We start from the raw sequence: 72089 nt of genomic DNA, 5'->3' as shown, positions 1-72089 counted from the left end.
TTTAAGGTGTCCAAGTCAAAACTCCAGTTCTGCCAGAACACTGTCCGCTACCTGGGTTATGAACTCTCTCAGGGCTCAAGGAAGTTAACTGCTGAACGAATACAAGTTATCATGGACACTCAGCGGCCTGCCACTAAACAGGCTTTACAGGCCTTCCTCGGCCTCATCAACTACTGCAGCCAGTGGATCCCAGACTGCTCTGTGTATGACAAATGTCTGCGTGCTGCGATGAAGCATTCTGATCCTTCATCCGCACCTCTCTCATGGACTCCAGAAATGCGGGATGCTTTTGAGGCCTTGAAACGGGCCCTGTGTACGACTCCTACTCTGGGACTCCCCAACTACAGCCTTCCTTTCCACCTGTATGTTGTGACTCAGCCAGGAACAGCCTCTGGGGTGCTGGCCCAGGAACATGGGGAGGCATGCGACCTTGTGCGTTTCTTTCTAAATCCCTCGACTCTGTGGCTCAGGGTTTGCCGGCCTGTCTACGTGCTGTTGCCGCCTGTGCTCTGATGGTAACTGATGCTGAGAAGATCGTTTTATCTCATCCTTTGATCTTACACACCTCACATCAGGTAATGCAAATTTTACGTAATTTAAACACACAGCACATGTCATCCCAGCGTCGTTCAGGATATGAGACCGTGTTATTGGCCACTGATCATTTAACTGTACGTCCGTCATCCTCTCTTGACACTGTAGCGCATGCCCTGCAGCGCCTTCTTAATGCACAGGATGATTGTATGGGTGACTCTGATCATGATTGCCTTACTGAAATAGTCAATGCCACTAGCATTCGCCCTGACCTCTCCTCTGTTCCCCTACAGACAGGTGATGGCTCTTTATATGAATTTGTTGTTTTAATAGCCAAGTTATTGTTAGTTTTTTTAGAACTTTGAGCCAAATCTCAAAATTGTCCTATGGTGTGACGGTAGACAACATTATTTCATAAATATTACATTTTATAAATAAAGAAAATAATGTTTAAAAATCTTAATGAACACTCCTGGCATAATTGTGCAAGTGTCTATTTCACTAAGTGGCCATCACTTTTCATATACATACATTTCTAAAAGTGTAGGAATTTCATAAAGTTTGTCACAGAAAAAAAATGTCCTTTGGTGTTATGCAAAAACCTAATTTTAATTTGGGCAATATCATGGACAACTACATTTAATTGAAAGACCCCACTCAAGGTCATGTGACTGAAGACCCCTATGAAGGCCATGAGAAGTGCACATGGTATGTATTTCTCTCAGAATTGTTTAAATATATAACTATGTTTTAAGACCACTGAAGTTGTTAAGTTTTTTTTGTCCTTTGGTGTGACACCCCTAAATTACATTTTACAATTACAGGGTCTTTAAGAATTGGGTAAAGAAGTCTGGCACAGTCGAAAACCTGGTAGAGCAATTCAGACTTGAGCTTGAATCCATCGGTAGCCATCAATTCAACTGGTTGCATCAGGCAGAAAAATTTAGGGAAATAAAGGAAAATGTTGCTCAAAATGAAATTGTCTTGCACATAGACTTTTCAGAGAACTACGGCTGCAAGCTGAATTCAGAAATCCAGTCTTATCACTTCGCGGGAAGCCGAAAGCAAGTCACACTGCATACTGTAGTTGCCTACACATCAAAAGGAACCCAGAGCTATGCAATTCTGTCACCATCATTAAGGCATGATGAGAGAGCTGTTTGGGCACACATTGTGCCTGTTCTGGAAGATGTGATGCTGGAACATAACCAAGCCATTGATATGTTGCATGTGATCAGTGATGGTCCTGTAACACAATACAGGAACAAAACCAACTGCTTTCTGTTAAGCCAAGTTCCCTTCACAATGGGCTTTAAACATGTAACTTGGAATTTCTCAGAAAGGTCACATGGCAAGGGAGCCCCAGATGGTGTTGGGGGAGCAGTCAAAAGAACAGCAGACAAGTATGTTCTGAGAGGCAGTGATTTTCAATCTCCAAGAGATTTCTACGAGTTCCTATCCTCCCAAACAGAGACGAGTGTGAAATTCAAATGGATTGAAGAGTCAGATATTGAGGCCTACGACAAACTAATACCTCCATCTGTCAAACCAGTTACAGGGATTCTAGGTACACACCAAGTCTTGTCATCATTACCAGGAGTGATCCTGCACAGAGACTTAAGTTGTTTCTGTTCATATCCTGAAGTGTGTTCTTGCCACAAATCAAAGAAGGTGGATTTTGGAAATGCTTTGGAGACTGAATCAAATGACCTCTTTGAGGAAGAAGATAGATGCACACAAGGAAAATTTGTCATTGTGGAGTATGATGGCAGACCATATGTTGGGCAGATCGTGGAGGCTCATGGAGATGAACTAAAAATAAACTGCATGAAGCAAAAGAGTGAGAATTCATTTGTGTGGCCGGAGAAACTTGAATGCATTTACTATTCACGGCAGATAATTGGTGTCATATCTGAACCGGAGCCAATGCACCGTGCTGCTCGACTCGCACCCCTTGACTGGTTGATGTTCAATTCTTGATTGATTGAATGCTGCCACGTGCTAAGATGACCTCACTATTGAATATGTTCTAATATAATAATATCATCTAAAAATATAGTTTCTGGAATTGTTTTATAATAGAAATTTCATACATGATTGGTAATATTTTAAAATGAATTGAACTTTTTTCAAAAGTTCCTAAAAACTGAAAAAGGAAATGTGTGCGATCTTCGTGATTTTCTCAATGTGTTTAAATGTTTTAAGTATGATTAAAATTAAAGATTAACTGTTCTAAAAATATGTTTTAAATGAAATGGTATTCATGTTATTTTATTTTCATGTCACTGTTACTGTTTAACTGATGAATTTTGCAGTTTGACAATGTCACAGTATTATTTTGAAACGTTATGAATTTCTCAAAGGTACTATATGCATCAATGTTTCCTTATTGATGCATAAGTATCAAAGTTACTTTTGGTGTGCTATGTTTTGCACAGTTTATATTATTGACAAATAAAAACAAATGTCCTCCTTTTTAATTGTTACAATAAACACTACATATTCTTACTCTTTTTATGCAATGACTTTCTTTGTCCTTTGGTGTGATGTTTTGTCCTATGGTGTGACAAACATAAAACAACAGAAAAATATAATTATTTAAAATATGACAAAATGAGTGACCAGTACTATTTTCTGAAACTGCAGTTTTCATACTCCACAAATATATGTATTTTTTCTTAAAAAGTTATGCTTTCCAAAAAAAGTACTTTTTCTTGGTCATTTGTCAACTACCCATTTATACTTTTTTTCGCATTCTCATCATGATGAAGTTACAAAAGCAGTAATGTGTGCTAAGGATGAGCTGTCTAAATGTGTTGTGAGACAAATGCGCTATAAAAACACACCATTGTAATAAGCATGCTCAGATTGAATGGAAACAAGATTGACTTTTGTAGTGACTCATGGGATTGTTGTGGATGGGGCCTCCTGGAGACTGACTTGTCTTCTTTGATCCGCTGTTTCGTCATGGTCTGATCTTCATCAGTGATGATTTGAATACATTATTGGACAGAAGATCATGCTTGGAGTGTTCATACATAAAACTTCAACACCAAGAACCCCTCAGAGACCAGGCTAACAGTCTTAATTCTAGTAACTACATCCATGTCATACAGTGTCAACATATAGTTCATACTAGTTACTTGTGCTTTAGGACAAATAAGTGAATAACAAGCAAGGACACGTTTCTTACTCACACAGTGATTCTCTTACCCAATGTCTCTTTAATTTTTTTCTTTCCAGCTCACTCTGCCTCCCTTTTTTCATTTTCTTTTCTCATCTATCCTCTCTCCACCATCTCCCCCTCATCCTATACATACTGAGTCTGAATAGGAAAAAGAAATCGGAACACAGATCACAGATCGGATCTCTTATGCAACCATAAAAAGTAGTAGAATTTAAAAATTGTTCTATGCCGGTTTTTAGAAAGAATGCAAATGAAACGTTTTTAATTATTTTTATAATGTTCAATTAATAATGATTTTTGTTACAAATATGCTGGGCATATGTTAAACAAGTTACAAAGTGCTGTAAAAATGATATAAAAGGTAAATAATGGAGTAGGTATCAGTTTCATAAAACACCTAAATAGCGTTATAAGACATGTTTAAAGTGGGTTTTTAAACTCAGGAGAATAAAGTCCTCCCAGAACAGCTTCAAAGTGCATTTGTATTTCAGGAAGAGAGACGTGTTGGCACGCTCAGCGTCCTGGCACCGTGTCTTCGTCAGTTCTTTCAGCCCGGGCAACGAGCAACTGAGCTTGGTCTCCAGCCTTTTGAATGAGTTCTCTGCCTCTAAATGAGCAAATAATAACCGCTGTGTTAGGCTTTACAGTGATGAATCATTCTTTTCTTTGCAGAAATGGCTCTTATTACACATCTTGTATTTAAAATAGTTCCTCAAGTGTCTGTGTATAAGTCAACTCACGTGTGGTAGTCCAAGCCGACCAGTCCGTGGCCGTTGATGGCCAGAAGTTGATCGCCTGGCCTCAGTCTCTGACTCAGAGCTGCAGGTGACCCTGGGATCACAGATTTAATGTAAATCCCATTCATCTTCACTGGTGTTTCCTGGTAATAGAACAAATGGGATATTATTTGAGTGGAACTGCACAATATGCTCTATATAGTAACCCTACTGCTACTAAAGTGACTGGGATTTGATTTCCATTTCCCAGTATTTGATGTGATGTGGTTAAATATTCTACACTATTTTCATTGTTATTATTTTAATCAAAACAATTAGAAACACTCGTGTAGTCCATCTGAGGCTTCTGTTCAAGATTTTCACAGCACCCATTAAAATCTTGCCTCATTTCATTTTAAAGTCAACCCAAACACTCTTATTTTGTTTGTTTTTAATTTAGTATAATCTTTTTCATGCTTCTAGGTAATTTTCAAACCTTTGATTCAGATATTTGTTCTGGCATTATGAGTACTGCATTAAAAATGATGTGTGTGTGTGTGTGTGTGTGTGTGTGTGTGTGTGTGTGTGTGTGTGTGTGTGTGTGTGTGTGTGTGTGGACAAATATGTCTAAATAATCACACAACTGACTTCAAAGACACTGTTTTCCATAGTTTGAAATCGCATGGGATAAAAAGCTAATTAATAGCAGGAAACATATGTTTAAAATATTAGCATAATTCTGCATAATATATCAAGTAGCATTGCTGCCTCACAGCTCCAGAGTCTCTGATTCAGTCCAGAGCTCGAGTTATTCTCAGTGCAGCCTTTAGCAAGTTTCCATGTGTACACGTACATTTCCTTCCAAATTTCTCTGGTTTCCTCACACCTCCCACAAAACACACCAATGGTTGGATTGGCAACGCTAAGCTGACAGTTGTGAAGGAATGAGTGACTGAGAATGTGTGTGGGCCTGGAGCACTGCAATGGGCTAGCACATGGGAATACACATTGTCAAAACCACTTAAACACAACTATATGAGATTATGTAAAATTTGAGGAAATTCTGGAAATAGAGGAAAGTCTGTGAGTAGCACTAGCATTGTAGCTCCAGTGCTGTCTAAATAAGTAAATAATAAATAAAAAAAAAATCTGTTGGACAACATTTAACTATTTTTTTCCCCAGAGGCAAAATGGAATTTGCACCTTTTAGGAGTTTTGGGGTGTCCATGTTCAGCACTACATTGTTGTGGAGAATTTGTTGATTTAAATAAGTATTTCTTTATTATCTGGCCTACAAGTGTAATATTTTACAGAATATCAAGCCCATTTCTGCTCTCTGAGATGCTCCAAGTCTTTGTTCATAATCATCTACAATATGACAGTGTTATCTTCAACCACTATAATTCAGTGTTACTTCACCCCAACAGAGGGGAAAAATATCTGTAATTTGTGTAAATTTCATTTTAGCCAAACATTAAACCCTTCCATTAAGGTAATAAGGTGAAGATATTCTTATCAGTAAGATCTACTCCAGTTCTTACCACTCCATCCACTAGAGACAGTCCTAGTCCTCCAGGGCCTTTCAGCAGCTCCACCACAAACACTTCATCATCATCACCATCATCATCATCATCATTGACTTCATGCCTTCCACATTCTCCTACGGATTTAACCAGTTCAATCACTATGAATTTGTATTTGATGTTTTTTATATTATTAGATCTGTTATGTTAATGGATTTTATTTAATCTACAGCACAGTGCTCCTAAATTCATCAACTTATGCTTCTTAATATTTCTTGAGCTTTACCACATGTGTGCTTGGTCGTATCCGCATCACAGCACTGACGAGACTCTGTATCTTGGTCTTTGGTCTCTGACGCCATCCGCTCTGAGCTCAACGGTGTGTTAGGCGGAGTGAGCAAGCACAAGGTTTCCAGAGCTCTGCTGTTGTGGTTCGACTCTTTGTCTTGTAGATCTAGAGCCTTTATCCTTTGTGTGATCTGAACTTCACAAGTGCCCTCGTCACCTGATACTGAAGAACAAGTGGAAGAATCACAGTTCTTACTCAACGTCAATGGTTTGTGTCCTTGTTCCAGATGGGCTTTTGGAAGAATCTCCATTCTGGTGCGTTTGGCTTCCAGGGGTACAGCAGATTCACGCTACACAACAGATAATAAGAAGCAGTTTCATTAAACAAACAAACAAACAAACAAACAAACAAACAAACAAACAAATAAATAAATAAATCACAATAGAAATAAGTCAATGTACCATGAGTTAGAAGTAAGGGGTAGAGTTAGGGATTAATCATATCTGATACCCTAAAGAATATTTTAAATTAAATACTCAAAAACAAACCCCCATTCATTCATGTATTATAATTTTTTTTGTACAATACGTGGTTTCCTCTGATAGGGGCTTAAGTTGGGTGCTGTATCATGGTAATGACTTATTTTCAAGACTAGTAACAATAATTCTGGCGTGGACTGTAATTATTATTAAATATTACTGCATACCTGAGCACACTGTGTAGTTGATGCTCTAACATTAAGTGTCTTGATGATTGCCTGAAGCTGCACTAGTTCTTTAATGAGGCTTGTATCTCCAACAGGCTTTTTTAAGTTCAGCTGGAAGCCATCGATGGGCAGGACAAGAGGTGGGTGATCGTCAAAGCTCTCCAGAATATAGTCTGTGGGACAGGAAACAGGGAATTGTGTAATCGTAAATTAGACTTTCACTGCTGTGGTTTTAAATGTCAGCGGTGAATGATGCACTAGCGAAAAACACCATGATCAAAAAGCCTGAGTCAGTTTGACATCAAATGTGAGATCTGCTACTACAGAGCAATATCACGATCATATATCAAAGTCAGTATGTAGATTTCTCACCAGTTCGGTATGCTGCATCGGCGTCAGCACCGCAGGGTGTCCATGCAGTGGGGCAAGGCCGACGTGGGTTGTACTCTGTCAGCATGTGGTGAAGTTGAGCAGGGCTAAGTGAGAAAAACTCTGTCCTCAAAGAACCCCATGATGCCTGCACAAAGGAACATATGGATTTACTTAGACAAGTTAGAAACAGTTTATAATTTTGAGAACTCTCTGCACCATGTAAGGCAAACTGATCCACGCTCTCTGTTGAAATTACATCTGCCTTGTGATTTGATTTTCAAAGTAAAAGTATGGAGATTTGTTCTTTTCTGGGTTATAAAAAAAACTAAAATGCAGAAACTAACCAATTCCACTGGATGGCAAGAGCTGTTTTTTTAGGACATCTTAGTAGACACATTACACAAATTACACACAGCTACAGTTCTCATACCATACAACCCCAACGTCTGCCACATATAGTGCAATTATCGGTCAAGACAAGAAACAGGATATAAGTAATCCTATTCCTTTAAATCTCTAAGGATTGCGCAGAATATGTAAGATGAATATGAAAGTTTAGATCAAAGTTAGTGCTATTTATTCACCGATAGACACTTTCATCAAAAACAATGAGTCGGAATGACCAGCTGAGGGTTTTTTGCACAAGAGCCAGAAATCTCTCATGAATTGTATTCCAAATCCTTAATTCAGATTTCATTGGTCATTAACAGAGATGGTTACCTTAAAATCAGCTCAAATTGTATTATTAATCTGAACTCACTCAGTGACCATTTCAACAACTGAGCTTAACTGAACTGGAAACATATCCAAATGATTTATCTGCACACAGCATTTGCTTCAAGAGTTTGCTTTATAGTAGATGACTACAATTTGCTGCTAGTGAATCATGAGTTATACTCTATGTGAACATCTCAGATCACATTCAGCTGACTGTCGTTTTTCTCATCTAATTTAGTGCATGTAGAATGTAGCACTGTAGAGTATGAATGGTCACATTCACATGCAGACAATGATCCATACGACAGAATAAAAAAATCCCAGCACTTGATACAGTACATGTAGGCAAGGCTTATCCGCTATGTCATCTTTATCTGCCAGACTGAATGACCCTTTGTGTTCGCCAGTCTTAATCCTTTAATGGTTAATTCTCTCCGGTTAATTATTTCTGACGACTACACTAATTCCTGGTGTCTATATGGATGATGTTGAAAGACAGTCAATAGAAACATGTAATCGGATGACGACACTACACGATGGTTCTGGCCAATCCAACAGTCGTCCTTGTATTCGTTCCAATTTCTGCACAAGACTGGAGTCAGATGGAGTGGGAAGAGTTTCCATTGTTGAAAAATGCTTCGGTTTACTTTGATTGTCAGTATGTACAGGATGTCCAAAAGAACTGACGTTTTTAGGAACAGTGTATAATTCCTTTCAAAATTGCACTCAGATTTGAGTTACAAATAAGAATCCTTCATATTCTTATTTATACAAAAATGTAAAAACTAATACTTTTATAGTGCCATAGACAGAAAACATTCGCAGTGTTCCTTTACAATAAGGTGTTTTCACCAGATTTAATGTACAAGTACATGTAAGATATATTCCTTATGCACAAAACCAGTGTGAAGGCCTAAACATGCAAGTAACAGTACTTACATGATATATCCATTCATCCATCCATCCACCCATCCATCTATTTCCTGTACCACTTACCCAACACAGGTGCACAGGGAACCTAGAGTCTTTTCACCCCTAGGTGTTTATTCATTCAAATGAAAAACTGTTGTATAATATCGCTTTTCCTTTCCCTTTTCCACTTACATATACACACGTTAAAAAAACGAAAGAAAGCATCTCTGACCTGCAGCAGATGTTCTCGAGTGGTGGCGAGCAGATTGACAGCAGAAGAGAGTTTGAAGAGTTGGCTCTGAGCCAGTTCTCCAAGTCCTGCCGTATAAGCCCAGTCTATGAGAGCATCCAAATTTGCCCGGATCTGAACCCCACATGTCCATTGGTAAAAACTTCCCCCTGAACCTTCAAACAAACAACATACAACTCTCAGTATAAAAAAAAAAATGTTACAAAGCCAACTTGTACTTCATTAGGTCAGTTGAAATGAAGACTTATAAAGACGAACCAAAAATTTGTTGTGAAGATCAAGACATTGGTCTTAATTGTCAAGATTTATTTACATTTATGGTATTTGGCAGATGCCCTTATTCAGAGCGACTTACATTTTATCTCATTTTTATACAACTGAGCAATGGAGGATTTAAGGGCCTTTGCTCAGGGGTCCAGTAGTGCTTGGTGGACCTGGGATTCAAACTCACAACCTTTCTGATTGCTAAGCTAACACCTTAAACACTATGCTATCACGTCCCCACATACCACATTAAGACTCAACTGCACTGAATGAAAATAGTGAGCACTGGACAAAACTTGGAAATGAATAAATAATGAAGTCTCTCTGAATTTGTACCAAATTTCAAGGAGGGAATTCGTCCTCTGTGTTTATGTGTCCCTGGAAACTAAGAGGTAAAACCAATAAGAGTCTTTTACTGTACCTCTCTCCATGAGTAGGTTGAAGAGGATGGCATTGACAAAGAAGAAGAGGTAAGTGAAAAGCTGGATGGAAATTTCAGGGTGTACGTGGAAGTCTTTGATGAGATTCAGTGTCTTTGTAAAGATGTCCAACACGCTGGCAACCTCACTAGGGATCTGCTCCTGTCCTTTCTCTGAGAAAGGATTGCTGTCTAACAGGCCTGGGAGGACTGGGTAGAGGAGCTGTGTGAGGGAGAAGACAAATATAAATGACAAACAAAACTTTAAATTAGGTGATTATGAGGAAAAAAAATAAAGATTTGAAGATTTCAGTAAGAAATCTCCTATAATGATTCTAAAACTTCTTTTGACATGAACACAACCCATATTAACCACTTTATCCTGAACAGGATCCAAAGCTTATCCAAGAAACTCTGGATGTAAAGCAGGAATTACACCCTGGATTGCATTTATATACACATATTAATGCCACAATGTACAAAGAACACCATCTTATGTGCATACTTTTAGTAGGTAGGAAAAAACCAGGGAAACAAAAGGAAACACGTGTCATGAAAGTCCACCTTAATTCCTGTAACGTGAGAAGATTTGCAATGGAAATTAGGCAAAATATCAGGATGTAAAAAAGCTGATAGTGACACATCGAGAAGAATGAAGATCGAGCTGTAATTGTAGCAAAATGTGGTATTGAACCGGGGAGTGAAAAATTTTGCAACTATAATTTGTGTTCTTTTGTTTAGTAAGCTCTGTGTGGTAAGAATCTAGTATTAAAGTCTGTTTCTTCTTTCTTTAGAACGTAGAAAAATAAATACCTGTGCAAGGCATTGTTTGTATTACTGATAATTGAAGTAAAACTGTCTTATCTGAATTATTAAAGCAACCAAAATCTGCCTTGAGAGCTCTATCAGAGCCCAACAGAACTGAACAAAGGAAATACCATTGCCGAAAGCAAAGTGCACCGTGTCTAATCCTTATCAATGAGCTGAAGGAGAAGATCTGCAGAACATGATGGCTTCCTCTTTGCTCCAACATGATAAGAAGATCTTTAAACTTTAAAAAACACGTAATAAGCTCTGGTTAGTGAGACTTACACACACTACAAAACAATGCTCAGTCCTCTGTTTCATCTAACATCCTTCCTTTCCTCTGTCTTGTTCTTCCCTTCATCCTGACACAGGTCAGAAAGTGGCCGTACAGGTTCTTCACAGGTTTTTCATATTAAGCATATACCAATGTAAAAGTTCATATTGTGGCAATATAATTTTTATATACCAGTGTATCTTAAAATATCGACAGTCTTGACCTGAACTTGTTCTCTTGGTAGATATTGAGTAATCTAAAGGCATCACAGTAGGAACATTTTCAGTCTCATCCTAAAGCACTATTCGGACGGGACTAGTTTTACGTGGGGACGTGGAGTGATGCAATTTTACCTCAGGACGTCTGTAATATTAATTGGCCAATTCGCACGGGACAAGACATCTCAGTAAAACTAGCAGAAGTGGGAGGGGTAACTTGCTTTACGCACCACAGTAACCTCCTTGTCGTCATGTGCGTATGACGTTGCTCCCTGTTTCAAGCACCTCCATGCTTGCAAAACGCGCCAAAAACTAATTTTAAACAGGAAATGACGGAATTTTACCGTACATATTTACAGCGGGTCGATTCGGACGGGATTAGTATTACCTGAGGTAATTTTTCCGTACCTTTTTACAGAAGATAAAAGTCGCCGTAATCATTACTGGCATTGTCCGTAATGATTACCGAGATGGCGCATTCGGACGGGACTAAAATAACAGAGAAGCTCTGGTAATAATTACGTTACCCCCACGTCCCCACGTTAAACTAATCCAGTCCGAACAGTTTCTAGCTTACAGTGGATCATTTGCTTTCTACTCTATTCATTTTAGTCCTCTAGTACACAATTAAAAATCTTGTATCATGTAGCACTACTTGATTGTCCTTTCCATGATATATGACTTTTACTTGCATTGCCCTGATTTGTAGGTCACTTTAGTTAAAAGTGTCCACTAAACGAATAAATGTAAATGTGAATATACTGAGAAACCACAACGTCTGTAAAGGTTTTACAGCTTTGATTGTTACCTCTGACTAGTACAAAAATTCTAACAAAAAACCGTCACCAGCTGAAAAATTGCACATCTGACACATGTGGAACATCAGCCAAACAAATCCCTGTGTAGATATATATATATAGATATATATGTATAGAATATCCAGAACATATTAGAACAATTTATAATATTAATATTAACATATATGAGAATTTAAAAGCATTGTGGCAAATGTCTTACAAGTCATATATTTTAATATTAGCATATCAACCGACAAGACTGCTGAAAAGGGAAACATTTTTTATAGGAATTTTAAGTTTTATAGAAGACCAGCATAGAAGAAAAAAAAATTCACAGAGACGAAAAAAAAAGATTTCCACTCAGGCTTGTGTGCTGCCCCCACTTTGTCCAACTCAACACTTCTTTATTCTCTGCATGCCCAGACATGACAACGCTCCCTTTGTTCAGTCCGTGGACAGTTGGATCCAGTCCGTGCTTGGCAATGGTTTTAACCCAGGCCATCATATATGCAGTATACACTCTTAAATTGCGGCACCACTCGTGCATGGACACACTCTTGGCAAACGCTGCCAGCTTTGGCAACCCTGTTGCATATAATGTATAGGTCATTCATCTCAAAAGTACAAAAATGAAGAAAAAAGTAAGAGAAGGGCAAAAAAACAAACAATGGCTAATTATTTACAGAAATGTGATTAAAATGAAATTGATTTTGTAGGTCTCTGATGCAAGTAATCTACTGCATCAGACGTATCTACGGTATATTTTATATTTCTACACGCAAAATACATTGACCTTTTTTTTTATTTATTATGAGTGTGTCCTTGCCTCTGGGAATTACAAACCCACAAACACACCACGCTTTTATTTTCCTAAGCCAACCAGCAGCTGCTTCCTTTCCTGATAGATACTGTAGAAAATTACTGTACAAATTAGTCAGAGAGCTGCAAATGTTATTCAAGCTATAAACCGTCTGTTGTCTTTCACTTTGTTTCCTACAAAAATATTGACTCTACCTATGGTATGAGAGATACTAGATAGATACATGTTATTTTTGTGGATTATTGTAAAAAATTGTCTCACTTATTTAAAGTCAGTGCTGAATAAAGCAGCAGAAATTTGATATATATTTTAAGAACAGACTAAAAATTTGTCTTAAATAGCACTTATGTGTCCTGATACTAAGATGCTACAGCCTTCCTGCAACAAGTTAAGAATAAACTGAACCTGCTGGGTTAACTGCGGAGCTACAATGATCTACTGATATTGATTACACAGCACATTTGGTGCATAACTCTTTGCCAAGTTCATGATTTATTAGAAGGAAATCTCAGATGAGAACAATGTTCCAAATCACAAATCCACCCTGAAATACACTTCCAAGACAATCCCACACTCCGGACTCTCAATCCCTCAAATCAGCCGACGCCTATGGAAATCTTCCCATGGCAAAACATCTTGAGACCAATGATGAACTGAAATATCCCAGAAACCAAATTCAACCGTTCCCATAGACAGGATGCCTCAAAGAATTTTCCAAACTGGAACATTGGAACATGGAGCAGTTCCCAAATGCAGGCTATGGTTAATCTAAACTGAGTGATCAAGAGACAAGGAAGAAAGAAAAATTAAATTCAACTGTTTCTTTTGCAAGGACAGGCACCTTATCCTTTCATCTCTATTTACCTCCAGACTCTTAATTCATATCCCAAGTGCATATCCCAAGCACCAGGCCTGAATTAAAACATATTATGTTTTGACGCTGAGTTTTAAGACACTGCTTCTGGCCTGTTATTCTGTTAAACCAGATTCCTTCCTTGTTTTATGCAACACATTTGAAAGTGGAGGCTTTACTAACTGTATTTAATATAAACAGGAGACGGAATGAACATTAGGAAATGATTTTCTAATGCTTCAAGGCTGAAGGGAAGCTGGCGGATTTCCCACCTGCCCCTGGCCACAAGAAACTTCTGAAAAATTCTGAAGTAATTAAAAAGGAAGCTTTTTGACTTTGCTTGAGACACATACTTTTTTAATTTGATCAGTATGCCTACAGCCAGGTCTAGTAATGCAGGCAAATTGTTCAGCACAGAGAGCAAATGATTACAAATCTCATTTCAGCACGGGAAGAAAGCAAACTAACCATTTAATAAGGACAAACTGTGACTCTAATGTGCAGTCAGGTGTTTTATCTCTAGCTCATCCTGTTCTGTATACACAGAGACTAAATCAGTGCCTTGTGTTTTAGGGCATGAGACATGTGTGTACATGTGACCTGCTCAGGAAATGGATGTGCAGTGTCTTCCTTCATTTTATGGAGCATTTCAGTACATTACAATGTTCTTGTCTTTATCCATGAGTAAAAAAAAAGGACCTTTTGAAGACCTGGGTTTGGTCTTCCTGCAAATTCAAAACAGCTGTACCATAAAGGAAATGTCTAAGGACAAGGAATTTAAATCCATAGAGTCTTGAGTTTATGTTACACTCTTAAAGAAGAAGGTCTACAGTATATAGAAACATGGGGTTCTGTATTTGAGAAATAGAAGCTTTACCCAAGAAAATGACTGCTTGATCTCTGCGTAGATAACGCTGTGAAATGTTTTGAAATTATGTGATTATGAATTACATTTTTTATAGAAAAATCTTAAAGAAATCAAACTAGAATTAGATTTGTAAAGTTTGTCACAACAAACTTTGATGTTGGCTTTGACGAGGCAAGTATTTGTAAAGGCCGGTGCTTTTTGGAGGCAAGTGGACATAAGGGTCAGTGTTACTTTTTGTGGCAAGTGGACATAAAACTTGTGAAATCTAGTGGAGCGCTAGGGTGCCAAAACATTTGGAGGCAAGTGGAGACGAGCATGTTATGTCATCTGAAAACCTGTGATGCAATTCCCCACCTTGGGCTTGTTTTGATATGTCACATGTCTATGTTGTAAAAAGCTTTTTGATTTTGCATATTTTGGGGGCGGGGCTGTGGGACAACTGAAAGGCCAGTTGATACACCAATTTAAATCTTTGTTCAGAGTATCACCCTAAAGGAGCTGGCTGAGTTTGGTGTAGATAGTCGAAAGCTTCCCGTGTTATAAACCTCCAAATTTATAATGGGAGTCTATGGGGGAAAAAAGGCCATTTTGAGACCTGGTACCTGAAGTACCAGTACTCGGATCGCTTAGATAATAATTGACATCTCTAAATTGTCTGTAGTGTATGTGATTGTGCCCAGTATTAGACTGGCATCTTGTTCATGGTATGACCTGTCTTGTGCCATGGATACAGATTCCTTTTATGATAGATGGATGGATGGATGGATGGATGGATGGATGGATGGATGGATGGATGGATGGATGGATGGATGGATGGAAAATGTGTTCTCTGGTTGAATAAGCTATGTTTTCTTGTCTAAATTTGTATACAACAACAACAATAATAGAAAGAGGAACCCATAAATGATTCTAAAAAGAAACATCTAAACTGGATTCAAGAAATTGATTCCTTTTCCATAATATATTCTAAAATTTCATCATTTGGCAGGAATTGCCTTTAATATATATACAGTATGTATATTATAATATCATTCCTGATTTGCGTAAAAAAATGTTTTGAAATGTTTCACTATCGAAACCTCACAGGGTTTGTCAACAACACATCTAAATTATCCACCTGAAAGCAGTCAAATTCTCTAAATGATGAAGTTCTATATGAATGCCCCACATTTATCTGATACACAAAGCTACTGCTATAACTTTGCTACTCTCCAAGTTGATTCTCGCCTCCCTGATAATCTCTCATTCATTTCAGCTTTGCAGATACTAAACAAACTCACACGGCATGTTTTGCTAAAATTAACCCGGGAATGTTTTCCTTACTCAATCTCTGTGGCTACAAAAAACAGCAGGTCCTGTGTGATAAAACAGGCAGCTATTATGCACAGAAGCCAAAGTGGCTGAGGTTATTTAACAGGCACTTCACACCAAAGCAGAAACACACCGACCTTGGTGAGGTAATAGACACACTGTTGGAAGGTGACCATAATGACCTCCTCCAGGACCGTCATGGCCTCTTCGCTGGCGGGCCGCACAGTAGACAAACGTAACTCCAGTACAGCTTTCAGTATCATGTGGACAGAGAGATTAATGCCCAATAATGAAGAATATCATAAGCGCCGCTTTGAAAGATCGTACTCTTCTGTAAAATAATTACCCAAACAATCTTCATCCTCTTCCTCCTCCATTCGTGAAATCCCATGCAACATGCAAGGCACTTCTTGATGGATGAAATGGAGGAGCTCGATGGAGTTGGCCATCCACAGTACAAGCGGCTGCAGGCTTCTGAGGAGGTTCTCTGTCTGCAGCCTCACCGGCTCAATGCCTTCCCTATGAAGTGTATATACATTTTTATATCCAGGTATGAAATCTGAAAGTCACAGAAACTTTGACCACCCAAAATGAAAATGAACAAGACATAGACTTTCTCACTACTGGATCTTTAAACCATTTAAAAAGCAAGAGAGGCACATCTATATATTTTTTATTTTATGTTCTTTGCTTTAATGGATATCTTCCATTAAATGGATATATTTCCCATGTTCTTTGCTTTAAGGAGATATATAAATATATATAATAAGGAAATATAGGAAATATATATATATATTTTATGAAGCATAATACTTTTAAAAAATAATGATTTTAAATTTTCAAAAGCGGGGGGCATGGTGTCTTAGTGGAGCACGTTCGCCTCACACCTCCAGGGTTGGGGCTTCAATTCTCGCCTCTGCCTTGTGTGTGTGGAGTTTTTATGTTCTCCCCGTGCCTCGGGGGTTTCCTCCGGGTACACCGGATTCCTCCCCCGGTCCAAAGACATGCATGGTAGGTGGACTGGCATTTCTGGAAAATTGTCCGTAGTGTGTGATTGCGTGAGTGAATGAGAGTGTGTGTGTCCTGCGATGGGTTGGCACTCCGTCCAGGGTGTATCCTGCCTCGATGCCCAATGACGCCTGAGATAGGCACAGGCTCCCCGTGACCCGAGAATAGTTCGGATAAGCGGTAGAAAATGAATGAATGAATGAATTTTCAAAAGCATTATACTAAAAAAATTTGAATACATTATTAGAAATTGCAAAATAGGCGGACAAAATGAATCCCTTCAAGTGAAAAACATCAATTTAAATTGGTATTTCAGAGCATTTTGTACTGGTCCATAATCTTAAGGACACTAATTTGATACTATATCTGAAAAATGGCATTTAGAGATAATGCCATTAGACACATTAAATCTTTTCTAAAAGGCCCTACTCCCAGAGATGGGTCTTGCTCTATACTGTAGTAATAGCTTGTTAGCAGTTTACATGGTTTGTCATTGAAGGAAAAAAGCCCTATAACAACATTAATCTACTGTCCTGATTGTTTAGATTCAGCAGAGGTGTGGTATATGTATCTGAAACACTATTGACCATTGTGTAAGTCAGTCAATCAGCTCAACGTGCCGTCAATCTGACTTTCTTTTTCAGATGGAAACATGCAAAATGTTAACCTACAAAATCAAATCAGTGCTAAAGTTTTCTGAATTTATCATTAGTGTAAAATTATGAATAAGAGACCTACATTTCAGATTGAATAGCTGCAACCTCCTTCGCTCTTTCCTGTAAGAAAATAAAAAACAAGAACTTTCAGGACCTCAAAAGAATCGAATAAATTAGATTTTCTACTAAAACCTGAATCTTACCAATACAGCTATTTGGACCTCATTGGCTATATGTAGGAGAAGTCGTCGCAGGTCAGTCATGGGAAAATGTGTAGCAGATTGCTGGAGGCATAAACAAACAAGGAATGATGGGGTGAGCTTGTGCAGGTCTTCATGACGGCATATCTTTTTAAATATCTCCTCCAGGATCCTTGTTTCATGCTCTACATCATAAAAGAGGACAAGCTTTTGTCCGTTGGTGTCTTTAAGGCAGGGAAAGGTGCTTTCTGCAGCACAAAGTGTTCCTGTCTGATAGAGAGGACATGCTGTAGGAGGTGGTAGAGGAGGAGGAGGTTGTGGTGAGTCATCTTGACATGAAAGACCAACACTATGAGAGCTGCCTAAAATTTCAGAGCTGGGTTCCTTAAACATGAAGAGGTAATTCTTGCCCAAGCCTATGACATCTCCTGAATGAAGCTCCACCTCTTGGTTGATAACAGCTCCATTCCTCTTGACCACAGCTCCATGGAAGGGTTTGAGGACTGTGACAACTGATCTCTTTCTGTCATTTTGCTGAAAGTCAGAAGTTGTGACCTGTAGTCTCTGAATGCAACAGTGCTTTGGTTGGATGTCAGGAGCCCAAAGAGTCACATCAACATCTGGACGCTCTTTTACTCCGCCAGATTGCTCAGAATTACTGCCGAAAACCGTACAGCTGCTTTTTAGAGAATAGATGATGAAGTCCTGAGAATAAGATCAGATGGAATGTAAGTTCTGGGTAACAATCAAATCAGAGTTCTGTATTACTTAATAGGAATTACACATGCAAAACATTTCCAAATGTGTCTCTTGCTTTTAAATCAATACAGCTGTAAAAAAAAAAAACAATTACTGAAATAATTTTTTTGCTTTGTTCACATGAATTTTTATAAACCATACTTTCTCATCTCCGACTAATTTCAGTCAAAGATCAATAAAAATCTTTTTGGACTCCTCAAATATTTCCTGACATGTCTATACAGTGCACTCTGGGTACCATAGTAACCAGACATTAATGTATTTTCTCTTCAACCTTTAAAGTATATTAGTGTTTAGATTTTATGTAAAAAGACTCCATCCTGATTCCAGATGTATACTCATGTTGTTGTATCTAAGAAACAGAGAAAGCATGACAGCAACTAAAGTCATGTTTTGCATGACTTTAAAATTTTAATTGCACAAATGTCTGTTTCATTGGTCAGTAGAGAAATCGAGCCAAGCATAAAACGTCAAGTTCATGTGTTACTCATCTTCCTCTCACACAAATAAATCGTACACGCAAATAAATCAAAAGAAAAGCCAGGCCACAATTATTTCAACATTTTTCTAGAGTTTTCTTTAAATTATTCGCATCTTTACACCAACCACTATATGTTTCACAGATGTTAAAAATTAGAATATTTGACATATGCAGTTCTGTAAAACATGAAAAGTGATAACAGCTCTCTCTCTCTTTCTCTCTCTCGCTCTCTGATGAAAGACTGAACAGGACAGCTACTATTGCAGACTGCAATAAAAATTCCGTCAAATCCGATTTCAGACAAACTTGAAACTAAAAGCAGTGCCCTGAATAAAATGTTGAATCCTGCCTTGAGTCAGTTAGAGGTGATGCTTTTATTTTTCTTTGTATCTACTGCATTGGATTACTGGTTATGAGGACTGATAGCTCAGTGGTTAAAATGGTGGACTAGCGACTGGAATCCTCGATTGCTGAGATGTATGAGTGAAATAAATGTAATTTGCTCTGGAAAAGTGCAACACATTTAACTTATTAAGCACTGAACCATCATTTGGTTAATGGCTAAAACAAAATTAGACTGGGCTTTAAGAATTTGTAGCTTTTTATAAGTATTTCTGCTTTAATCTAGCCCAGTAGTGGGCCTTATTCATAAAAAAATTAAAACCCCATCCCCCCCCCCCCCCCCCCGAAAAATAGCTTCTTTTTTTTACACAAATGTTTCTATCTCGAAGTAAATGTTGATATCAAACCCTGTTCTGCTCTCTGAGATGCTGTAAGTGTTTGTTCATAACCAACTACAATATGAAGGTGTTATCTTCAACCACTATATAAAGTTATTCTTGTTTAATGTTACTAAATCCTTCCTCATTCCTAATTTACACAGACACACCAATTTTAACGCTGGACTGTAAGAAATGGACGTTTTACTTCTCTACAATACATCATTTGTAGTAAGTGTTGTGCTGTGCTAATCACTCAACAGACAAAGCTAATCTGTCAGGAAATGTGTCCACCCTTTGGACACCCAACTTTCGGCACACGGCTTCCTGCCTGGTGTTTATATACAGCCGATTTCTGCACACACGGCTGTTTTTTCCCCAGAAAATCTTTCCCTTCTGCCTGATACTCAGGATCTCTTTGTGTTCTTTTCCACTGGGATTGATGGGGGTTACGGAATAAAACATTGTTCCATGGCACACTGATATCATATAGCCTAAACTGTCCCAAAGCATGTGTTACAGTAGTGAGCTTACAATTCTGATGAATAAATATCAGAGCAGAAACATCACATGCGCAGCTACATGTTTGAGACCTGCTGAAACAGGAATAAGCTTTGCTCTAATGTAGTGTCTAATGTCTGGGGAAACTGTATGCACTGCTCACAAATTTAGGAATTCCATAAATAAATAAAAAGTTGGATAAGACAGAGGGGGAGAAGCAAGCAAGCAAGTAAGGCGGTAGTAGGTAGTAGAGGTGGGGCAGATTTGTACTACCTGTCTGTAACTAAAGCCCTGCAGTAGCAGGAAGTAAGGGAAGTGCACGGGAGGGTGAATGGAATACTGTGTGCAGTTGTCATCGCCGCACGCCGTCTCTTCTTTTCTGCCAGCCTCACAGGGAAGCTCTTTGTAGGCCTCCGGGTCCTCCCCACCCGATTGGCTCTTAAGGCTCTGCTGGCGCTCAGGGGAAGGCCTGAGATCTGTTTCACTGAGACTCCTGCACAGACTCAGCCCGAGATCTGCGGGACTCCCGCCTCCGCCAAACACCACAGACCTCCCTCGTGAGCGTGTCTTCTGCAGTTTACGGGCCTGAGCGTTGATCCCTGGGAAACAAACTCTTGGCATGACAAAGTGACAACTACAAGCAATGCAAAGTTAACAGTGATTAGAATCAGGCAAGACTAAAATAGAATACTGTGAGTATGTAAGTTGGGATGCACCTCTAATCTATCATAATACTGTAGATGTTCTGGTAGATGCTGAAAATCAAATGTTACATATTAACACAGACATATTGAGACCCACAGCTGTGCTGTACCTGCAGTCACCGTGTCCTTGTCTCTGGAGATTTTCTCCTCCACACTGGCTCTGCTTTGGATTTCAAATCGTCTTGCGTAACCTTCTCTGGGCTTCCAGAGTGACTGCAGGAGCAGCGGCTGCTCGTTGTCTCCCACCACGCGAACACACTCGCTCCTCCATTCTCGTTCTCTGAGGCAGCCGATAACGTCGCACAGGACGTAGGCATGAGCATCTGCCTTGTTCAGGGAATATCTACAAACAACACAACAAAAGTCACGCACACTGTACAATATATTCAATGATATAAATCGAAAGACCGTAAGATATTGTGAGTGGACATTTTATAAGATGATACGGCTACTAGTACTAGCATGTGTACAACAGGAGCCGCACAGTGGTGAAGTGGGTTTTTGTGCTGCCTCAGAGCAGCAGGGTTCCTGAGTCGATGCTGAGCTCAGGTTTAATAGAATGCACACAAAACAAATTAAACTTCACTCTTTTTACACAACGCTTTTGTGCTTCTGCCTGCCTGCTGATTTTATATGTACAGAAATAGTATAGCACCAGACACACACAAACACACCCACATACACCTGTGTGCACTTTTCACTGATTTGATTATTAATGCAGCTAATTAGCATAACCTCAATAACCACGAGTGATTTGTGATAAAAGATTCAGTTTTTGGATAAAAACAACCAGCCAGTTGTGTCCAGAAGATCAAAACTGTCAGATTTTCCTGCCATTTTATGTACATTTGGTCCCCACCAAGGTTTAAAAACTTTGGGGCCTACTGATCCACACACACACAAATACACATGCTGTGAAATGGGAGAAAAGTGAAAGAAACCCACTTTCTAAAAACCAGAGTCAGCATCCTCGTGGTTAGCATTCATGGCTTGCATTGCATTGAAGGAATTCATTTCTGCTCATTCAAATGGGACATTTGGCATTCAGACATTCTACTAAACTCAAACAGACATCTGCTCATGTGCACAATGGCTGTTTCATGCCGATTTTCTTACTTTATTCCCATATCCTTTAACAGAATTAAGCTATAAACCCACAGTTCAACAGCTATGAATTTGTCATCATTGTAAATCGCACCCGAGAGGCAGTTCACACTTCTCAACCCTAAGCATAAGGCTTATATTTAGTCATTTTATTTCTTTATTATCATGCCTGCTACTTGTCTGCTTTTCATCCGAAGTCCCAGACAAGGATAATCAGTTAGGTTTTTAACAGGAAAAGCAGAGAGATTGGTACGGGAAAGATTTGTTAGCAAACATGGCTTCAAGGCTCTGTTATGATGTCACACTCGTGGTTAATGTCACTGTTCGAGTCATTTGCTGCTCTATAACTAACAAGATAAAAGACAGAAAAGAAGATCAGAGAAAACTTGCCAGCACACTGAACTGAAAGGTTTGAGGTCTTTCTGAAGGTCCAACAATGACTTTAAGGCAAGGCCAGGACTTGATCTTGAAACCATTATTAAAGACGCTTTACCACTAAACTACTGCGGCGTCTGCTGATGCATTAATATGTGTCATTAAGACCTCATTAACTAAAGGTTACTGTGTAGAAAAAAATGGTACTATCTATATGGACTTTTTATATTTATAAACTTTTTTAAGATTTTAGATGATGTTATACCTTTAATGGAAAACATGCTGTGTCAAAGGAAGAAGGCTTGCGCAAGTTATTTTAAATAAGTATTAGGTGAGTAATAAATATATCAATGTTTCCGTTGATTCCACCTAAAAAAGCACAGGAAACTCCTGCATCTTCACCTCTCGAGTGCTTCTTTCACCAGCTCTTTGGCACTGGAGTGGGTTGTAGCCAGGACACTCTTATAGTTGGCACCTTCACAGATCTCAGTGCCAAAAATCTTCAGGATCCCCGGTGCCGTGATGTGACTGGACAGTTCTGAGGGATCTTCTGTTACTGATAGTTCTTCCCCAGATGTAGTAATGTCCCCCCGGGGTGAGAGAACGGCACGGCTGAACACAGAGGAAAGGCGATGCTGATGCCGGCGGATTCTGCTCTTGGCTGGTTGCCTGAAGCCCACGCCCTCCACAGACCTGGCAGTGCCAGTTGACGAGCTGGATCTGGGTAAAAGAGTGAGTGAGACTGGGATGAATTAACTCCAGAAATCAGAACCATATTGAATAGAAGCATGTTAATCTCCTTCTCAACCAACCCTGTGGCCATGAACCATTGCAGTAAGGTCTCCTATAAACAAGCACAGGAACAGGGAACTTCTGACGGGTCTGATGAAGCTAGAACTCAGACTTGAACATGTGCAGACCTTGTTCCTTGCCCAGAGGCACAAGGGTCCTCTTTCATTACTAAGTCACAAGCACACTACCAATATATATAAAATGCATGACATATTTTTTGAAAATATATTATAAAATAAGATTTGCTGTGAAAAATAAAGTCTCTTCACAAACCATTCCAGACAACTTCCACAGATATAACAATCGCTTTGGGTCATCAAAGTCAAAATTTTATTTAGTACTCACAAAGCAAGTCTTTTATCAGAGTGTGGTAAATCTTTATGATTGTATTACAAATCAGCTAAATAGTTTTAATGCCAGTATTCATTAATCATATGTATGAATATTTTTTTAATATATCTGATTTGCATGACTGATTAATGGCTGTTTAACCCGTACGCTTGTATTATACACACTGTATTGTTGAAAAGTGTCTTAGTGTCAGCCTCCTATACTGTGTGTGTGTGTGTGTGAGAGAGAGAGAGAGAGAGAGAGAGAGAGAGAGAGAGAGAGAGAGAGAGAGAGAGAGAGAGAGAGAGACCTGTCCCCAAGCATGCGACAAGACAAGGAAAATAACGCTGACCCATCCAGAGTAAAATAAATTGCCCCACTGGGAACATTCCCGAACTTCCTGATGGCCAGTCCATCCCAGTACCTGAGCCATGGAAATATGTATAGTGTAGATCTTTGCTGTCTTCGGTCCTCATAAAAGCTTCACATACATAGATCAGGTGTCTGTGCCAGTGGATCTTCAAGAAGGCACCCTCAGAAATAAAGGTACCAAATCCTACTCATCCTTGTCACTGAGATGGTACTAGCTTTTACCTGAGAAGGTGAATGGTGTCTCTTTAATTACCTGTTAGATTACATCAGTGGACATTTTTCCCAATTTAATTGTTTGTAAATGTTAAATATTCACATCTAACATACTAAAGGTACAGAGGAACAGATATTTTTGATGGTACAACCTCAGCAACAAGAAAAACCTGGGTTTGGTACCTTTATTTGTGCAGACATGCCTGACTATAACTAAAAAAAAGATTTATCTGACTCAGGTGTGCTGGAGCTGGAAAAGGAATAAAGCCATGGACAAGAGAGAAGTGGTCAGTTCAGGTTGCAACAGAGGTTACATTCAGTCTTAATACACTTACTGGACAGAGCCATTGCTGTGTTTGCGGCTGAGCTTGGAGAGGCTCCTCTTGGCTGCGCTGATCGGTGCTGCTGCAGGTGATGGAGGTGCGGTGCCTGTTCTCCTTAAGGTCCGCTCACTCCACGTCATTGTCTTAGGAAAGCTGTCTAAAAGCTGCGTCCCATTAAAATCATTCTTCAGGAAGAAAAAGAAAAAAGAAAAAACTCTATAGCACTGACACTATGATCATGATGAGAAAAATAAAATAAATTAAATTAATTAATTAGTTAAAAACAACAACAATAATAACAAGTTTGTGATATATTAACGCTGGGGGTAATTATCAAGCTGGAAAAAAATGTTGCTTTAAAAAGGGAGCAAAATAAAAGAATTAAATAGAAAAGAAGTCTGGTGAAGCGAGTCTGACTCTTACCTCTATCTCTGACTCGCCCGCGTCTTTTAAAGCGCTGCACTGCCTTGCAGTTATAAACAGGGTTGCCAGAGTGTGCTGACAGTTTCACTCCCAAATCTTAAAGCCAAAGTCTCTGTAAAATTCACTAGGATGTACAACCCGGTAACTTCAAGTACAAACCAAAGAAACATTATTTCACACAAAAACACAAAATCATTTTTTTCAACCCAGTGAGATCTACAAATCCTGTCTTAGAAATGAGTGAAAGGAGATCAATCTGGCAACTCTTTCGAGTGGAAGAGATGATGAATCTAAAGGGAGGGTCTATGGGGTACTTCAGTGTCACTTCATCTGACTGATTTGTACAAATAACCTGGAAAATATGTAGAATATAGAATATTTGATTATTAAAATGGATAAAAGGTTTTTCATTTAAAAAACTGTAATCCAGATCAGAATGCTTTCAGTCATGTTATGGGCCACCTGAGATACTGGGGGCGGGGCTTCGTGTACATGGGCGGTGCTTGTTTGGATAGCAGATCATATAGAATAAATATGATAAATCTTCCCCAATGCAAACCTTACTCAATTGTCCTCATTCATTTTTATAAATCTTTATCAATCAGATAATGATAAAAGCCTGCCACAAATTTAGCCATTAACTTCTGCCATCATTCATCCATCAGGACAGTACACATGTAATATTGTAAAATTATAACACATGTAACAGCACACAAAGGACTTTCATGTTCCACACTGTAGTGTGACCAAACTTGCAGAAAATAATGTAAGATTGTTTTATATTGCTCAGTATGTGATGAGATACAAACTTCACCCACTTGAGGCCACTCTTGAAGAAGTGTGACTCCATCTGGTGGTTAGTATTTATGGAGCTATTCTAGTATCTATCTATCTATCTATCTATCTATCTATCTATCTATCTATCTATCTATCTATCTATCTATCTATCTATCTATCTATCTATCTATCTATCTATCTGTCTGTCTGTCTGTCTGTCTGTCTGTCTGTCTGTCCGTTTATTTTCTTCCACTTTTCCAAGTCTGTGTCACAGGGGACCCAAGCAGACATGCCAAGAACTCAGTAAATATACAAATGCACTTCCAGGCCAATAAAGAGATTAAATATCTCCATCTAGTCCTTGGTCTTCTCTGCCCAGAAAACATACCTGAAACACCTCTCCAGGGAGTCATACAGAAGGCATCCTAGACAGATACCCAAACCACCTCAACTGGTTCCTTGAAACACAGTAGGGCAGCAAATGTACTTTTAGCTCTCCTGGAATGTCCAAGCTCCTACCCTAGCTTTTAAGTCTAGTCACCCTATAAACAAAGCTAATTTCCACCGCTTGTACCTAATTTTGTTGTACCTCAAGACCATATGTGACGGTTCGATGTAGACTGAACAGTTCATAGATCATAAACTGGTAAAATCTCTTGCTCCATTCTTCCCTTACTCATGAACAAGTTTCCCAGATACTCCATAATCCATTGCCTGAGGCAGTATCTCATTCACAACTTGAAGGGCACCAGTGTTGTTATGTAACGGAGTACAAATACTTCGTTACTATACTTAAGTAGAAATTTCACGTATCTTTACTTCGCTATTTAAATTTATGTCAACTTTCACTTTTACTCCACTACATTTCCTAGATAAAATGTATACTTTTACTCCACTATATTTCCACTAAGCATCTTCATTACTCGTTACTACAAAATAAAATCAGAAGAAATGTGTGCGACTGCAATAAGGGAGGTTTGGCGAATCACTGCTCCTAGGTTGCATTACGCTCCGTACGCTCTATTTCAGCGTAATGTTGCCAAAGGAAGCACAACTGAAACCGCCATGGAAGCACCTACTGGAGTACCTCCCGTTATCGTAGACGACCACCCCGACGATAGTCCAAGAAGAGTAAGACTGAATGAATTCTGGCAACTTTGAAAACCAGCTTCTTTTGAAGATACAGACACCTTTTCAGTTTCAACTAATGACTGGCGTATTAGTAGCTGCTGGACATAGGTGGCCTGTGTGTGTGTGAGAGATAGTGACCTGGGGAGTAAGCCCTACAAATGCTCATACCACATGACCAAAATGTTCTCCCTACCAGCAGGTCATTTTTTTTTTAAAGAAATAAGTTATTATTTATTTTTCATTTTTACCTGAAGTTCATACAAATGTGAAATTTCTGTTTCTGTTTCTTTCTTTGTTGTCAGCTTTCTTTGTTGTTTGTTCCTTGAAATTAAGAGAATTGTGCCTGAAAAGTCCTGGAAAAGACTGATTTTGATTTGATGAGTGAGATTAAGAAGATATGGGAACCCTGAATATGTTTTATGCTTTACTATAAGAAAGCCACAATAAAGTTCACAATCAAAGTTCTAACTGCTTGCTTTTTAAAAATAATAAATAAATAAATACATAAATAACTAAATAAATAGACTTTTACTTCAAATACTTAAGTACATTAAATATCAGGGTTTTTTTTATACTTAAGTACAGGATATATCAGATACTTTAAGACTTTTACTTGAGTAATATTCTAAAAGGTAACTTTCACTTCTACCAAAGTCTGTTTCTAGTACGATACTTGTACTTTTACTCAAGTACTGCTTTCTAGTACTTTATACAACACTGAACGGAACAACCCACACTTTTCTGGCTGAGAACTATGGTCTTAGATTGGGAGATGCTGACTCTCAATCTTCACACTCAATGCCTGCTGGAGGTCAGTGCTTGATGAAGACACAAGACCAGGACCACATCACCTGCAAATAACATAGATGCGATCCTGAGGTCTATGGATTAAAATAGACCTCAGGAACGCATCTTTGTTATTTGCAAACACGTAAAATGAAGCACACTAGTATATCTGTTTATGTTGAATGATTGAATGACTATTCTGTTGGGTTAGTGCTGTATTTATTCTTTCCAAAAGTTAGCAAAGTTACACATTTCTAGCAGCATTATGGTGGCATGTGGTAGGAATAAAAAAGGATTAAAGTTCACAACCTATCAGAAGTCCAACATTGCTAACCTACCACATAACCACTAAGCTATAGTTTCCATGCCTTTTTAAAGATTTATAGACTTAGAGATTTATGATTACTCTAATGGTATCACTTAGTTTTGAATGGTTTTCATGTTAAAACAATATGAATGTTTTTTGAATAAATGTCTTCTATACCAATCGGATTAGTGGTAATGTCTAATGGAGCTAATGTAATGCAGTGACAGAGTACAGAGCATGTTCACACAGTAAACCCAAGCTCTGTGTGTGTTTGTTTTCCCAAGTAATATCCTCAAGCACTGCCCTGCCAAATACAGACACTATTAGACTGAAAGTTGTGCAGAAGAGAGGTGTTGGGCTCTGATGTATTTTGGAATATAGGCAGGCTTTTATGCATGTTATAGGATTTTCTTTACAGGCTCAAACCTTTTCTTCCAGTAGAGGGCGTCCCTGCAGTTTCAACAGAGATTACATTGGTTCAATTCCACTCACTGTCAATATCACAATGTTACTGCTTTTCATCCCAGTTCAGCTAAATTGTATTGCTTGTTATTTTTAAACTATCATACTACAAGTGTAATCATTCAGTTCATGCATATGAATTATGAAGAGTTATTCAGCAAATACAGCAAAACTAAGAGAAATTGATTGTAGTGTTGAGAATGAGGACTGTATGTGTGATTCATTGGTCATGTTTTTACACCATAGCACAAAATATGTTTAGTTATTTTGCTTATTAGTTCAATGCTTGAGTTAAAAACCTAACCAGGTGTTTTTATTTATTTATTTAAGGTTTATTTATATTTAAGGTTTTTAATCTAAAGCTCAATTTTAAGATTTTTAATCTAAAGCTGGACATTTTAGAATATTAAGCTCAATTTGCTAAAATAAATGAAAATGGTTTCTAAGACCAATGTAAATACTGATGTTATTTGTAATGCAATTTTTTTTCTGACTCAAATTCAAAATGCTCTTGCTTTTTAGTACCTGGAAGACATTGCGGCTTCTTCATGAATCTGGTGTGTCCCAGCTTTGGACTGTGTGTGTGTGTGTGTGTGTGTGTGTGTGTGTGTGTGTGTGTGTGTGTGTGTGTGTGTGTGTGTGTGTGTGTGTGTGTGTGTGAGTATGTGTGTAGGGAAGTTGTGTACATGTTTATGTCTCTAAAAACCTCAGTTTTTTTTTAATCTAATCTTGAATTTTTGTTAATCTTGAATTTTGTATTAGAATAATCTTTGTATAATATTCAACTTTTTGTATTATTTTCTTATGTTCTGTAAAGCTGCTTTGTGACAAAGCATGACTATTGACAGATTAGTGAATTTGGGATGAATGAGCAGAGTGACGTGTGAATACTGTGGTGGTGTAGAAAATCAAGACACAAACAAACACACACACACACACACACACACACACACACACACACACACACACACACACACACACACACACACACACACACACACACACACACACACACAATGTTATTCCAGTCTGGTATTCTACAAAAAAAGAACTATGTACTATTTAATAATGATATGATGATGTAATTGCCATATGACACTTTGGTATTTTGAAATACCAATTGTCCCCACAAGTATTGGAATACTTGCTAGTTTTGAGTTTTGACAATGTCAGACAGGGAAACCATATAGGTTTCCATTTGGGTGCTGATGTTAAGGGTAAGGATATATTTAAGTGCATTTATTCGGTACTTTCATAATGATATCACGATTACAGATTAACAAGAGCAACAAGTGTGTATGTGTGAGTGTGTGAGAGTGTGAATGTGTGAATGTGTGTGTGAGTGCGCGCGCGCGGGTGTGTGTGTGTGTGTGTGTGTGTGTGTGTGTGTGTGTGTGTGTGTGTGTGTGTGTGAGAGAGAGAGAGAGAGAGAGAGAGAGAGAGAGAGAGAGAGAGAGAGAGAGAGAGGCGGCACTGTGGGCAGGGCCTTCATGTCATGACAACCTCCGTATGCCTTCTCTTACTCCGCGACAGCTGGGGGGCCAATACTTTCCCCGCACTGTCCATCTCACAGCCGGATTACACACGGCTAGTCACTCGTGTGTATGTGTGTATATGTGTGTATGTGTGTGTGTCTGTGAGAGACAACAAGAGAGTCGTATATGTTTGACCAGAAGAAGCTGAGAAGACACTAAACTGCGTCCTTTCTTCCAGAGGAACAGTTGGCTTGAGGAGCAGCGCCCCGATGGAGCAGTTGTGCGGATCTGAACTTCCCTTCTGGGTGAGTATCAGTTCGGGTAATAGTCGTGTAGCTTTAATGCCAAACTTACTGATCCCAGTACAGTTGTGTAACACGACTACACTTTCCCCTAATACGCAAAGAAGTCGTGTTTTCTCTCACTGTAGGCTATTAAAGCCGAGTGAACTCCAACTGTGCCATAAACAAAACTTAGTGTAAAAACCCCTGGAGCCTTTTCACATGTCATCTGATGGGAATCAGGCTGTGGTTACTACAAATAAACAACAAAATGTGCTACAAAATGTCTCTCGTTGTGGAAATGTATCCAGCTTGTTGTTTGGTTGGAGTAAACACCGGCAGCATCAATGGAAACAGTTTAACTTTGTCTAGCAGGAGGTGACATGGCTGCCTCCTGGCTGTGGTCTGTACTCTCAACCTCACTCAAGCTCTCACACTAACTCAAGTTTATTTGTCGTTTGCACAAAATGTCAGTGACAATTATACAGTCCTATATAAAATCCTATTTAAAAACAAAGCAAACAGACAAACAAACAAGGGGGGAAAACCCAGCAGGTCTTTTTGGGTAATGAGTTTAAGGATGGAGTGAGATTTAGGTGTTACAGTATTTATTAGGTACTTTATATTTATGTCATGATTATAGACTAGCTTATTACTAGGAATGCTATATAATATAATATTATATAATATATGTGTGTGTGCGTGTGTGTGTGTGTGTGTGTGTGTGTGTGTGTGTGTGTGTGTGTGTGTGTGTGTGTGTGTAATTATACGTTATAATTATATAAGTGTATCTTGATCTAAGGCATATAAATCGACCATAAATTGTCTGAAGTTTTCCAAGTCGAAGATCGGGAATCGGGAATCTCACAGTGCGATACCTTTATTTATGAGAGCATTGTGTAAGATGTTCTCAATAGGTTTAACTTATCTTTATGTCCTTGTCATCGTATACAAGGTTGTGCATTGCTGCAACCCGGAAACAATCTAAATATTTCTTCTAAAAAAGCATTTGAGCATTTGACCTCTTAAGATGAAATGACATTGTTAGCACTGGGTTGTTTCAAACTTAAATATATTAAACTTGTAGTTAAAATAACACTGTGCAAGGCCATGTAGTTGTGTCCATGTTGGAAATCTGGGTTATCTCTTCAGGGTTTTTCGCTATTTTTTGGATTTAATAAGTGAAATACTGAAAACAAAACATTACAGGATTTCTCCATGAAGATGAAAACATCAGTTTTACTTTTGGTGGTAGAAACAAAATAGAATGTACTTATGATGTATGAGGATCTTACATTAGTGAGAGGTTTGTATGGGGGATTGGAAGACAATTATTAAAAAAAAGACCAAATAATTTGATTTGTGTTGTTATTATACTATAGATTGATTACAGTGAAACAAATGCATGTAAAACTGTCCCAATTATCAGGAGAATTGAAACAGGTACAACTAATGTACACAGTTAAAACAGTGTTGTGTGCTGTTATAGGAAACTAATGAATGAATTGGTTGGCTGATGTGACATATCACAATGTCCATTGTTTAACCATATAGTAAATGTATAGCATTTATCTTCTATCACAGTGGTTGGGGTCAGATATGATACAGCACCCTGGAGCAGAGCGGGTCAAGGGCCTTGCTCAAGGGCCTCAGTGGCAGCTTGGCTGTGCTGGGGCCTAAACCCTGATCCCCAATCAACAACACAGAGCCTTAACCGCTTGAGCCACCACTGCCCTTAGTTTGATAACTATATGTGAACAGGATGTTTTTGATAGAGAGTATTTGAGTGTGTGGATGCAATAAAAAAAAAAATTCCTTTTATAACCAGTAATCTTTGACTTCCAGAAGATGAGTCATCCATCAAATTCATATTTAGCATCTTAGACACGGAGCACCTTTATTTTCATTCAGCAAGAGCTGAAGGTTATGGCTCTTGGATATAATGCATGGATTTTCATTCATAGTTTGCGCTAATCACTAAAGATAAGACTCGTGAGTAATAGTATACCAGTGTTATTACCAGTGTCACTGATTATAAGCTTAATCCATCATAGTGACATGAAACATTTTATGATAATAAATGTCCAGGAGCCATGGACTGAAAAGATAAGGATCTTACTCAAGGCACAAGGAACAACCTCCTTAACATGAGCAGAAAACCGTAAGCACTGAGCTAGCATGAAAGTACTTACACTGTATGTGTAATGAGTACCCTGGAATGTTAGCAGTGCTTTGTTTCTTTGGTTAATGGGCAATAATTTACATTTGGGGACAAGAAGAACTCGTAAGTTCAGAGGTTCGAAGTTCTTCTAGGCTTCGGCTGTAATTCACAAGCGTAGCAGGCTTCAAAGTCCTAGGTGTTAAGTTTCTGCACCGCACTCTGAGCATACCAGAATACGCAAACCCGAGTGCTACATCAACAGGCTGAATATAAGAGGATGGAGGAGGGGAAGACAGATGTGCGCTCAACAGTGTTCTCTCTACCTTCAGGGTATTGTACTTCCAATCATATCTGAAATGCCCACGTTCGTTTAGGATCCAAGCTTTTGCTTGTGGATGAGAATTAATTAATACTGTAAAGTTGAACATGATTCATACTAATGTAGGAGGGTAATTTAGTGCAAAACTAGTCCCAAATTGTGTACTTGTGCATTTCAATTTTGTAGTGTAAGATGTAATCATATAAACATCTTTTAAATCAGCCTATGTGTGATTTACTTTTTAAAAAACGTATGCTGCTAAAGCTAGCAGTGTCGGATTACATGCGTTCACCACCATTTGCCTTTGACTGGGAAATGATTTATACATCCTTTTAGAAAATAAATTTAATAGTATTAATGCTCTATTTGAGACAACGCTACCCTAGAATTGGGTCACAGCTTCGGTCCTTAAAGTTTCAAATGTTTCGGGTCATGGAGATAGGTAGGAGTAACAGAGCTGTGTGAAAGGAGAGAAAAAGGAGAAGCTTACAAGAGACAGAGAGAGAGAGTTCATGTGGATGTTAAGGGCTTTTCTCATCATGCTTCGATCACACTAGAGCTGCATTTCATGACCACAAAACTGAACAGTCTGAAGTTTTACTCAAGTGATTCCTCATTTTAACTCGTCGCTACACTGATTTTGCTTCAACGGAAGCTTTCAGTTATGCTCCTTCACCCAAAGCACAGTATAATAGTATCCCAGGCCAATTTTTTTCTTCTGGGTTATCTGTTAAAATTTGTTAGAGCTTGTTGAAATTTCTTTGTTTGTGCATTACAGTCCAATATTAAGGAAAAAGAGCAAACACAAAATCTCTGTATTGTACTAGCTGGAGGTTTGCAGAAATGAATCAGCATTTTGCACGTTTGCTACTGGTTTTAACCCCAACACAGATCTTGCATGTGAAAGCAGCATACATCTGTCATCATCACCTCTCCATGTTCCACTTAACTCAACAGCGGAAGGTCGTTGAAATTTTACAGACGTCTGTCTGCTGACTTCAGTATAAGATACAGATATGCGAGGGCCCACCTCATGTCTTCAGTGCACAATGATTGCATTGATGATTGATTGTTTTTATTATAGTTCAGGGATTTTGGCCATGCAGTTTGCATTTGTCATAAGTAGGTCACATGGACATCGCAAGTATGTTCTTGTTTAACACACACCTCGCCACTCAGAAGTGTTACCGGTTGTATTTAAATTCTTTAAAACTATTAGTTTAGACAGGAGCATGAAAATAAGGGCATGTCAGTATGGGATACTCTAAAGAGTTCAGTTTACTGTAGATACCCTTGTCTTTCTTGAGTTGTTCAGCTGTTCAGAATGATTTGTTCCCCTCAGGAAAAAAACATAAACGTGTGGATAATATATATTTTATTAAAAACTGGATGGCAGATGATCTGTTTCTTTTTAATTTTGTTTAGTTAACCATAACACAACTACACATCATGCTAGCACATGTAACATGTAACACATTGCACATCACATTCTATTACCACTACCTATTTCTTATTATTTCTATAATTTTTTTTAACTTCATACTTAAATATAGTTAATTCATATACACAGTAGGAGCAGTGGATAAAATCTTTAATCCTAGTTATATACAAGCCATTAATGTAAAAGTCAGAGAATTTAATATAGCTTATATATCAGATATACAGTATCTGCCCAAATGGGTCACGTTATGGGCAACAACCTATATTGGGACTGGCACGATACGACACCAAGACGAAGAGGATGAACAGTGCTGCACTAATTGTACATAAATTCAAGTGGATTTAGTCTCTTAATCTGGAAGAGATGATCACATTAAGTCTTTCAATCTGAACCTTAAACTATGTAGAACAGGGGCGGCCAACCCGCGGCTCCCGGGCCACATGCGGCTCTTTGCCCGGTTTCGTGCGGTTCTTACTTTCATATCGAAGTTTGTATTTGTGTCTTTTTAATGTGCGTGTTCGCTTCGCTCGAGTTCAATACGGTATTTTCGTCAAACGCGCATGTGAGTGGGATGAAAATACCTCAAAGTTTCCCAGTAGGAGCAAGCTCATTTGAGTAAACAATTTGTGTCAAGTTCGCTCTCAAAATGACAGGGGAAAAAAGGTGATGATCATGTGTGCCCATGTGTATGATGTGGCTCTTTGCGGTAACACAGTAAAAAATGTGTCTCTTGGTCTCTGACTGGTTGGTCACCCCTGATGTAGAAGTCAGCCAACGAATGCAGATTAAAAAAAGCAGACAAAGAAAGTGGAGTTGTCCAATGATTACACAGTGTGTACTTATTCAAAGTACCTCTAGATAGATAGATCGTACCCGAACTTGCCTGACATTCACATAATTAAAATGATTCACTGGTTCAAGTTCAAACCCTGGCTAATTCAGTTGAACAGTTAATCTGAGCTGATTCCTTCCTAAAATGTACACTGAAACCCTGTGTACTTTTGTTAGCGTTACATTCCTAGCTCTGCTGACACTCTTAGCATGTTTGTGACTTTATCTTATAATCCTGACAGCATTTTGAAGAGTTTTTTGTGATCGGTGAGGCCAAAATGCTTGATTTTGCATTTTTTGTGGAAAAACTTAAGCACTGAGTTTTTTATGATGGATGTAGTGATGTTCCACTACCAGCCGACGAGGGCTTTGTATTGAATACTTAATGTGTGTTGTTTATGATGTCACATGACATGTCTTGGGCCAAATCTGCAGTAAAACTGTGGTAATTTTTTTTAATTGGAAGTTTCTCTGAATATCAAGGCACCTACACTAAATCCACAAAAGCACAAAACCTTGGAGAGACTGCTTATAAGCAACAGCTACATGACAGAAAGTTGTTGCTGACGAACAAAACCAAAGCATTATCTGATAATGTAAGCAATGCTACGAAAAAGTTATTATCACAGATACATTTGTTAGACAGTAAAACTATTATGCGTTTAGATCTGTTTTTTTTACACAGATTTCATAATATACGTTGCCTTTTAATTTGCGCCACCAACGTTTCGAAGCCGTCAACTCACCCAAATTTATTCCCAGTTAACAGATTTATTATAGTGTGCATATCTCTGAGCACATCCTGCACATCTATGTCTAACAGGTGGAACACATCACTGGCGCTGATATCTCTGCTCATCTCGTATTCTGAGAGAAAAAAAACTGCATATAAGCAAATCTTAAAAACTCAGGGGAAATCAACATGACTGCCAATAGTGAGATAAAATCAGAAGATACTGTTTGAAAATAACTCTTGCTCTGGATCACCGACAGTACGTAAAATTTTCTGCACTTGTTTTCTGTCAGTTCAATTTGAGTTACTTCTTTAATGCTTTTATCACTAGACCTGATCGAAAGGAGCTTTAAAGAAATATACCATTTAAAATGAGAATCTCTAATGAGCAAGCCAAGGTGACAGTGCTGAGGAAATCCTCCATGATGCGCCACAAAAAAAGAACCCTTGAGATGATCCAGACTCACAATCGATCCCGTTCTCATTTAGGTGACATCGAATACTTTGATTATAAATAATTCTCTTCTCTAACTGTGTGGTATTTGGTCAAATATCATGTCACATGACTGGCTGATTTGATAATTGCCTGAATTTGGCTTTATAGTTCCACTTGTTGATGTGTTTACAGTGTAGACTTGATGTCCTGAGACCGGCTATTGATCTCAATTAAAAGTCCAGATCTAGACAGTCATGAGTCTTAATGTCTCAGAACAATAATTGTTATGTAGCTTAATTGTTATGTTCTTGAATAATGAGACAAAAATCACTTTCCTTTTCCATGAGTTTCACTTCATCGTCTTGATTTTCAGTCAGTTATGCTAAAACAAAAAAAAACAACAAGAAGGAAGCTCTTGTGGTTGGGAAAACAAAACTGGACGTGGCAAAACTCACATCCAATAATGCTTTATGATGTTTTTGTATTTATGTTGATGTTTCGCTGCTCTAAAATATTCGAAAATTGTCCTAGAGTTGTCAATAAAAGCACATGCTTTTTGCCATCAGTGTGTTAATAAAGATTACAACATGGCAAGCGAAATGTAATATTACGTCCTTGTGTTGTAGAAGAGCATTTTATTACACATCATTATGTTTTATTTTCACACAGACATAAATAAACTGATTTGCATTAAGGTAAAGTCCTCTGTGGGTAAAAGTAGGGCTTCCTCATAGAAATGTGTGAGATATTTGTTCACACGGACCTCACACAACTTCTGTTCTGTTAGGACTCTTCTTGTGGGATATATTCGCACGAGAATTACTTTTTTATAGCAATCAGTCAATTACCTAGACTATAAACTCTGGTACTCATGTTTAACGTCAGAGTTAGTCTTGCCAATTTTGTCATAATTACATTTTCTCAGTAGGTCGGTGAGAACAATGTATACTGTTGTTACTGGGATCAGACAGGAAATCCATATGAGAGGAGGCCTTTGTGGCAGGAGCACATGTGTGTAGTCATGATGTGTAACAGTTTGGAATCGCAGGCTAATTTTTCTTTCTCACAATTGCTGGGAAATCAAACACAGGCTGAAATCTGGAGGTAAACTGTAGCTTAAACAAACAAAAGGAATGGCTTTCATATCACATTGGGTCATATGGAACACAACACTAAAATCCTGCTCAGATGTTTTTTTTTCCATAGTAGAGGAGAACTGCAGATATGGAAATTTGTTCTGTACGGTGTTTACTTAGCATTTGCTTTTATGCAGTGTGACCTAAACGTGATACAGAGTTCAAACCAAACACATATACACACTTAAGAGCTTTGCTTAAGGACCCAGTAGTTGCTCTGTGAAATTGCAGGCATGATCTTTATGTATTCATCTTATATGTACTGTATACATCTGCAGTATAATATAACAGAAAAATAATAAGAATGAAAAATAATATGAAAAATATCAAATGAAAATAAAATTTTTTTTAGCAACACACTGCAAACAACAGCACTGTTAAAGAAATGCAGGTAGTCATACGTCTACTGTATGTCATATACAATATCTCGACCACAGGCTTAGCTATTACACCAGCCACCGCCTGGCTGTTCCGGCTGGATTAGATTACACAAGGGCACAGAAGTGTTTCTCTCTCTCTCTTGTTCACTCACTCACTCACACACACAAGCATACACACGAACACAACGCCTGCTGTGAGTTTGGCTAGCATGGAGGTGGCTCAGCAGGAGCAATTTGTGACTTTCAGGAAGCATTTGCAAACAGTATGTTGGTGGTCGCGTGCAGGATTCAGGATGCATGCATTGTGCTGTTGTGGATAAATGCCCCAGTGTGTATCTTGGCAAAAAACTCTAAATAATCCCAAAAAATCTGTTTGCTTCGTGCATATTTCAGTCATTGCTGGTATGTCAGCTGGAAGTAAATTAAGGGGAATCAAATTACTAAAGGATTTCTTCCAAATAAAAATGTGACATGAACCAATCAACAACTTAATCTATAATGAGTTGAACAGGTGAAATGATCTCTCCAATACTTACAGTATGTTGTCTGGAAGCCCCACCCCCTTCCCCCATCTCCTATACCCATAAGAGGATATGTATATAAAAAAAAAGAGATTGTTTTGAGTTTATTAGTAGCTAGGATTTGACAAGAATTCTTGTTCTACAAATAGACCTTTTTTCGACAAATAATCTTGGCTTCATATGTACTGTAAATGGTGTGGCATGAGAAAAGTCCGATTCATGCAAAATTATATTAATTTTTCCATCATGACTGAAGCATTAGAGCTGTTATTAGTGGAGTATAAACATAAAATAACTTTACATTTATGCTTGTCATTTTTCAGAACGATTTAATTAATTTCACTGATTCACTCACTGCATTGTTCCAATACTTATGATTCAACGTGGGGCATGGAATGGCAAAGACGACACCTAAAGCTCCACTTCTGTTCCAGTAAACGTCCGATAAATTCCCATCTTTCATTGTTTCTGCTAGCGATGCCGTTTCTACACCACCACATTGTGTCTCCTCCATAAATTTTACACCTCCTACTATGTGTTTAGTGGTAAATGTGCTGCACTTCCTTATTCTGACTGATAATGAATGAGCTCCTGTTTTATTACACCCGTTTACATTACTGTTCAAAAATATTGGCACCCTGGTTAAAAATGAGTGTCACCAAGCGTCATTCAAACTGCTGTCGGAGATGTGTGTTTGTGCTGAGGCTGTTTTATAGCTGATGGTTCAGTTCAGTCATCAACAGCATCTAATACTTCCTGATCAAGACAGAAATTGTTCAGGAAAAACAAAAAACAATGTTTTGTAATGACCATCTCAGTCTCTGTGTTTGAATTCCTGTGGTCTGAATTGAACATGGATGTCCACATACACAAGCATAAGATTATCAAGGAGATTAAAATGCCCTTGACAACAATCCCCAAGCTTGTTAGACGTTACGAGAAGAGACGAGACTCAGTGTTGTGATTCTTTTTCTTAGGTAGGCTTGTGAAATATTAATTGTAATGGTCACTAATCATGTGTGTAGCAAAAAATGACTTACTTACAAAATGCTTTGTGTTGTACAATGGCATTGAAATAAAACTATAATGTCCATATCAAAATATCATTTATCGTTTCTTGTTATTCTAACCTACCAAAGCGGTCTGTTTGATTAGAGTTACTTTCCTAGCTGTGTGTACGAGTGGATAAATTAAAGGAGTCGTCCATTTTTGAGGACAGTTATTGGACCATCTGGCTGCTTGCTTAAAGAGATCTTACAGTACATAGAAGCACACGGACATACCAGACAAAGCTATGCTTAACCCCAGTATCCATGCAGTGCCATGGCAGGTCTTACTTTGCAGAAGGGGGCAGCAGATGAAGCTTCCTGCATTCTAAATTCTCAGAGAAATATTTTATCTTATGTGTAAATGTTTACATGTTTGTATAAATTGTTGCTTCTTCGGATGATGTCTCCTTCTTTCCTCTCGTGTTACATGGCCCGTATGTCAGAGGGTCAGAGAAATGTTAGGGTGAATCTCTCACTGATACAAGGCTGAAAGGAAAATGCCTGTTATTATGAATGTTATGCTCTCTCTCGCTCTCTCTCTCTCTCTCTCTCTCTCTCTCTCTCTCTCTCTCTCTCTCTCTCTCTCTCTCTCTCTGTCTCTCTCTCTCTCTCTCTCTCTCTCTCTCTCTCTCTCTCTCTCTCTCACACACACACACACACACACACACACACACACACACACACACACACACACACACACACACACACACACACACACACAGGTTCACACTTAGTGTAACCCAGGCAGCTGTGTTTATCTTCCAGCAGTCATTTCCCAACAGACAGGGCAGATTTTACCTCCGGCTTACTTGAACATGCTGATTTGTCCATTTCATAGTATATTGGATAAAAAGGCTCTAGATGTCATTTATCATTTATAAAAAAAAATTAGCATTCAATAATACTGTACATCTTAGCTAGCTAACAACTGGATGACAGGCATTGAGAGTGAACATCTAGTTTACATATGCCAACCCCACCCTATTCAAGATAATCTTCAACTTTTCTAGTAAATAAACAACAACAAACAAACTAAAGCACGGTCATCTCAAAGGCAACAAATATATTTCACCAGAAATATTTTGTACTGAATCGTCATCCAGTTGTTAGCTAGCTACCGAATGTGGCATAGCAAAATTGACATAATCAGTTGCTAGCTGCGAATTTGCTTCAGCCAGAGTGTCATCTTTCAAACGCTTTAAAACTTTACTGTATTACCATATTATAAAGTACAATAACAAATGTCCAACATTCATCTTCTGAAGAGCCACATACATGTGTTACTGATAACTGTAAATTATTAGAATCTTAATGCAGGTGAATGTAAGCAGTTTTCAGTAAAAACTCAGGTTTCAGTAAAAATATCAGCATCAGACTCTGTTAGACTAGGAGTAATCCAGCTGTAGGGATAATATACTATCTTACTAACTGCATGTTTTACAGTGTGATACCTTTTATATACCTATACCTATACCTATTATAACCAACACAATGTAATGTTAATATGCTACCTAGAGAGGTTTACCTACCTAGCAAGTGGTTTCTTGGCATTTTTGATTCTGGAAATACACACTGTTTCTTTATACCAGACAATTTCCATTTTCAGCATTTGGCAGACAGCCCTTATCCAGAGTGATTTACATTTAATCTCATGTTATACAACTGTGTAATTGAGGGTTAAGGACCTTGCTCAGGGGCCCAGAAGTGGTTGCTTGGTGGCCCTAAGATTCAAACTCATAACTTTCTGATTTGTAGTCCAACACCTAAAATCGCTAAGCTACCATATCCCCCAATAAACATACACAATCTCATACACCAATTTCAGTCTGTGGCCTCCAGCAGGATATGAACTCTAATTTCAAGTCCTTTTACTTTGTTGATATTGTCACGCTATATCACATATTTAAATAGTATGTGTCATGGCTCGCTAAATGTGACGACTAGCCGTCCGTGTCAGGTCTCCAGGAGCGTAGCTTCATACAGTGCACATCCGTCATTATTATATACGACTATTATAAGCAGGAGAAGCAAAACAAAAGAGATATTTATAGATAGACAAGCAAGATTGTCTTAATCGTGACACATCTTTTCAAGCATCCATTCACGCTACATTAGATCACAAAAAGAAAGGAGAGACGCACGGAAGAGAGAGCTAACGGTTTTAGACTGTTTACACGGAAAGACAGATGCCTGTGATTACCTAATGATGCACTAATCAAAGGAAGGGCAATGACAAAAAGCCATTCTTCTCACACACAAAGCAGCATTTGTAATATGCTTCTACATTCCTGGCTGTTGAAGGCTGTTTCATTGCAGTTCTATAAAATTCAACAAAAAGATATGTAGGTGCATATACAGTATTTTACATTATGCTAGTGACATGGTAATAAGGTCTTAATATAATATAAGTATATGACAAGATGCCTGATTTAAGTGTATGAGACGCACACACCATTTCTTTTCCTTGCTGATAAATCAACAAGAGTGATATCTCTTATTCGAAATAAATCTAGCTTAATAGAATTAGGACAAATCCAGTACAATGAAATTAAAGCAGTCCTTACTGTGCGATTCACATATAATTTGGTGCAGGCTATAATATTAAGAATTAAAAATAAAAAAATGCAGTTATTGTAAATGATGTATAAGGTATAAATAAGTATGTAGATATAAATATATAGATATAATAAGTGGCTTGGTGTTGGTGGTCTAATAACGTATAGTATAGTCTTATATGGTATAATGAGTTGGTGTTTTTAGCATTGGGAATTGGAATTCATATATTTTATTGTTTAAACTGGTTGAAAGTGAGCATTTCTCCTGGTTTTTAACTCAGCCTGTACATTCCTCTACAGTAGTCGCTGCCCAGTAATAGTATTGCAAAGCTTAAAATTCTCCTGTCAGAAATGCCATTGAGCAATGCATGACTAAGTGAAATTTCATGGTATTACTGTAAAATGTAAAAGTAAAAATAAAACATGTAATTTGCTCTTTGAGTATGAGTTCCTCTTGTTCTACTTGATGGATGTCTAAATGGCACTTCCCCATTTTTTTAAATAGACATTCATTTATTTTTTAAATATCCAGGTTCATCTTTGAGCGTTATATTCTGATTTACCGTCACATAGATCATGTCACATAGATTCATCATGTTGCATGAAAGATCACTATGGAAATCCATATGATGGCTCAGCCAGAAGTAATCCTAGCCAGAAGTAATGAGGTCGTAAGCCTGGGAAAATACCCAATCTTCGCTACAGAGAAGTGAAAGACAGAGAAATAATGTCTCCATTTTTAGACATGAAAACCTGCATAGTAGGAATTCTAACTAGTTTCATTTCTTCACCCCTGTTTGAGTGAAACTAAAACAAACAGTGGTCTATCAAAGTTGTCTATAGATTATGTTTTACTATATTTACTCTACCTCCGATATAGTTGTTTTGTATTATATGTGACTCTATACTATAAATCTTCTTGTAAAAGAGATAAGAGCTGAGAGCTGGGGCATCATGGAGTGTTTACAGGGTGGAGTGTGATGGAGTGTTTTATTGTAGTTATACCTAAATATATTTGCAATACTCTCGTATACTCTTATATACCCATATGTACTCTTGTTAGGATGGGTCTGAGTATAAAAAAAACATTCGGTCACAAAAAAAAATTAAAACACTGGATATAATTTCGTTATTTACCTCAAACATAACCATGTGGATTTATGAAGTCATTAAACACAATTAGATCTCTTTATACCACATGCATTTGTGTCTTGATTTGTGTCTTAAATTAAAATTGTGGGCACATTAACATCAGCTCATAATTTAAGAAAAGGAAAAAAACACAAGAATAGTCAAATACCCACCATAGCTTTATTTATTGTTGTACATATAATGATATATTTATATGCATTTGTACCTTTGCACATTTTTTATGCTATTGCTCTTCAAGAAGAGGCAAAATAGCATTTTGTTGCTATGTAACTGTACTATGCAATGACAATAAAGTTGAATCCACCTATGAATAAAGTTTTTATCTATCTATCTATCTATCTATCTATCTATCTATCTATCTATCTATCTATCTGTCTGTCTGTCTGTCTGTCTGTCTGTCTGTCTGTCTGTCTGTCTGTCTGTCTGTCTGTCTGTCTATTTCTCTGTATAAATCCTGACATACGCCTTGAATTAAAGCTTTCTCATACTGATACATGAACGTCTGCTCCAGAGTTCACCTACTCTACTGTGTATATGTACGCTAATGCATGGATGACCTGTAACAAGCCATATATATAATTTTTGTTTGTTTTTTTGTTTGTTTGTTTTTCAGGACCTGAATCTCACTCTATACCATGAAAACCCTGACCTCACAGAGTGCTTTCAGCTTTCTGTGCTTCCATGGATCCCCTGCATCTACCTGTGGGTGGTCTTCCCTTTTTACTTCATTTGCCTCAAGATGAACAACAGGGGCTACATTATGATGTCTATATTAAACAGAATCAAAACGGTAAGAGCTGCAAAAATTCTGGCAGAGATGCTCATTGTGACTTGCAAAATCTTTTACATCGACTTCCTCAAGAGTCTCGAGACTCTCTGAACAATGCAGTAGACTCAATACAAGACGTTCTCCGAATCCCTCCTCCTCACTTATACAACCTCTGGCTGAACTCTTACTTCATTTAGAGGACATTAATCAAGCTTACTATCATTACGTATATTTAGACTTTCTTTCATGAGTGCCTGAGCCTGTCAGCTGTGGAATTCACTCCCACCAAGCTTCTGTGATCGCTCACCTTCTTTCTCTCCAAACATTTTCACGTTCTACTCTTCTGTATATAATATTTGTTTCTGTTCATCTTCATTTCACTGTTTTTTACTCCTTCTTATGAAGCCTCTTTTGTGATTTTGACTATTCTTCTTGTCTTGGTCATGTCTTGGTCATGTTGATTGTGTGTTGTGTGGTATTTAAAATAAAATATATTATTATTATGTTTTATATTACAGATTGATTGCCTTTACTCTCGTCACTCTTAGTTATTTTGTGTTTGCAGATTTTTGGCATTATTTTATGGATTGTGTGTTGGACAGACCTCTTTGGGTCCTTCAGCGAAATGAAGGAGAAATCCATACCTCCAATATACTTTGTCACCCCATTAATACTCGGCATGACTATGGTAATTATAGAAACGTTTGAAATCACCAAGTACAAAATGTACAATACACAAATGTACACTTAACAGCAACTTTTCTCATTCAAAGCAGTTATCATGTAGATACAGGTCAAGAGCTTCATTTATGATGTTTACATCAAAGTCTGTATGAGGCAAAAAATCTGACCACACATCATTGAGCTGCTACTGTCTCGTGTTAGTGAGCTTGTGTCCGGTGTAGCCTTAGATTCCTGTTTTAGGCTGATAGGAGTGGAACTGAAGGAGTGGTCTTTTTACTCTTGTAGTCTATCAACCTAAAGGAGTGTCATGCTATGCTTTCTGAGATGCTTTTCTGCTCACCACAGTTGTAAAAACTGGTTGTTTGAGTTACTGTAGACTTCCTGTTAGCTTAAACCGATTTCTTAATTCTCCTCTGAACTCTATAATATTAAAACCACTGACAGGTGAAGTGAAGAATACTAATGAGCTTGTTATAATGCCATTTAATGCGTGGGATAATAATGGAATAGTCAGAAAGTGAACAGACAGTACTTGAAGGCAAAATGGGCAAGCGTCAGGATCTGAGAGATCTTGATAAGACCCAAATTGTGAAGGCTAGATAAACAGGATCAGAACATCTCCTCAACTCAGCTGTAGGTTTTGTGTGGTGTTCCTGCTATGCAGAGGTTTGCACCTACCAAAAACGGCCCAAAGAAGGACAACTGGTGAACCACGGCCTGCCTTCAAATCCAACCATTAACCACCATGCCACATTCACTAATATTATACTTTTATCTCGAACTGATGTATTATGTGGACATTAACAGAGGCTCTTGACTGTATCTGTATGATTTTATGCATTGCTCTGGAGCACACGATTGCAAGAACTTTCCTAATAATGTGACCATTGAGTATAAATATCTAATGTATTCTATTTGATATAATAACAATAAATCCAGCTTTGCATTTTTGACTGAACCGACTCACTCTCCCTCTCTTTCTGACAGCTATTAGCCACCTTTCTAATCCAGTATGAGCGTCTGAAAGGGGTGCAGTCATCCGGAGTGCTGTTTATATTTTGGATGATTTCTGTACTGTGTGCCATCGTGCCTTTCCGCTCGAAGATCCTTCAGGCTCGCTATGGGGTTTGCATCAATTTAGTTTTTGTCGACAATTACATATTTGCTATATACATCATGCAACCCGCAACAATTTGAACGTTTTTTAACTTGTGTAAAAATGTATTGCATTTCAAGCTATCTCTTTATTTTATTCCTAATGCTGAAAATGTTTATGCCTATTATGTGCCATAATGATATGAGATGCTGAAATATCAAATCGGATTGGAAAGAAAGTAATACCTAGTTAAAAAAATTTTGTGCTGGACATTTTTTTGCATTTCGCAATACACTGTATTTTTGTCTCGAATGAAAAGAAAACCCGAGTGATTTGCATGAACTAGACAAATAGAGTAAGGCCATTCATTGGTTAGATGGAAGAGCAGGAGGAAGATGATGTCTTTGTGTGAGAACTAAACAAGCTAAATAAGAGCCTGTTTGTTTTTATGCAGGATGAGGTTAAAGACAAACTGCGTTTTACAACGTTCTACATGTATTTTGGCCTCATAGTGGCGGAGCTCATTCTGTCTTGCTTTAATGAGAAACCGCCGCTCTTCTCCAACGTGGTCACAGTTCCTGTAAGTGTGGCTTGTATTGTTCATTTGGTACAACTGGTTGTGTGCATATAGGTTCAAATGATATGTTCAGTAATGCGCATGTGTCGACTGATTTACTTATTTTCTAGAATCCATGTCCTGAATTATCTGCTGGCTTTCTCTCAAGAATGACCTTCTGGTGGTTTACAAGGTAGAATCTATGTTTATTCTGGAATATTGATTTATACCAGTGTAGTGTGGAGATTGGTAAAATACTGTTCCTTTTGTTGTTTTCTGTTAGTTATCTGTCGTAGAGGCTGGGCCAGATATTAACTATTAACCACTGATCCATGGTCTCGTAGTAGGAAAACAATCCAAGTTCATAATGTCTTGCAGCCTACACTGCCTGCTGCCCACACACTTTTATTTTATTTATTTGCACCCAGGTAAAGCCCGATTGCCCTTACAGTGTCAGCTACGTGACCAAAAGTAAACCTAACACCATACAACAAAATCTTACATTTAACTCTTCCTATAAATAAATATCACCAACCAACCATGATAGTGCTCTTCAGCTTCCTGAGCACTTTTTTTAGGTTTCTCTAAAAAAAAAGGAAAGGAAAAAAAAGAACATAAAGTCATAAGAAGCACAACAGAGGTTAGAAGTCATGCTACGGCTAAATCTACAATCTCGTTGAGTGTCTCAACTCAATCCTCAATCTTACTTCTGACATGTGTTTCTGTTTCCCAGCATGGCAATAAAAGGCTACAAATCTCCACTGGAAAACAAAGACTTGTGGTCCCTGAACAAGGAAGACAGCTCGGAGGTGGTAGTACCCAAACTCCTCAAAGAATGGGAGCTGGAGGAGTCTAAGTTACAAAGGTACACTGAGGTTCAGTTGTGTCTGCAAAGAACTGAGTGGATGCGTTCGAGTATCAGTTCAGTTCTCTGGATGAAGATCAATTCAAGATCACATTTACTTATAAACCACACAGTCTAACACATTTTATAGAGCTACAACCTAGTGTGTGTCATGGATTTAAATAAAATAGAGTGGAGATATAAATATTTTATTTTTGTCTGCCAGCATGGAGGTACTGCTTATGACGTTATCAAATAACCTTTAACAGAATGTTAGTGGTTGAATATAACGTCTTCGAGATATAAATGCTTATAAACAGGCACTTGGTTCATCTCAGAGAGCAGAAATGGGTTTCACCATTTACTTACATACAGATATAAATATATGTGCCAAAGCAATAACTGTTTTCGGAACTTTTCACTGAATATATTGCCACTAGTAGGCTAGATAAAAACAGAAATACTTATTAAAAACAACAAATTCTTAAAATGCTGAGTAGGTCCTCTTATAATAAGCACCACTGTGGAGTGAGACATGACAAAGGCATTCACCACTGAACATGGACACAACAAAAAGAAACATGAATCTCAAGTTAAAAGCAGAAACCTAGAAAAATTGTGCCTCACTTCATGTGTGAGGAACTTTAATCTTTTTTCCTGGTAGAGTTTGTGGAGTTTTGCATGAGCGTTACATTCCTAGGGAAAGTGCAGGAACACTAACATTATGGAGTGGTTTGATTGAGATAAATGACGCTGACAGGACAGAAGTTAGAAGGTAGAACACATGAGGACTCAGGACACAACAGACAGGTGAGCTAGACTTACATGCTTTAGGCTCTATTTTAATTAACTAAAGTATCTGACAACAGCAAGCCAACTAACTGACTACCCTAGGCTAAATTAACCAAGATTACAGTGGGTCTCTATACAAACAAGACTCCCACATTGTGCAATCTTGCCTGTTCTCAAACTAAGTGAGCTAGGGTAAACAGTGGTGGCTAACAAGGCCAACAGAGACAAACAAACAAACAAGGACAGAAAACACCTAAGAAATGCTAACAGGCCTAGCAAATACTAACAGAGGCACTAGCAATAGTGCTTAGTGCAAAAACTAGCAAGGTTAGGACAAATGGCATGCTATGTTTAGCGCTTTCACCTAGCGTTTAACCTGGGCAAACAGCTTAGCCTAAAAGCTAGTTCCTTGATCAGTCTAAATAAAGCATCTCTTGGTGGATTGTTCATGTTTGGTTCTTGGCACTTGTTTTAGTATTTTTTTGGTATTTGTTTATCCGTGCTGGTAGGAAATGTCTGCTTTATGTCTTGTGAAAATGTTCCATTGGTTTTTAAAAAGCCAAGCTTTGGTGAACTAAAGCACCAATAACTGTCGCAGTGTTCTGCTTTCTCTTGTATAGCTAAGCATTGTCAAGTTCTCCTTTTGCGAACATTTCTAATATTGACTTTTGTAAAGGCCTTTTAAATGATGCACTTCTGCTAAAATCTGCTGACTTTACTACATTAGATACAGATTTTCCCATTGTGTTTATTACACTGACAAAATCATCATTCATTATCATATATAAATTAAATAGAGTTGTGAAATGCCTAAAATGTAAAAAAAAAAAACAAAAAAAACAAAACTCTAACTAGGGAACCATTTGTCACTACATTAATGCATTTATCCACGGGAAACTATTCAGCAGTTCCATTGAAAGCATTGTTAATGCTCTGTGAATAACTCCCACAGGTCTGTACAGGAAGTGAACGGACAGGCCGTGTTTTCTAAAGCTGAGCCAGAGGCCAATCATGTGGGTGTTAATCCTGAGGAGGTGGAAGTTCTGCTGTCCAAGAAGAAGAAGGAATCACAGCAACCCTCGTTCCTGCGCGCACTACTCAGAGCCTTCGGGCCGTACTTCCTCATTGGCTCAGCCTTCAAGTTGCTGCAGGACGTCGTCGTTTTCATCAACCCTCAGCTGCTCAGGTGAAAAGCAGGGGCGGCACAGAGAGCAAGTAATTTACGACAGGGAAAAGTTACAGCTACTTTTACTGAAAGGCAGAAGTAGTAAATGGTGTTTGATCAGGCTTATCTTGGTGCTATTTAACAGAGGTGGTCAGGAACTCGGTAACGTTGCTGGGTTTCCTGCAATGCTAATATCTACTTAAAACAGTATCAGAGCACTGTGGACTAATGAAGCAGCACTAAAAAGGACAGTTACTAGGGAACAGATGTTGCAGCACCTATTGTGCAGAACATAATAGTCTGTGATGTTCACAGTGCTTTCTCGTGGCATTATGCATTCATATTCTTTCATAGATAATAAACCTATTTACAACAGACACACATTTACTTGTAGCTTGTATCGGTTGACATAAATACAGAGCAGTATGCTGTACTGTATTATTAGATGGACAGCACAATGCTGGCTTGTCCTCTGCTACAGTTTACGCCTGTTCAAAAGGTGAGCCATTTGCAAAGCAAAGGCAACATGTAAATTTGTTTTATCTCTGCATATTTTCTTACTAAGCTATTCGTGAAGGCATGATCAGAGATACGGTACAGTCTGCCAGGCTATGTTTAGTGTAGAAGTGAAACCAGACCTGAATTGAAACTATGCAAATAACTCAAAACTTGTTTATCACAGTGATAATGGTTTTGTTCACAATGGTTATGTACACAGTGAAGGTCTAAAATCTAATAATAAAAAACTTTAATGAAGTCTTCAGTTTGCAAGTTCATTTGCAAATTTTTTTTTTTTAATTGCTGTAATGATCCTTTCATAAAATTTTCTTTAAATTTTCTAGCAATTTTAAAATTGCTTTTTAATTCGGAAGAATTGCAGTTAATCGCATTGTCAAGAGAAAAACATTAACTACACAAGCGATGGTATGTGGATAACACAGCAAAAAGTTTGAAGCGCGAAAGATTTTGTCTCACCTTAAGATGTTTATTATTCGATCACAACAACAATATCTTAAATGCACATTATACATTTACCATCCACTTTAGTAGGAAATCCAGTATACCTGCACAGTCATGCCATTCATAGCTGATCAGCCAATTGTCAGTCAGCAGTACAGTACAGAAAAACATGCCAATACAGGCCAAGAGCTTTAGTTAAGTCAACTTCAACCTCAGACTTCAGAATGAGGAAAAGATTTCACTATTGGACGTGAACCGGTTCTTGGTGTCAACTTTCAGATTTTAGCAACTGTTGACAGTCCCTAGTATTTATATGAGCAGCAGTGTTGAGCAGAAATTCTGTGAGCCAAGGTCTTGGTTTATGGTCAGGTTGGTTTGAGATGACAGGAAGACTATGGAAACTTAATAAGACACTCTGTTTCCTGTAGTGAGCAGAAAAACATCTAAGAATGTACAACACGTCGAATCTAGAGCCAGACATGATCAAAAGACCACATTAGTTAGGAATTAGGAATCTGAGGAAACAGGAAACAGGCTGGGGATTGGACATCATGTGATCTTTTTACCTCGAATGTAGTCACATATTTTATTGTCACAAATAATCATAAGAAATATGTTTCATCTTTTTTGGAGTAAATGTGGTTTCTGTACTTTTCTTTTGTACACTTTCTGGTGTATTGAAATATGTGTTAGTCGTTATCTGTTTATTGCGACAGATGAATAAAGAGTAAGTTGAATATGCTTATAACATGATTATGCCCTTTAATGTGTCTGTCAGGATGCTGATTGGGTTCACCGAAAAGAAAAATGTGCCATCATGGTGGGGCTTCGCTCTGGCCTTCCTCATGTTTGGTTGTGCTCTTCTCCAGACACTCATCCTGCATCAGCATTTTCAGTACTGCTTTGTAACAGGCATGAGGCTGCGCACAGCTATCATCGGTGCCATCTATAGAAAGGTACAAATACACACACAATCACACGCACACACACCTGCTTACTGATCTTAAATATAGATTGCATAATCGCTCATGGCTTGCATGGCTCTGTTCTTGGCAAGCCTCTAATTTAAATACATAACAAAACATCCGTCATGTCTTTATGTTGGTCTTAGGTTAAACTTGATCCTCTCTGAACCATCCGGTCAGACTACATTTAAAAGCATCAAAAGCCTGAGTGACTTTGTAAGCATGCTAAATCGAGTCAGAGCAGTGTGTCATGGTTTAGTGAACACATGAGTAATTAAGAAAGAACCTGTCCTGGTGTGGGTGAAGGGATAGGTGTGGAGCTTTTACCGTGCTACAATGCACTTTTACCCAGTGATGTAAGATTGTGTTAGCACAGCTGAAGGTGTGCCTCCAGGGTGTATACACTGTGTTTACAGAGAGATGTACAGATAATAAAGTATTTCAGGAGAATCTGAGAATTAAGATCACTGAGCTGATTTGTGTACAACCCCAAAATCTGGTTTTAATGGTTCGAAGTGGAAAAGTGTAAAATAATTAATAGGTAATACTGAAAGCTGAAGGTAAACTGAGAGGACACGTCTGAACCTGAAGCGATGAGATGTCGTCATATTGACTATGAGTGTAAAGAGGATCCAGGCTTTTTGATGAAAGTAGTACAGTACTCTAGGATTTTATCCTGATTATGCTACAGTTGATAGCATAATTTTACATTTACGGCATTTGGCAGACGCCCTTATTTAAAGTTAAGGGCCTTTCTCAGGGGCCCAGCAGTGTGTTTGATGGACCTGGGATTCAAATCTTCCAGTAATCGGTAGTCCAACACCTTCATCACTAAACTACCACATCCCCTGATATATGGATGTTCAATGTGTATAAATAAATGAAGTATTTTATGGCTACAAGTCTGATATAAAATTAGTCAGGATTCTTTTGGCTTTCACTGTGACCTTTCAGTTTTTACCTCTGTTCAGAATCAATGCTTGAAGATAATGTCCTCAAATAATAATCGTAAGCTTATGCACAAGCATCTCAGAGAGCAGAAATGTGTTGATATCATCTTTTACTTTGTAGATAGAAATGTTTGTGTAGGAATTGTATTTTTTTTTTTACAACTTTTCTATGAAAAGTTTCGACATCTGGGAAAGTGAATTAAAAATTATGAGAAAAAGCGGTTGAATATTTATGCTGTAGTTTTGAACTTTATACTGACTTATATGCTGTGACATGTCGTGCTATGTGTCATGGCAGTTAGTCAGGTTTGCACCACTTGCATCATTTTTCAATATTATTCTCAGTAATCTTTTTTTCTCGTATTCATCTCTTGAAATGCAAATGTCAGCAGAGTAGAAGATTTGGTGTTGTCGTTCCAATACTTTTGGAGATGACTTTATATCAGTTCTGGACAAACGATAAATCTATCACCTAGCTGACCAGATACAATAAATACCCAGTGTGCTTGCAAAGTCCCATGCTTTGGTGAAAATTGTAGTTAACCTGTAGCCAGGTTAACTAGTAAACTAATTAAGCACATTCATATATTAACCGATATGTCACTATGATATCTATATGACTATAAAAATTATCTTATTGTATAGTAATCTTATTTGTCTTGTTATCATCTTTATTTTCTGCAAGGTGACCGTGTGTTGATCCAGCAGAAAAGTTGTATATATGAGAGCCTGTATATATAACAGCTACGTCATTGCATTCTAATTAATCCTACTGGTAACATTTTTAAGGCTTTGATGTTGTGTCTGTGGTGAACTGGGAAATTGCAATGACCCGTTAGTTCCTCATGAGCTCTTGGTTGGTTAATTCCACTCAACTACAAAGTTTTATGTCCTGTCCAGTGTCATCCAAATGAGGTTGGTTCCTCTCAAGGTTTCTTCCTCATAACATCTCAGGGAGTTTCTTCTTGTCATCGTCACCTCCGGCTTGCTAATTAGGGATAGACGTTAGAGACAGTGTGAATTGTTGAAAGTGCTACAAAAATATACTGAATTGAATTTAATTGAATTAAAAACCTCTACATCTCTCCAACCTTATTGCTGTGATTCTGACTTGTTGCGTTCGTGCAGTCGCTGATTATTACCAACGAAGCGAAGCGCTCCTCCACCGTCGGAGAGATCGTTAACTTGATGTCCGTGGACGCTCAGCGCTTTATGGACCTGACCACATTCCTGAACATGCTGTGGTCTGCACCACTGCAGATCATCCTGGCTCTAGTCTTCCTCTGGCAGGTCAGTCATTCAGCCCCCTCACCTCTCTAATGTAGAGACTACGGATAGGAGGTTATAATGAACGTCTATGGACCACAAAATGCTCTTTTACCCCCAGAAAGAAATGTATAAATTGATTATAATAGTCATGGTTGTTTGTTACTGGAACATCATAATTACAACACACACTAAATTACGATGTAACTGTAAACTGCTTACTTAAAATGTAGCAACTGATAGATCTTGCAAGATAAGACATACCAACATTAGTGTCTTATTTTTTTACTGATAATTTTGCCGTCTGTATTTTTTTCTGTCTTCTTCTTCACCTTCTAGACTCTAGGCCCATCTGTCCTGGCAGGTGTTGCCGTTATGGTTCTCCTGATTCCTTTTAATGCCGTGATTGCCATGAAAACCAGAGCATACCAGGTCTCTTCTCCTTTCTATCTGTCTGCCATGTGATGTAGAGATTAATATTTGTTTGCTGAGCAAAAACACCTCTGGCATGTTGTAATGTTTATGTGGTTTGTGGTACATTACAAACCGGGGAATTCTTAACCAAACCCAAGAAATTGTTTTCAGTGTTATTGAGCTGAAGATCAAGATCACGTTGTATCACAACTGCAAATAATTTTCTAATGAACCTTTTTTAGAAGTGTAAAAGAGTTCCCAACACATACTTCAGGTATTCATCTGAGCTGTTTGGTGGTCTTCAGGTGGAGCAGATGCAGTACAAAGATGCCCGAATCAAGCTGATGAACGAAATCCTGAATGGAATGAAAGTGCTGAAGCTCTACGCCTGGGAGAAGTCCTTCAAGGAAAAGATCCTACATATTCGGCAAAAGGAGCTCAGCGTGTTGCGCAAGTCAAGCTACCTTAGCGCCCTGTCCGTCATGGCCTGGACAAGCGCCCCCTTTCTGGTGGGTCCGAAAATCTAGTTATTACATAAAGGGATAGAAAAAAGCTGCTTGCATAGAAATGAGTTCATTAGAAATTGTTCACAACTTTATTCAGTATAGTTTGGTATAGCAGGGAAAATCTGAGAAATCTAGACATTATTAGATAGGAAACAGATGGAAAAAGTATTAGTAATGTAATTAGTAATAGTAATGAAGTGTAAATCAGACTGTTTAGAAATGTACACAGATTCTATATTTTGAGTGTGTATTTAGCTGAGGAGGAAACACACTAAAGGGGTGTTCACACATACATCGACAAAGCCACTAGATAGGCGTAGTCACGAGGAAGCTGAGAGAAGGTTAATTTTATGCATTTGGATCGACTTGGTAGAGCAAATTCCTTAAATTACTTTACTGTTACTTTATAGTGTTAGCGTGGTGTGTAACAGTGAGTTAGCATAAATATTTCATATTAAATACATATGTTAGTAAATCATGTGATTAAATCATAACTGAAATCATTAGTGGGAGTGTATTGAGTTTAGCATGTGAAGATTCTATTTCAGTCAGTCATTACAGGCTATTAATCTTTCTGAGGATAATATTAAGGGTGTCATAACACAACCTGTTGTGTTAGGCCTTTTTCTGTCCTAGAAATGTCCTACAAAGCAAGTCCTATAAATAGAGTCAGAGTCAGTCTAACAAGCCTTTCTAAAACGTGTCCTTAGGTTGCACTGACAACGTTTGCCGTGTACGTGAACGTGGACAAAAACAACGTCTTGGACGCAGATAAGGCTTTCGTCTCCCTTGCTCTGTTCAACATCTTAAGATTTCCCCTGAACATGCTCCCACAGGTCATAAGCAGCATCATGCAAGTGAGTACACGTCAGCATTTTGAGGTATTCTGTTGTAAGCCATTGCTTTCATACACGAGCTAATCATTTAACATGCAAATATGTTGCATTTGTAGATCACAATCTCAGTAAATACCTGTTTATGTGAGAGAGACATTTGTTTGGGTCACGTATTGGGTACATTATTGGATATTAAGAATTTTGGAAAAGATTTCTTCACAAGCTCCGAACTGATATCTCACATTGTTTGCTTTTCCTGTCATCACGCCTGGCACACAGGCTAGCGTGTCTCTCAAGCGCATTCAACAGTTCCTGAGTCATGATGAGCTAGATCCAGAAAGCGTGGATAGAAAACCTGAAGCCTCGGGTAATTTATCATAATGACACATCAGTTTACTGTCTTTCCCGTGTTTCCTTTCATTGTTTGTATGAGTCACAAATTCGATTCTTGCTCACACTTTCAGAATACGCTGTAACTGTGGTGAACGGGAAATTCTCATGGGCCAAGAAAGATCCGGCTGCTCTTCAAAAGTAAGGATATTTATTTGCACCAGGTTGTAGTGTGGAATTAAATTAGTGATATAGTACTACAATACCTCGACAGCTTTATTTTTTGCTACATGCTATAACCAGGGATCTCAAGTTTTGAAGACAGGCAAGAATGACATTTCCAAATCCACCACCCAAATTATGAGCAATCGTTAGCTGCTGCACAGTAATCACAAATTGAGAAAAGCAGGTAAACGTCATTAAAAAAAATAAAAAATTAATGAATAAATTTTAAAAAAGGGTAGCGAAGTGACAGTAGTATGAGGCGAGTGGCGAAAAACTATTCTGTGCTGCAGGGGATGGCTTTGTGTGGTGCAGACGCATCATTGTGAATTGGCTGTAAGCTGCCCCACCAATCAGAAGTTAGAAATCATGCCAAGACAATATAGCGACCCTGAACGTCTAGTCAGTTTCATTGCCAGCCAGCTCAAGGGGCAGGGACGTCTGCATAGTTAAAGAATGATGTTTGAAAGATGCCGTTTAAATGGTGTAAATGCGGCAGGCGCTAACTCACACGTACACCAAAAACATTCGAAAGGTGCAAGATTTTTCTCACGATACAATTACATCATGAGAAAACATAACTCTTGTTATGTGGTTATTGAGACAAAATGAGAAAGAAATAATATAATAATGCATGGCCTCTCAGGACTTCTGTATTAAAGCACTTTAAATGTAGGAAAATAAAAGTGGCTTGCAACATATCAGCTTCCTGTTATGTGCTTTTGTACAGCTTTTATTTGCCAAGAAACATCTTATTCCTTAATATAATAATTCTTTATTTGTCCATTATTTTTTTTATACTTCTTTACATTTCTATGTGTATCATGTGTTCCAGCATTAATGTGTTGGTGCCCCAGGGCTCACTGTTGGCAGTTGTGGGTAATGTGGGTTGCGGAAAAACGTCTCTTTTGTCAGCTCTGCTCGGAGAGATGGAGAAGCTTGAAGGACACGTCTCCATAAGAGTGAGTTGATTCTTCTCATATCTTCTCATATATCAGATGTGGTCCTAACAACCAGTTTATTGTTCTACTGAGAATTGCACCCCGGATTGAACAAACATCTTGTGTTAGGGATCAGTGGCTTATGTGCCACAGCAGGCATGGATCCAGAACGCCACACTGAGGGACAACATCCTGTTCGGCAGGCCCTACATAGAGGACAAGTACCGCCGTGTGATGGATGCCTGCGCCCTCACCCCTGACCTCGACATACTTCCTGGTGGTGACCAAACAGAGATAGGAGAGAAGGTACAGAGGCTTTCTGTTTTAGTTACATAAATGCCCGGGCTTTAAGAACATAGACTGTTCATCATGAAATTTTGAAATGAAACTGTCAGTGAGTCCGTAAACAAGCCATGGCTTCTTATTCTTATTCTTATTATTGTCTGATGTCCTGTCTAAAAGTCTTTAAGAAACATGATGAGGCAGTGTTGTGCTGTGTTCAGGGAATTAATCTTTCTGGAGGTCAGAGGCAGAGGGTGAGTCTGGCCAGAGCTCTGTACAGCGAGGCAGACGTTTACCTCCTGGACGACTCGCTGTCTGCTGTAGATGCCCATGTCGCCAAGCACATCTTTGACAATGTCATCGGGCCAGAAGGAGCGCTCCGTCAAAAGGTAAATACTAAGACAAGCTTATAGCTTCTCCTGCTTCCTCTGGTTGAAAGTCATGAGGAAACTAAAATGAAAAGGATGTTATTGTCTTATTGTATGTAAATGAGCAATGATTTGGGAACCGTTGGTGTGTCAATACTTCTGGACAATTTTAGGCAAATCTAGCCTCTTATCTTGTGGTATCTTATCAATGGTATGTATGGAGCACAGTTATTCTGTTCTACACGGCTAAATATAATCTTGATTTTTACATGCCTATCTGTTGAGGTGTTCAGTGGTATTTCAATGCCTAGATAACCTTAGCGTACAACCACACCCGACTTTTTCTTTCAGTATAAACAAATGAATTATTTTATAGCCGCAAGTCTGATATGACATGAATCAGTGTGAAACGTTTGTTTTTCCATTTTATTTGAGAAAAGTGTCTAGTTTTATGTGAGTCATTAAACACCACTGTGGATGACAAAGATAATCAATGCTGAACATGAACATAAAACAAATAATCAGACACAATTTACACTGTTTGGTCAAGGCATTTATTTTTAAGTAATGTGCCAACACTGACCTGAAGTTTTATCTAGTATGTCTGGCTGTACAGACTAAGCCAGTGTAATTGTGTTCATAAGTGTGTTTCATGGTGCAGACACGAATCCTGGTGACCCACAGCATCAGCTTCCTGCCCCAGGTTGATAACATCATGGTGATAGTGGAGGGAAGGGTATCGGAAATGGGGTCGTACCAGGACTTGCTCAATGAGAACGGGGCCTTCGCTGAGTTTCTGAGGAACTACACTTTAGAGGAAATCATGGAAGATGACGAAGTGACAGGTATATACAGAACACTGAAAATGTCTGTGTGATAAGAATACACCTCCTCTCACAGCACTGGTTGTTAGACAGACAAAAGGTCTGACTGTTTCAATTGCTTATTTTTTTCGACCAATACGATCATAGAAGGTTTCCACCGATCAGTTTGCATAGCATGTTCCTAGCTATAAAATTTGACTGGTCCATGTTCGAGGACACACCATGTAGGTACTAATTATTATAATGAATGTAAGTTAATACGTATTTGCTGAGATGAACAAATAAGGAAAATGTGCAAACTTAAACACAACTGATTTCTCACTGGATAAACAAAAGGTAAATATTCTTTATAGATATGTTTCTCTTCATTGGTGTTTGTTCTCAGTTCTTATATAATGGCTCGGAATAGACATTTTAATCCAAAATGTTATTAATTACTTCCTATGAGCTCTTATGAGCTCTGATGCCCAAAAATGGAATTTTAAAAAAGCATGAAAAAATATTTTTATTAAATATTGAATCTGCTCTTAAAACAGAGGCAAAATGAAGGGTTCATTGTTTTATTATATTTATCTATACTTTAAGACAAACCCTGTTGACATTGAGGTGTGCTACTAAAGCTGATGGGGACGAAATCACGGATATTGGACAACATGCAATTTTTTATAAATAATTCTCAATCTATTACTTGTCACATGACCTGTATTTGGACCTGTAACATCTTACGGTTATTGAAATGATCCAACATTATGCTTTAGCCTGACTTGTTGTCATTATCTCTTTGATATGACTTACTGGATTATCTGCTGTAGAAGTGTTGATTGACGAGGAAGAGTTATTCCCCGATGATGCTCTCAGTATCCACACTGATATGGTGGACCAAGAACCTGCAGTCAATGAGGCTCGAAGACAGTTTATGAGGTAAGCTCTATGCCTTTTAGCATAGCATAGACTTGAGCTTTATACTTTCTTATTCATAAATCAACACATAAGCAGGCATGCAGTGTGGTACTTCAGTACGTGGATCATTACTGGTCTTCCATCCCATAAGTAAAGTCATTTTCTTTGAATTCCATATGTGTTTGTTTGGGGCATCCGGAAGAAACCTTGTCCGGAGGAGAACTTTTAAGCACTACGATCAGTCCTCCTTCATGCCAATAGTAAAGCATCTTGAGACCATTCGTGTGTGGGGTTGCTCCTCAGCCAAAGGAGTGGACACACTCACAATTTAACCTACTGTAAGAACCTAGCCATGAATAAAGAACGGCACAAAAACCTCCTACAAGAGGTTTTCTCCAAACCATCCAAGAACATTTTTGTGAAGATCAATGCCTTTTCCAGCATGATGGAGCACTCTGACATAAAGGGATACAAAAATAAGGGGAACAAAACCAAAATCCCATTGAGAATTTGTGGTCAATCCTCGATAGGCGGGTGGACAAACAAAAACCCACAAAGTCTTACAAACTCCAAGCATTGATTATGTAAGAACGAGCTGCCATCAGTCAGGGTGTGGCCCAGAAGTTGATTGACATCATGCCAGGGCGAATTAGAGAGGTCTTAAATAAGAAGGGTCAACACTGCAAATGACTCTTTGCATAAACTTAGTGCTTGTAATTATACTTTAGTATAGCATAGTAACATCTGACAACAAGATCTAAAAACACCGAAGCAGCAGATTTTGTGAAAATTAATATCTCAAAACCTTTGGCCACAGCCGTAGTGTACAGTTATAGAAAGGTAATTGTTATAATTATTGTTATCTGGTGTCACACAGACTACCACCGTTACCTCTGGCTTGTACATTAGGCATAAATTATTTCTTAAACTTATATTCAGAAATTTTATATTCATGTGAAGCTGCTTTTCAAAAATGTCCCATTAAAATCACTATACATTTTAAATATAATACTGAATTAAATCGATTACTAGATATATATTAGTTAGGATTCTTACCGGTTCTACTCACAGACAAATCAGCATCATGTCTAATGATATGGAGAACCCGAGGACGAAATCGGTCCGTAAGCGTCGCCTCAGCGAGAAGAGACATGGAGAGCCACCGCCGGAGAAGGAGTCCAAAGTGCAGAAGCTCATCCAGGCTGAGACTACAGAGACTGGCCGGGTCGGTGCTCATTCTTTTGTTTAATCAAAATCTGTACGGAATTTTGAGAACGTCCGATTATCAAACTTTATTATTCATTCAGAGACCAGAGTTTCTTTGTCATGTAACAGTATGACCGTGCTTTAAGAATTTGTAGTGTTTTATAAATATTTTTCATTGCTGCTGGTGTAATGGAGCATCCGCGTTCTGGTAAAAAGGGTTAAACAGGATGTGCTTTATATACAGGAAATAAAGAGGATGTGTTAGTTTACAAACAGAGTTGGCACTCTAGAATACAGTATTAATAGTATGTCTATTTCCTGCTTCATTTAGGTGAAAATCAAGGTTTACTGGGAATATGTGAAAGCTGTGGGACCTTTAATGTCCCTACTCATCTGCTTCCTGTACGCCGCTCAGAGCGCAGCATCTATCGGTGCTAACATCTGGCTCGCCATGTGGACTACTGACACCAAGATGAACAACAGAGAAGAAAATACACAGATGAGAGTGGGGGTGTATGCAGCACTGGGCATTGCACAAGGTAGGGCACAGGTTTAAGGTTTGAGATGTTTCTGCAGGTGTGTATCACATGGCATTATACTGATAAGAGGGAGCTTGTAAATGCTCAAACGTTGTAGTTGATTAATGGTTGATTTTCTTCAAATAGAGTTCAGGATGAAAAGTTTCTAAATATATGCAACAGAATCAGTTAGAGATATTTTTGCGAATTGGATACGGTTTCAGTCGTGAGCTCAGGTGTCGCTGAGTGTGTGCAGTTTGTTAGCGTGTTCTTCACATGTACATGTCAGATGCTTCTGGGTTGGGAGCCTAATGTACCACTTTATTAGGAACACCTATACATCTGTTTATTCATGCAATTATCCAATCAGGCAATCATGTGAAAGCTTCAGATAATATTCACATCAAACATCCGAATGGAGAAAAACTCTTATTTGAGTGATTTCTTACTGCCAACTGTTGCCTCGTCATGCTCCCCCATGTTGCCTCGTCATGCTCCTCGCTCCCCAAATGCTGTCTCATCATGTTCCTCGCTCCCCCCACGTTGTCTCATCATGCTCCTCCCTCTCCCAATGTTGATTCGTCATGTTCCTCACTCCCCCCATGTTGCCTCGTCATGTTCCTCGCTCCCCCCATGTTGCCTCGTCATGTTCCTCACTCCCCCCATGTTGCCTCGTCATGTTCCTCACTCCCCCCATGTTGCCTCGTCATGTTCCTCACTCCCCCCATGTTGCCTCGTCATGTTCCTCGCTCCCCCCATGCTGTCTCACCATGTTCTTTGTTTCTTGTGTGTAATGATTTTGTTATTATATTAAAACTGCTTTCTCTATCCATGCATTTGGGTCTGATTTTAATCCCCACCTGAGGCACCTCATTCCGCTGACACCAGCAGACACACATTCTTTTTTAAACTATCCGGTTTCAGTGTGTGTCTCCACACTGTAGCCTCAGTTTCCAGTCTTTGGCTGACACGAGTGGAATCTGATGTGGATCTTATGTTGTTGTAGCCCTTCCACAGATATTTTCTCCATTTTGTTATTTGGAAACATACGTGAACATTAATCGAATCTCTTGCATGATGAAGCTATATGTGATGGTCTGACTGCTGACACGTGATATGCTGATTGGATAATTACAGGAAGAAGCAATAATTACAGGAACATGTTCCTAATAAAGTGTATTTCGCTATTTTGAACACTAATTCAATTCTAGAGCTTTTAACTAGGGGGATTGTCACCAAGCAGTTTTTAAGAAATGTATAAATTCCTGAGATAAATGTTGGATTTACATGTATCCCTTTAACCATTATGATAAAAGACAACAGTTAGGTATAAAAAAAAGTGATTTATGATGATATTCTTGCACTTCACTCACCTCAGCATTACTACAACTGAACACGCCATGCACAAATTCTTCATATTTTTATTTATTTTTTTTTTCCAGAGATTGTTCGTTGCCTTGTGTTCCTGCTTTGTAATCTGTAATAATTCATATCCAACCTCAACCCAAACCTTCTCTCGCTGCCATAAATACTCCCTAACCTACTTTCCCCAACAGGTCTGTAGTGTAGTGACTCTCTCAAACCCTTCCTCTCTCTGTGGCAGGCCTCCTGGTCATGTCCTCTTCCTTTACTCTGGCCCTGGGGAAAATCCAGGCTGCCCGCAAGCTGCACCAGGGCCTGCTGGACAACAAATTTCACAGCCCACAGTCTTTCTTCGATACTACACCTATAGGGCGGATCATCAACCGCTTCTCCAAAGATATTTACGTGATCGACGAGACCTTGCCCTCCACTATCCTTATGTTCCTAGGCACTTTTTTTGCCACCCTCTCCACCGTGATTGTTATCATTTCAAACACCCCATTCTTTGCTGTGGTCATTGTCCCTTTGGCTATAATTTACGTCTTTGTGCAGGTATTGTGTTTTTCCACAACATTAGCTGAACTGAAGGAATCCTCAATAATGTTTTCATTTGTCTTCTTCCTTTTGAAATAGAGGAGTTTTCTGTGATCTCCCTTTCCTTTTCCACTCTCCTTTCTACTCAATTCTTTTCCTTTCTTTTCCCCTATGCTCTCTTCTACTCGCTTTCTCTTTCTGTCTCTCCTCCCCTCTCAAAACGAGTTCATTTCCTCCCTCCATTTGCCAGCCCACTTCCTGCCTTGTCTGTTTGCTTGCATGTTCACACACACACACTCACACACACACGCACACACACACACACACACACACACACACACACACACACACACACACACACACACACACACACACACACACACTCACACACAGGCACACACGTTTTGGTTTTTATTGTTCAGTCCTCAGCCTCAGGATTTATGTGAAAGTACAGCCTAGTTTTCTAGGATTCCTGATGCGTTACTGACCCCTGGTGGCGGAAACATGGCATTACATCAGTATTATTATTATTAATGTTGTTATTATTATTGTTGTTGTTGTTGTTTGTTTCATTTAGGCAATAAAGAATACAAAAATTATTATTAAGAAATGTAGAGTAGACTTTCCATTTCAGATATCGGCACTCAGATGTGAAGCACAGAGCATTATTCATATGTTTGCAATTCATCCTTTCATTTTTTGAACTCATTTTGATGGATGACATACCGGCAAGACTTCACATGTGGGTCTTTTTTGTTCATTCCTTCCAAATATCTCAGACATATTATACCAAGCCCAAAAAAACACCCCCTAGTGTCATTACTGAATTTTCGAGCATTGCTGAGAGGTTCTTGAGGAGTTTTTGAACACCTGAACGCTCTGTGTGTGTAGAGAACAAGCTCTCCATACATGTCCGTGTTTTTTTGTTTGTTTTTTTTTCATTCCGTCTTCGAACAAATGCGTGTGAGAGTCCACTGATCAGCTGATTGAATGTGCCCTCCCCTCCCCTCCACACAGGTGTGCTGATACTGGCCAACTCGTTACTGAGCCGTGCCTACGGTATGCTGAAGGCTGCCCACTTCACCCACCTCCACATGCTGGGCGCAGTTCTGAGGGCACCGCCGGCCTTTTTTGAGTCCAACCCCTCAGGGCGCGTTTTGAATCGCTTCGGCAAGGATGTGGACACAATAGACTGTCTCATTCCAGAAAATGTTGATATCTGGATGCGCACTTTCTGGTACACAGTCACTGTGCTGGTCATATGCTCTGCCCTCACCCCTATGTTCTTCATAGTCATAGTGCCGTTAATGATGTTCTATTGGTGGGTCCAGGTAAATAGGAACATTAACTCATTAATGCAGCATGCTAACATGTGTATGTTTTAGCCACTGTCACAGTAGTACACGCTGTAGTGTGGTTGTCCTTTGGGAGTGTTTTAATCTTCAGTTGTTCTTTATTCAGCTCCAAGTGGGGCAGACTAATGCACCATGAAACCTCTTTTTAAATTGAATTGGCTTGTCCCTGATTCAATGGTACAAAATAAATATCAGTATCAATTTACTTTACTGGTGAGATTCAATTCTATCCAGAGATGTTTAGCGGATGTGCATAAAGAACAGCTGTTTGTAGGAGTAGTCTGCTGTGGGAGTTGAGACCTACGTATAAAATCATAATCATATCCTTTTTCAGGTTTGATTTATCCGACGTGTCGCCTTTGTCCCCTTGGTTGGCTCGAGTCTTGAGCCAGACTAATCTCTATTTAACATGTGGTATATCGTTACAATCATAATCACTAATATCGTCTCACATGGCCTTGAAGGATGCTTGTGATCAATAAGCACTCAGTTTTAGATCTGAAACATCTCATTGACCTTCAGCTCAGTTCCAAGAGCAACACTCATACTAAACCTTATTCAGACTGACCACAGACTGACCTGACATCTTTAATGCTCTACAAAGAGGCCTATCTGAGAAAATGGAGGACATATATGTCTTCCAATAAGCCTTTTAAGAGCAACAACAACAATGATTTTTGATATGTCTGTATGTGCCTCTGTTGTATAGTATAAAAGTTCCATAACAAACCCATACTACATTTACATGACTTTCCCCTTTCTCCTTTTTGATTCTATGCTTTTTTTACCTCGCTTTTGGTGTGGCTTCAGCATTGCATGACATGTCAACAATCCAGAATCAATCTCTCTCTCTCTCTCTTTCTTTATATATATATATATAAATCAATCAATATATTAACATTTTAATCAATCCCCAAAACAGCCTCTTTGAGATTGATTAAAATGTTCATAACTGAATACACAATGATATTATGATTCTATTATGATGTTTTTTCTGTATTGTTTGATAATTGTCAGTGAACATGCTGAGGATTCCAGAAAGCATCTGTAGAGGTTTCAGTACTGATGATTCATATATTATTTAAAACAAAGTGGCTTAGATGTTTGCACATTTAACCTCACAACTTGAGTTTGGGGGTCGATATCCTCGTCTGTCATCCCTGTGTTTTGGGGGTTTCCTCCCCAGTCCATATACATGTGTTGCAGACTCTCTGGTATCTCTAAGTTGTCTGTAGTGCAGCATGGGTGTGTTGGGATAGACAATTTTGTTTCATCTGTGAAATATACAAATATTTTAATATCTTTAAGAATAGAAAATAAAATTAATTTTTAACAAAAGTATGAAACTGAAAAACATTTCCCGTTCAGTTTTCAAAAAAGTTTCACTAAAATGATTAAGGGGTTAAGAAGGTCTCATGGCTGAACTAGTATGGTGTTTTTGGAATCCTCACCCCACTGTACACTGTGATATAAAAACTGTACTGTATTCATGTTCATAGATATTAAACATTCTGTGTGTGTCTCTGTTCACTTCATCTGTCCTGTAGAGATTTTATGTAGCCACGTCACGGCAGCTAAAGAGGCTGGAGTCGGTCAGTAGATCTCCCATATACTCGCATTTTTCGGAGACCATCACCGGCGCTAGTGTGATCCGTGCGTACAGGCTCAACACATCTTTTGTTTACTTGAGTGATTTGAGAGTGGATGAGAACCAAAAGAGTTACTACCCTGGTATCGTTTCCAACAGGTAGGTCTGGCCTCAATCCCTCTGGATGAATGATTGTTTGCAGATGTTCAGCTTGAAAATCTTGCCAAATTTTCTCTCGCAGTAATGTCTCCGGCAAGACCACCAGTGATGCTTACTTAGCCGCACCATTCACATGCTCAAATGGCTAATGCTCAAAGCCGTCCCATTTTTTTTTTTTCCAATTATTATTGTTTTTTTTTATGTGGAATGACAGTGGTGTGTTTTGATGTATTCAGGTGGTTGGGGGTTCGGATCGAGTTTATTGGAAATTGCATCGTGTTGTTTGCTGCTCTGTTTGCTGTCATCGGGAAGGACAGTCTCAGCGAAGGACTGGTGGGGCTGTCTGTCACTTACGCCCTGCAGGTACTGCAGCAAAACAGTTCTCTAAAGCAGCTTTGTAGTAAATAGCACATGTAGGCGAACATGACCATGTATGTATCGCTTATGGAAATCCGTTCATGCTTTGTGCTTGCAGATGTCATATTTACAGTAGATATGGAATAAATAAAAGTCTTGAATATGATTTCTAATGTTGTAGACATCACTGAACAGCTCTGTGGAATATTGTAATGTAATCAGATATTTTTTTCTTGTACAGTCAGTTGTTACGGTCACGAAGCTGATATTCATGCAGAAAGATTTTTTTAATTCTTAAATGACATCTAGACTGTAAATATATTCGTCAGGTTTGTCGTATATCTCGCATATGTCTCAGTTCTTCAACATTGACTTTTTAACCCGAAGCAATAAAACAATTAGCCTCAAGACGTTAGTACTGCAGTGTTTTTACAGCTGTCTAACACATCAGCCTCTTTGTGGGAAAAAAATCCACTCAAGTCAGACCTCCCTTTAAAGTTGTTTGGTACAACTTTATTTTTGTTTAGTCTGACTTCATATCACATTTGACTGATTTCCACTTTCCCGGTTCAACAGGTCACCATGTCCCTGAACTGGATGGTGAGAATGACTTCTGACCTTGAGAGCAACATTGTTGCAGTAGAGAGAGTGAAGGAGTACTCTGAGACGCCACCTGAGGTAGACTGTCTGACTTATAAAAACCCTTATAGCATTTTTGTTTCAAAAATGAGTCTAGATCATGATGATCATGACCGTGATGATGTCTGTGATGATGTCTGTGATGATGATCATGACTGTGATGATGATTAAGATGATGATCATGACCGTGATGATGATTATTACTGTGATGATGTCTATGATGATGATCATGACCGTGATGATGATTATGATGATGATCATGACCGTGATGATGATCATTACTGTGATGATGTCTATGATGATGATCATGACCGTGATGATGATTATTACTGTGATGATGTCTATGATGATGATGATGACCGTGATGATGATTATGATGATGATCATGACCGTGATGATGATCATTACTGTGATGATGTCTATGATGATGATCATGACCGTGATGATGATTATTACTGTGATGATGTCTGTGATGATGATCATGACTGTGATGATGATCATGATGATGATCATGACCATGATGACGATTATTACTGTGATGATGTCTATGATGATGATCATGTCTGTGATGATTATGATGATGATCATGACCGTGATGATGATCATGACGATACAGTGTATATGGAAATTAGTCTTTTTTTTTTTGTCATCTGGAAACTTTTATTGATCGTTTAAACTTCAAACAAATGTGCTGTGATCCTTTTTGGCAAGCTTTCTAGAAATAACCAATTATAGTGCAGTGGACTAGCTAATGATCTTTTATAGATGACTTCTCCATCCCAATCAGTGTAAAACTCTTTGTACATCCTTGTATCAAGTCACAGTTGACAACTGGAGAAACTCAGCGAGCTCAAGTTGAAATTGAACTTTAGTTTTCTTTTATCACATTATTCAAAAAGTAAAGGTTGAGGTTTGACCACTAAACCATGCCCCGACTCGCTGCAGTCTACATCTTTTACCTTAGTTACATAAGAAATATAAGTATTTAACTTATTGACACATATGTAAATACGACTAATCTACTTGTTTGATTCAAATAGAATTTGATTAAATAGTGATTATTCAGAAATGGTTGATGTTTGGATATGGTGTAACTTTCTGATGAAATCATTTGCAACTTATGCGTTTGTGTAGGCACCGTGGGATGTAGAGGACAAAAAGCCTTCACCTGACTGGCCTGCTGAGGGCAATGTGGAGTTTACAGACTACAGTGTGAGGTATCGGGAGGAACTCGACTTGGTGCTGAAGAACATTTCCCTCAAGGTGAAAGGAGGAGAAAAGGTCAGTCATGCAGCACAGATACAAAGTTTGCTTCCTGGACTTACTAGACCTACATTAAAAAAAACCTCAAAGAGCAAATTTTTTTAGTCAGTGGAAAATATGTGTTTGTTTGCAGATTGGCATTGTGGGTAGGACCGGAGCAGGCAAGTCCTCCATGACATTGTGTCTGTTTCGTCTGCTGGAGGCAGCAAAGGGAGAAATTAGCATAGACGGTGTCAAGATTGCAGAGATCGGCCTACACGACCTCAGATCCAAACTCACCATCATCCCCCAGGTCTAACACTTTTCTCTCTATCACCCGCCCCATGCAATCTGTTTTAATTTAAACACGGCTTTGAAAACGGTATTTATTGTTATATTAATATTTCTCTCATGTTGGGTTTTACTGTGTCCACAAAAAAAAAAAAAAAGAATCTGGTCTGATTGCCAAAAAATTTCATGCTGGCAAAAACGTATGATCCAAAGCAGCTTTAGACTCACAAAACATCTTGAAATGTTTATCAGTGGCTAATTAGCATGCTTGACTCCAAACACAACTGTAGCTAATTTGCTGCGAGTTCACGTTCCAGATTGTTAACATTTTGGGTTTGTCCTTTGTTTTCTGCAATAATTCCTGTTCTTGTGACCCTAATTCACTTTTGTTCCTACAAATTCACCTTCTAACCATGTGATCCACCTGTCCTCATTTGCCCCTTTGCTAAACTCAGACTTGGGTATACAGTGTTAAAGATTGCTTCAATAATAGTAGAGTTAACACAAATACACTACATAATGCTGCTCGAATGACAGTGGATTGAGGTCATTTTAATTGATAATTATCGATACACAATATGTTGTCGAAGGTTTCCTGTAGTATAAGGTTCAAGAATACAGATTTTGTTGGATTTTTAGCATAGCATTTTAGCTATTTATATAATTAGCATTTAGAGGAAGGATTTTAGATTGGTATGTAAGGTAAGACAAAGAAAAGTGTCACACTCCATAGAAATCATGGATTCTGGTTTTAAAATAGAAACAGCAAAACTTTTGTAAGAGTAAAATCAATAAGATAAAAAAAAAGCAACTGAAACTAACCAGAGGTGATGAATGAACTTAGCTGAGAAGAATCAAAGCAATATCGATTGCCTCTGAAATGAAATACAGCTTTACAGTGTGAGCAGAAGAATTTTCCTCGCATTCAAAATGTAACAATAACAGATTAGGATGTCTTAAAAGAAAAAAGATGTGCCTGACAATCTTATTCATCTTATCCAGACGTTCTTGAAAGATGAATTAAAATGATTCATGTATATTATACTTCATTTAAAACCGTTCCCTTAATATAGTGCTCTTCAGAATTATTGGCACTTTTCATAAAAGTGAACTCGTTTGCTACAGAGATTTATGTTTTCATCTATTCTTGTGAATGTATTTTGTCCAGTGGTTGCCACCGTACAGTACATGTTTACATGTTTGGTTTTCATTCTGCCTTGTTGTCGGTCGTTTTGTATAACTTATTAATACGATGTGACCTGTACAGATTTAATGTGACATTTAATCTACTGTTCACAGGAACCGGTTCTGTTCTCCGGGACCTTAAGGATGAACCTCGACCCTTTTGAAAAATACACTGATGATGATCTATGGAACGCTCTGAAACTGTCTCACCTACACAAGTTTGTCAACAACCAGCCAGCTAAGCTGGAGCTGGAGTGCTCGGAAGGAGGAGAGAATTTAAGGTACAACATGTACAACGTACAGTGTAACACCAACAAAATCAGTTCAGTTCATATGATTCAGGTAGATAGAACCCAAACTAAAACTAATTCTAACTAATCCCAAACTAATTCTCAGCAGTTAAACTATAAGCAACAGACATTGTACAGATTAAAATGTCAACCCAGGTAAGCTAATCTAACATAATAATGTTATGGAGTAGCATTATCTCTAAGGCACAGGAGTGTGTAGGTAGTATACTGTAGCTACAAACATGTTCTATGCAAATGAGTCTTTTTTAAATGTCCATTAGCAGCAAGTAAAGACAGATGAAGAACTAAGATTATGAGTCACTCATCAGTTTGTATTAGTCTAATGCTTGATTGTTACAGTAGAGTTGATGCTTATGAGCTCATAGTTACTATATTCTTGGTGTGTGTGTGTGTGTGTGTGGGTAGTGTGGGACAGAGGCAGCTTGTGTGTTTGGCTCGAGCCTTGCTAAGGAAGACCAGAATCCTCGTCCTCGATGAAGCCACAGCTGCTGTTGACTTGGAGACAGATGATCTTATCCAGTCCACAATCCGCACACAGTTCGAGGACTGCACAGTTTTCACCATCGCTCACAGACTCAACACCATCATGGACTACACAAGGTAGGACTGCTTTCACAACTGGCCCATTAATACCCAATTCGGATATTGTGGTGCATGTGTACACGTGAACATATATAGAAGGTTTTACATTAGCTTCAAATGCGGTTCAGCGGATCAGATTTTGAAGCCTTCGACATTATAACAGAAGTTAACATACAGTAGTTTGGCATAGTTTCTCAGGGTAAGCTGTAGGTACACAGCAAGTCTCTTTTCTGCTCTGGCACCGAGGTGGTGGAATGAACTTTCCATAGATGTCTGAGCAGCCACTGTTCGAACAGCCACCGAGACACTGGCCATCTTCAAACAAGGAGTGAAGTCCTTCCTCTTCCTGAAACACTTCAATTAGCTCTTATTTTCCATTTTTATATGTGGGTTATTTAAAAAAAATTAAAAACCCTGATCAGAGTTTTAGGTTGATGGTCTCCTAAGTCTGTAACCTAGTGAACCAGTGTTAATGTATTCATTAATAGGGACTCCAAAGCACTTTTCTACATCACTTTAGATAAAGGTATAGTATCTGACAAATGCAATTAATGTAAATGTAAATTACATTCTTACATCAGGATGTCGTGAGTTTAAATCCCGACGATGCCACAGCATTTGCAAGCCTTAGCAGTCAAGAGAGCAAACTCTGGGTAGGAGGGATAATATACTCAAGTACTCGCGCTCCTGTCAATCACAGGAAAACTATATTGTTTCACTGTACAGTACTCTGCCGTCATCAACCAATGGTTTCCATAGTAACAATATTTCTAATCGGGTGGCGCAATTAGCATTCAACTTTACAACGAATCTGGTTTGTTGTCAGAAGTCGCCAGCTCTTATTGAAAATGAATGGTCTCCAGTATCTTTGTCGCTACGAGTCGCTGGATATATAAACATAGCCTTTGTCTCATCAGGTTGTTGGGAAAGGATTAAGTAGTAGGTGAGATTTGGCAAGAATCCCAAAAAGAGATCTTTTAGACCTTATTTATTCATAATATTTTACTTTACTTAACACATTTGTTTCTAAACACATTCTTTTTTCCTCCACAGAGTTCTGGTGCTTGACAAAGGACAGATAGCAGAGTTTGACACACCAGCGAACCTTATTGCACAGAAAGGAATATTCCATGGCATGGCTAAAGATGCAGGGTTGGTGTGAGCCTGCAAAGATTAGGAAACACAACCGTGCCTTCATCCACAGAGAGACATTGAATGTATTTTGTTTTCTTACTCAGCTGGATTTGTAATTGTTTTTTTCTTGTTGTTTTATATGAACTGCAGTGCTACTGTTACTTTGGCCACTTCATTTTCATGATGAACCAGTCTATTTTTGTACGACATTATTTAATTTACTTTCGAGGCTTTGCAATGGGGAAAAATGCTGTTGAAATAAGGTGCCATTTTTTTGTGTAGTTCATATTTTATTATCGATGTTGGACTGTGTTACATTTAGCTGTAGTCCAGATTATTTTGTTGTCATGAGGAAGATCCAAAGTTGTGTGACCAAACATTTTTTCAGCATTGAACATGACAATCAGCTCTGAGATGTTTGAAGCTGGATCCGTGTTTCAGATCCGTTAGACTTCAGCAGAGACGCATTAATATTGAGGCCATCTTTTTTAATATGTACGAGTTAAAGGGATCATATCTGTTTCTTCCTTCAGCAGCTACATTTACACTGCATATGAACCAGCTTTGAACGGTTTGCTCCATGACTAATTTGATTCAGATTTAGATTCAGAACAGCTTTAACTGGTTAAGCTGAATAGATTCTGAACGATTTTATACATTGTATGCTGCGAACATGTGACCACACAGGATATCTAGTTTCTGAATCATAAAACAGTAATTTTCATGTGTATTGTATTTAATCTGTAAGCAAATATATGATGATATGTTGATAGAGAATCAGAAAAACACTATGAGAGATTTTAATAAACTTGAGAAACAGAAATATTTGGTGAATAATTCACAATATCTTTAAAATTTTATTATGTAATTCACTTTGTGTATAATTATATTATAGATTAAAACTCATTATCTTATTCATTCTGTGCTTCACCTTTTTTCATCAAGTTTTCCCAATTAGCCCATATGTTGGCATGACATGTTTGACCTACCCTGAATCGCTCCATCAGAAGTTTTAACCAATCTAAATCATTCCAGCAGAAGGTTTGTCCAACCACAATCACTCCATCAGAAGGTTTGACCCACATGAATCAATCTATCAGATGGTTTGACCAACCCCAATCAGTCTATCAGAAGGTTTGTCCAACCCCAATTCCTGCATCAGAAGGTTTGACCAACCTTAATTGCTCCATCAGAAGGTTTGACCAACCTTAATTGCTCTATCAGAAG

General features: G+C 38.4%; 3 protein-coding genes across 5 annotated transcripts; 2 read left to right on the top strand and 1 right to left on the bottom strand.

Moving 5' to 3' along the window:
• Window positions 1-1177: 1177 nt before the first annotated feature.
• On the top strand, window positions 1178-3042 carry LOC113662569. Its single transcript, XM_027177485.2, has 2 exons — window positions 1178-1242; window positions 1359-3042. The coding sequence occupies exon 2, from the start codon at window positions 1729-1731 to the stop codon at window positions 2512-2514; it is 786 nt and encodes a 261-aa protein (XP_027033286.2). The 5' UTR covers window positions 1178-1242; window positions 1359-1728; the 3' UTR covers window positions 2515-3042.
• A 935-nt stretch (window positions 3043-3977) lies between these two features.
• Window positions 3978-24927, bottom strand: si:ch211-176g6.2 (ras-associating and dilute domain-containing protein). Its single transcript, XM_027177442.2, has 17 exons — window positions 24797-24927; window positions 24386-24558; window positions 22746-23063; window positions 20975-21207; window positions 20434-20759; window positions 17704-18405; window positions 17583-17620; window positions 16183-16355; window positions 15974-16086; window positions 9892-10111; window positions 9189-9361; window positions 7328-7472; window positions 6956-7128; window positions 6247-6598; window positions 5979-6097; window positions 4462-4601; window positions 3978-4328 (listed from the first exon to the last, which is right to left on the bottom strand). The coding sequence occupies exons 2-17, from the start codon at window positions 24511-24513 to the stop codon at window positions 4235-4237; spliced, it is 3447 nt and encodes a 1148-aa protein (XP_027033243.2). The 5' UTR covers window positions 24514-24558; window positions 24797-24927; the 3' UTR covers window positions 3978-4234.
• Window positions 24928-29731: 4804 nt separating this feature from the next.
• On the top strand, window positions 29732-71776 carry abcc3 (ATP-binding cassette, sub-family C (CFTR/MRP), member 3). Of its 3 annotated transcripts, none has more exons than XM_027177520.2 (31): window positions 29742-30039; window positions 43343-43519; window positions 44064-44186; window positions 45170-45307; window positions 45733-45858; window positions 45966-46027; window positions 46568-46699; window positions 48423-48656; window positions 50374-50551; window positions 52639-52800; window positions 53116-53208; window positions 53496-53699; window positions 54407-54553; window positions 54812-54899; window positions 54997-55063; window positions 55920-56046; window positions 56155-56331; window positions 56529-56696; window positions 57337-57520; window positions 58312-58420; window positions 59471-59624; window positions 59937-60144; window positions 63037-63350; window positions 64922-65121; window positions 65358-65484; window positions 66055-66156; window positions 67252-67398; window positions 67514-67672; window positions 68950-69116; window positions 69552-69746; window positions 70782-71776. In XM_027177520.2, the coding sequence occupies exons 1-31, from the start codon at window positions 30004-30006 to the stop codon at window positions 70888-70890; spliced, it is 4614 nt and encodes a 1537-aa protein (XP_027033321.1). In that variant the 5' UTR covers window positions 29742-30003; the 3' UTR covers window positions 70891-71776. The 3 variants fall into 3 exon arrangements, with proteins under 3 accessions (XP_047673398.1, XP_027033321.1, XP_027033322.1); XM_027177521.2 differs by lacking the exon at window positions 63037-63350 and adding an exon at window positions 61727-62037 and having other exon boundaries at window positions 29744-30039; XM_047817442.1 differs by lacking the exons at window positions 65358-65484; window positions 66055-66156; window positions 67252-67398; ... (2 more) ...; window positions 69552-69746; window positions 70782-71776 and having other exon boundaries at window positions 29732-30039; window positions 63037-63256; window positions 64922-65054.
• Window positions 71777-72089: the final 313 nt, after the last annotated feature.

The sequence above is a fragment of the Tachysurus fulvidraco genome, chromosome 8 (assembly GCF_022655615.1).
Source record: "Tachysurus fulvidraco isolate hzauxx_2018 chromosome 8, HZAU_PFXX_2.0, whole genome shotgun sequence".
Lineage (NCBI taxonomy): Eukaryota > Metazoa > Chordata > Actinopteri > Siluriformes > Bagridae > Tachysurus > Tachysurus fulvidraco.
This window is presented reverse-complemented; position numbering and strand designations above follow the sequence as displayed.

Bases quoted from the DNA above. Each gene is read 5' to 3' on its own strand.
- LOC113662569 (XM_027177485.2), top strand. From the start codon at position 1,729: ATGCTGGAACATAACCAAGCCATTGATATGTTGCATGTGATCAGTGAT.
- si:ch211-176g6.2 (XM_027177442.2), bottom strand. From the start codon at position 24,513: ATGACGTGGAGTGAGCGGACCTTAAGGAGAACAGGCACCGCACCTCCA. The intron at 9,362-9,891 runs GTACAGTAAAAG...GTTTGTTTGAAG, and splicing joins CAACCTACTCATGGAGAGAG to GTTCAGGGGGAAGTTTTTAC. The intron at 6,599-6,955 runs GTATGCAGTAAT...TCTGTTGTGTAG, and splicing joins CAACTACACAGTGTGCTCAG to CGTGAATCTGCTGTACCCCT.
- abcc3 (XM_027177520.2), top strand. From the start codon at position 30,004: ATGGAGCAGTTGTGCGGATCTGAACTTCCCTTCTGG. The intron at 50,552-52,638 runs GTACAAATACAC...GCGTTCGTGCAG, and splicing joins TCGGTGCCATCTATAGAAAG to TCGCTGATTATTACCAACGA. The intron at 65,485-66,054 runs GTACTGCAGCAA...CCGGTTCAACAG, and splicing joins CTGTCACTTACGCCCTGCAG to GTCACCATGTCCCTGAACTG.